At 41.0% G+C, this 71,626-nt stretch overlaps 5 protein-coding genes across 5 annotated transcripts; 3 read left to right on the top strand and 2 right to left on the bottom strand.

Moving 5' to 3' along the window:
* The first annotated feature begins 14,386 nt into the window (after nucleotides 1-14,386).
* Nucleotides 14,387-15,319, top strand: LOC110284238 (olfactory receptor 1f45-like). Its single transcript, XM_021149956.1, has one exon. It carries the CDS (start codon nucleotides 14,387-14,389, stop codon nucleotides 15,317-15,319), a length of 933 nt encoding a protein of 310 aa, XP_021005615.1.
* A 5,395-nt stretch (nucleotides 15,320-20,714) lies between these two features.
* Nucleotides 20,715-21,656, bottom strand: Or11a1 (olfactory receptor family 11 subfamily A member 1). The gene has a single exon (XM_021185681.2). The coding sequence runs from the start codon at nucleotides 21,654-21,656 to the stop codon at nucleotides 20,715-20,717; it is 942 nt and encodes a 313-aa protein (XP_021041340.1).
* Nucleotides 21,657-37,096: 15,440 nt separating this feature from the next.
* Or10c1 (olfactory receptor family 10 subfamily C member 1) lies at nucleotides 37,097-38,035 on the top strand. Its single transcript, XM_021150125.1, has one exon. It carries the CDS (start codon nucleotides 37,097-37,099, stop codon nucleotides 38,033-38,035), a length of 939 nt encoding a protein of 312 aa, XP_021005784.1.
* A 13,710-nt stretch (nucleotides 38,036-51,745) lies between these two features.
* On the top strand, nucleotides 51,746-52,906 carry Or2i1 (olfactory receptor family 2 subfamily I member 1). Its single transcript, XM_021185728.2, has one exon. The coding sequence runs from the start codon at nucleotides 51,746-51,748 to the stop codon at nucleotides 52,904-52,906; it is 1,161 nt and encodes a 386-aa protein (XP_021041387.1).
* A 797-nt stretch (nucleotides 52,907-53,703) lies between these two features.
* On the bottom strand, nucleotides 53,704-55,898 carry Ubd (ubiquitin like modifier D). The gene is made up of 2 exons (XM_021150111.2): nucleotides 55,849-55,898; nucleotides 53,704-54,565 (listed from the first exon to the last, which is right to left on the bottom strand). The coding sequence occupies exons 1-2, from the start codon at nucleotides 55,867-55,869 to the stop codon at nucleotides 54,098-54,100; spliced, it is 489 nt and encodes a 162-aa protein (XP_021005770.1). The 5' UTR covers nucleotides 55,870-55,898; the 3' UTR covers nucleotides 53,704-54,097.
* Nucleotides 55,899-71,626: the final 15,728 nt, after the last annotated feature.

Raw genomic sequence — 71,626 nt, forward strand, 5'->3', positions numbered from 1 at the left:
TATGTGTACTGATGATTTTGCTTATATTTATGTCTGTGCACCTCGTGAGTGTCTGGTGCCAGCAGAGGCTAGAAGTGGGCATCTGACACCCTGGAACTGATGTTACTGGTCCTATTAATTGCCACATGAGTGCTGAAAATAAAACCCAGATCCTCTGGCAGACTCCATGGATAACTTTTATAAGTTAAGTCTAGCAATAATTATCACATTTGGAAGTTAGAAGTGTTAAGGTCCTACTTGGGGGTGCACACTTATTAACCCAGTCTCCAGGACAGATAGGATTTTGGAAGGAGTTCAAGGTGGTCTTCAGCTAGGGAGCACAGTACCTGTAGCCACCAACAGCCAGGGGTTACTGGGTTCCTGAAAGGAAACATGGGGGTTTGGTCGGGAAAGGCTGCAAGAGAAATAATAAGCCAAGACAAACTTCTGGGTAAAGCCAATGTTTACTTATGAGTCTGAATTTATAAATGGGGGGAACCCATCTCCCACCAAGCCAGGATCTCATTGCTTTGTCAGGATAGTGTCAGGAGAACAAGTTCAGCCACTCAACAGGTAGTCTCTTGGAGGAAAACTGTAGATGTGGCATGACCATAGACTTTACCTAGGTCAGAAGACTCTACCCTAGGTGGGCTTGCTGGCTGAGGCAAGCCTGTTCTGAGCCAGCCTGCTCAAGGCTGGGGGAAGGCTACAGTTTCTCCCTTTTTATTTATTAAAAATAGCTGGATAGGGGCATAAAATTTACTTATGCTCCGTGGTCCTGCATGGGAATTATGGGGACTAACGGCCATGTCTGTCTTAGGACTGAATCTAATTAGCCTTTTTCTGACCCATCTCAGAGGACACATGCAGCTTGTTTGTGTTTATTTGCACAAACATGACATTTTAGTGATTATTAAGAAAAAAACACAGCCTTTGGTGCATGCCTCTGTCTTAGGTTGAAATAAAAGCCATAGACTAGTGACCCATCTTTGGCTGCTGGCCCTCATTGCACACCTATTTCCCAATCAGACCAAAGCCACAACATGCACTCAATGCATTTCTTCATAGAGATGAATCACTGTCATCTGTGCTCTGCTGAAGGTGAGCCTGTATGGAGGTAATTGACCTGCATGAAACACAAAGTCAAAGTTGAAAGCAGCAGGATTAAGGTTGTCTGTGGGGATGTCCCAGGCACTCAATTTAGTTGCAAGTTATCAATGATTAGACCCAAGTCTGGCGTCCTGGTGTGGGGGAGGTGTCTTTGAGGATCAACAGAAAAACTGTTTACTTCTCATGTAAATAGTGGAGGCTATGCTCCAAGTTAACTCTGCTGGCTAATAAAGATTTCAAACTATCTTCATAATAGGAATCTCCAATATTGGATTTATTTCTAGACCAGTCCATGATTGAGTCAGAATAACTGGTCACATTAAAAGAAAGAGAAGAGTCGTTATAACTCCTCCTTTTGATCAATTTTTCTAAGTCAGTTTCCACGGTCTCTATGTTCTCTGTCCCACAATGTTTAAAAGCTTGAAGCAAGGCAGCTTAGCTTGTCTAATCTGAGACATATGCAAGCACAGGTGGGTCAAGAACATACAATCAATATAGCTTTCCTGTCACCATTGTCAGGGCACTCAACAAGCTCACAGGTCAGCATTATCCTTTTGTGTCAGCTTGTCACACCAATCACTCTGTCAGCTAGCAAGCTCCTGCCCCATTCTGTTAAAAAAAAAATACAAACATGCCCTCTTCCCCATATTAAATACCTGTTCAGGATCATGCCATATGCCAATAAGTGGATGCTTTCATCTCACATAGGCATGAGTATGCCTAGTTGTAGGATACTATAAGGCGCTCAGCAAGGAGTTCTGTGGCATCCACATTTTTAAAAATGGGAATGGGTGGGTAGGGAAGTGGGGGGGGAGGGTATGGGGGACTTTTGGAATAGCATTGGAAATGTAATTGAGGAAAATACGTAATAAAAAAATATTTTAAAAAAACTTTAAAAATAAAAAGCATGATATAAATAATGTGCATGGGTATATAATTCTCCCTCCCCCTTTTTTCTTAAGAAGATATAGTTTTAAAGTTCCACAGTGCCTTGTCCTTGAAATTTATAAAAATTCCCAGAAACATGGGTAACATTAAATTGTTAACAAAACACCTCAAATGCTTGACTGTAATAGCCAGTTCCATTATCTGTTTTAATCTGATTTGGAACATCAACATAAAAAAAATTAACATAGGCAATGACTAATTACATTTTATTTGCTTTTCATGTTAAAGTAGTTGCAACTAGAAAGCCTGAAAAGATATCAATAGTCACATGTACATATTTTATTTCTCTAAAGTCAGAAATATGAGTGAGTATCCATTTGCAATAATTGATTGAGTATAAGTCCTCAAGAATTAACACCATCATGTGGAACAGGTAGAAACTGGGGACACTGAGAACAAGTCTTTACAATTTGACATGTACATTCTCTAAAAATACCAGATTATTATCTCCAGACATTACTATTTTGATGATGTAAAGAATGAGATTATATGGCCAATTGTTCTTGTGTGAGGGCTACAATGTGAATGGGATATAAATCTGGGGTGGCATTGCCTTAAGAGGTCTTGTCCAGGCAATCTAGGATGAGTTCTTAAATGTCCAAAGATAGTCCTTTAAAGGAACAATATTTTTTTTCTTAACTTGGGTTGTATATGCATAAACAATTCCAAATTTGAGAATTAGCAGTATCTAAAAGAGGAACAATTTCAAGTAATTATAAGCCCTGAGCTCTACATTAATATATATATGTATTCAGTATACAAATTAAAGCTTGATTTTTCAACATTTCAAAACACTGGCTACAGCACACAATTTAACTATCTTTGCTGAAGTAGGAGAAAATCAAAAGAATAAACATGTGATCCAATCACATATACTTCTCTCCCATAGTAGGGTTATTTATAAATACAGTAGATGTATTCTTTATGAGATGAATGCATGTATAACTTTACAGAAAATACAAAAACATGCATAGAAACAATTTTTAACAACTTATCTTTTAGATAATGATTATCAATTTTAATCTAAAACGTTTGCAATGCAATAGGCCAAATATCAATGTTGTGCAATAACTAATTTAATTGCTGTTCAAAACATGGAACAGACACCTCATCAGGTTTTTAAGACTTTTTTTTTTTCTAAAATACCTTCATGATTTTATCTTACAATTCCTTATTAACAACACAACAGCTTCATAATAGGATATTAAAACTTTACTTGGAGATGAAGAAAGATGATTCTACATTAATGTTCTCTTTTGCCAAAGAATTGCTGTGGGCACATTGAGTAACAATAACTAGAAAACACAGCTCATGTTTGATTACCATTGATTAGTTGATAACAACTGATTACAGAAGCTTCCTCTACTTTCTGCAAAGCCTTTTGGTTTTCACCAGTTAACTTGTATCTCCCTTGATAGCATCCAACAAAAGCTTAACACTTGGGAGGCAAAGGCAAGTAGATTTCTGAGTTCAAGGCTAGCCTGGTCTACAGAGTGAGTTCCAGGACAGCCAGGGCTATAAAGAGAAACCCTGTCTCGAAAAACCAAAATTAAAAACAACAAAAACAAAGGCTTAAGCCCTCCTGTGGTGAACTTAAGGTGAGGTTTTTAGCCAATTAACATCTCCCAGAAGCTTTTGAAACTAATTTGAAGTAAGCAAATCACCTTTTCTTTCTTAAATTTTCTGTACCATAAATTTTCTAGGATATAACTGAGACCCTAAAGATTAAAAAGATATAGCCTCTGAATCTTTTCTGGAGCAACAGCTACTTCCCAAAACTTTAAAGCTTGTTGTATAAGAGCAAAGATTTGTAGTAAATTTCCCTTCAGAGGTATTAGCTAATAGAATGCTTTCTATGTAAGAAACAATATACACTGAAAGATTCAAAGTCTTAGCTTCTTGTACTGAAGCAGAAAAAAAAAAATTCTTACATAATGTAAGGCTAGCCATACCTAGAAGCAAAACTTTCCAATGATCACAAGCTCACTAGAAGCAAACCCTTTACAATTATCAGGATGCAAAGGAAAAAAAACAACCTTCTAAATCTATAATAATTCTATATGGAATAGGCAGGCCACTTTGTAATGCCTTTAGAAGTTCCACAGCCTCATTGACCTTTCATAAATCTTAAGCTTAAACTTTATTTTGAACAATACCCGGATAGATCTGTAATAATGTTGTTTGCTTAAAAATAATTTCCTGGAGGCAAGGAGAGGCAAGGTCCAACTTCCCTAGGCAGGGTTGGTAAAACAAAAGGAATGTCACACAAGCCTCACTAAGACTGCTCTGAGTTTTGCATTAACTCAAATGTAAATATTTCTAAACCTGAGTATACAGCCTGAGTCCTGACCTAAAGACTATCCCTCCTGCAGTGAGAACAGATTCCAGGGGAAGAATTCAACTGCCTATGCCTCTAATTTTTTGGACAGTCTTTCATAAGATGATTTATACTTAAAACATTCCTTATAACCTTAGTGCTGAGAAAGAACTGCTTGTAGTGTAGTCCCCTGCAAGGCAGCAACCATAGCCAAACTGATTGTATGAGGGTCCAATCTCTACACAAAGGTGAATATATCCAGATAAGTCTGTCTTTGCTTTGTATGGCTGGATAGCTACTGTGACCTGCATTAGCGATCTCTGTTGCCACCAGGGCATTCCAAACCTATGTGATAACAGCGCAACCTCAGACCTGCAGACTGGTTGCCAAGCCAATGACCACCATATCCAAGAACCCATTTGGCTTACCTCTCACCCTTACTTGTGTTACATCATTTTTTTGTATAAATAAGAAAAAACGCCCCTTCCTCGCTCTCTTTTTTCTCTCTTCTCTTCTCTTCTCTTCTCTCCCCTTCTCTTCTCTTCTCTCCCCTTCTCTTCTCTTCTCTCCCCTTCTCTTTCTGCCACTCCTTTGTCTCTCCCTTTCAATAAAACCTCTTTATGTGGAACCACTTTGGCCTAGCATGCTGCTTTGGTGCTACCTGCTACTCTAAAGCAGCATCCTCATAAGATGATTACTTCTGTAATCATCCTAATTAACAATATATGGGTGAGTTAAAAATCTTAAGCTTGCGATCAAACTGCAAACTGCAGTCAATGGAACATTGGCAATTTTAACCATAATTTTTAAGGGCTTTTTTTTGCAATATTAGAATATATCCATAACTTTTGGAAAGCAAAACCCAATTTTAAACAATGTATTCTCTTTTAAATCAATACCAGAAACATCACTTCCATGTTACAAAGTTTGACTGCCAATTCATACATATGAATTCATGACAGTGCAACTTTTAATGCTTCATTAAAGAGACATTGTTTTAATCATATCTCTTATAAGTTATGTAATATAATGTAATTCTTATCTCTACTTTGTAGAGATAAGAATTACATAAAATATTATCCCATTTTAGAAATATCCTTAGAGGCCTAGTTTCCTGAGCTGGTCCATGCCACGTGTTGTTGTTTAAAATGACTCCAACCCTGAGTTACCAGTTTTAAGCTAAATTTCTTGTTACCAGTGTTACACCTTTTTAATCATACCCAATAACTTATAAGCCAATACTCTATGACCAAGACATGCAGAGCAAATTTATACCATTATGACCAGTCAGAAACTAAATGAAGCAGTTACACGAATCTTATAAATTTATACCAATCAAAGAATTTTACCTTTTCTAGCTATAATTTCAAGAGGAAAAACACTTTGTCATTTGCTGAACCCAATAATCACAATTGCAGAGAATTTTCTAGGAAAACTATCATCTTAGTTGCATGGTATGCTTGACTCCTGGTTAAGGTGCTGGGCAACTTTAATCAGCCTCTGCTGTGCAAATTAAGAGATGGGTAGCCAGCAGATAAAGTTTTAACCATTTTTTTTCTTTTCGGGATGAAACATAGAACAACAGTCATTCAGACAACGAAACAAAAATAGACACAAATTGACACGTGGACAGATTGGTGCACCAAACACAGACAATATAGAGAAAGTAGAGAACTTGATGTAACCAGAACTAAGGATGTCTCCTGCAGGAACCAGAGAGAAAGCTGGATGTCTCCCGATTTCCGTCTGTCCCTGGGAGAACATCAAAATCCATTTTCCTTCTCTCTTGATGTCTCATGTCATTTGTATATCTAGCATCTCCCTTTTTTTTTTTGTATTTTACTCTTTTTATTTTATTTTATTATTTTACGCCCTACTCCTCCCTCCTGATATAGTTCTTTACCATAGACAAATGCCTGTTTAGAATTTTCCACTCCCATTTTCCACTGTCAACCCGTAGCTGATATCAATGCTGGGCCAACACTAACTCAGTCTAGCCTGTATCCTTTTTGCATCCTTGTGAGCAACAGCCTTCAAAAGATGAAATTTTTAGCGCTAACATTAATGCTGTATGTTGCTTACCATGTAGGGATATATCTTCTGTTTTCTGTGGAGCCCTACCAAGACAGTGTACCCCAAGTCCTATCGGGTTTCAGGTTAGTCTCGAGCACCACCTGTAGCCACCAGTGGCCAAGGGTTATGGAGTTCCTGAAAGGAAAGATGGGGTTTTGGATTGGAAAGGCTGCAAGAGAAATAATAAGCCAAGACAAAGTTCTGATGAAGACCAATGTTTACTTATGTGTGGGGCTGAAAGACCCACAAGGTGAGGACTCCCCCACATTCTGACTCAAGAGAGGTGACACCCAAATCACTCAGGAGAAACGGTCTTGATGCAAACCGCAAGAGGACTTTTATTCCAGGCGCACTCTGGGGCCCACAGTCATAAACCACACAGGGGTAGAGGACCATGGGCCCAGAGTAGCTGGGACAGGGGGTATTTAAAGGAAGAAAACACAACTCAAGGGGGTGGGGAGAGCCTTGTTGGAAAATACCAGTTAATTGTCATGAGGGAGTGGAAGTCAAGACAGTTTCTATGAGTCTCTAACAATAGCACATTTGCATAGCGGGTTCCAGGAGAGGTCAAGGTGGGTCAGAATGACTTTCTTTAAATGAACACTCCCTGAACCCAGGAATCGGGTGGGTGGAAGAGTGTCACTATCTGTTTTATGATTAGCATGCCTTGGAGCATTGAGTCACAAAGGTCACATTCTCAAGCCTGGGCCTAAAGGCCTAGTTTTTGTTTTTATGTTTCACTTTTTCAGGGCAATGGGCTATGCACAGACAGCCTGGTCTCCAGTCAAGCTGAGGTCTTGAAGCCTGGTGGTACCTGATGGGTGGTAATTTCCACCTACATGGGAAGGTAGGCGTTCAATCAAGTCTCCTGGACCCCTGGCTCCTGTCAAAGTTACCACCCCCACAACCCCCACAAAGAGAGGCATGTGGCTTTCCATCACTTAGACAATGTCCCAAGCTTCTGGCATTCTGGCCAGACTCCTCCCCACAGTTACCTAGCAACAGCAAGATAACAATCCCACTATAAAAGGGTTTGTTTGCCCCCTCCTTGATCTCTAAGCTTTTACCTTTCTCTCTCTAAGCCTTCACAATTTTTACTCTCTAACTCTCTTTCTCTCTTTCCCTATCCCCTTCTCTACTCTTGGCCATGGCCAGTCTCTCTCTCTCTTTTTATCTTCTCTCTCTCCCCCTGCTTTTCTACAATAAAGCTCTAAAACCATAGACTGTCTCTGTTCATCAAGGCCTGGAATAAAGACTCTCACCTGCATGGGAACCACCGAACACCCTTCTTTCCCTCTGCCCTCTCTTCCCGTATCTCCAGGGCCAAGTGCCACCCTGGGGCCCCTATTCTGTTCTCAGCTCCTCCACCATATCCAGCATGGGATGCCCAAGACTGAGAACCTGGTACTGGGGGCTGCCCCTTGTCCACCCCCCGCCCCTGCTTTGTGGGATCAGTGGCTTCATACAGCCAGATGCCCACGGGGGTTGTGTGGAAAGTGTCCACCAGTCCTCCCAAATCCACCCACCCAGAGCACCAGAACTCTGGCTGGACGTGGGCTCTCTCCTTCCACCCACTACCTGTACACCCACGAACCCACACTTATGAGCCCAAGCTTATAAAGGCCCATCCCCCACCATACCAGGATCTCATTGCTTTGTTCAGGATCACTGCTTTGTCAGGATACTGTCAGGAAAACAGGTTTAGCCTCTCAGCAGGTAGTGGTGTCTTGGAGGAAAGCTGCACATGTATCAGGACAACAGACTTTACCCAGGTCAGAAGACTCCACCCTAGGTGGGCTAGCCAGCTGTGGCAAGCCAGGTCTGAGCCAGTCTGCTCAAAGCTGGAGAAAGGGCAAAAGTACCACAGTGAGATGAGGAGCTCTGGTGAGAAATGTTCCAACAGGTCTTATGGTCAAACTTTTAGTTATTAGGAGTGGAAGCCCCTGAGTTTTCCCTGTCTGCAAGCTCTAAAGTCCTCCCATTCCACTGGGGATCTTGGAATCAGTGTAGGCACAGGAAACTGACTTGGATGCAGACCCATTAACACAGGTGGCAATTTGGTAAATAGCTCTGGCAGGTAGAAAACAAGGACAGTATTAAAACAAAAATATTTAGATAAAGTCTAATGAGTCTAAAGTTGATTTTAGAGGTTTGATGAATAGTCATAGACTATATGATTACTCAACTTGCACTCATCAATAATATTAGTCACAAATGAATTATTTAGATGGTTTGCAGTCTTTCAATAGGCCCACTTGCTACTTCTACCCTGTGTGTATATAAACAGCAGTCCCTACAGATAAATTAGCCAAACTCTCACCCCTATTGCTCAATCTCCATATTGTTTTGTCCTGTTTTATATTTTGAGACAGGGTTTCTCAGCCCTAACTGTCCTGGACTCGATTGGTAGATGAGGCAGGAGGCTGGCCTTGAACTCACAGAGATCCTCATACTTCTGCCTCCTGAGTGCTGGGATCAAAGGTGTACAACACCATGCCTGGCTCAGGCTCCATGTTTGATCACAAATGATCCACAGGGTCAGTAGAACTCAGCTCAAAGTTCATCATTTTAATTTGCAGTATATTACTCTAAATTTCATGACTTTCTGCATCCACTGTATGTTGGATTTCTCAAGGACTGCTATGGTGCTGCCCCATCTTTGATATTATTGCCACCCTTTTCTCCCTTCTAATTGGCAAAAGGTTTTACCAAAATGTTATTATTTTCAACATCAATGAAATGACTAGAAAAAAAAAGAAAATAAGTGACTAGATTCTTATGGGAAATAAAATTTGGACAGAATGATTCCTTGGAGAGGAAAACCCCAAGATGTTAATGCCCAAGATGCTGCTGGGAAAGTATGAGAGGATTCATTCTGGTCTTCCCTCTGTCAGAACACAAAGTGAGATCTGCTGAGATTAAGCATTGTAAGTATAAGTAAGTTCATATATATGCATTCTAAAGTATGTACTGCAGCTTAGACTGATGTAATACTGGCAGAAAATTTCTCCCATTTCCCCCTATTTCTATCTCTCTCACTTTAGGTGTCCTATAGCCCAAGCTATTATGAAAATCTCAATGTAGCTCAGGTGAACTAACTCTTTGAACTCTTTTTATAAAAAAGAAATTATTAATTCAGTTACTTTTGTACTTTACATCCCTATCAGTTTCCCCTCCTTGTCCCCTCCCCTCCTCTCCCTTTCTCCTCAGAAAAGGGAAGGTCTCCAGAGGATATCAACCCACCTTGGCATTTCAAGTTGCAGTGACTACTAAGCACATCTTCTCCTACTGAAGCTAGACAAGGCAGCCAGTTAGGGGAAAGGCAGGTAACAGAGTCAGAGACAGCCCCTGCTCCTGCCATTAGAAGTCCCACAGGAAGATCAAGCTGAACAACTGTTATATATGTTCAGAGAGTTTAGTGATCCACCTCCTGAGAACTTGGCTTATGTAGAATGTTCCTTCACAGAGACTTTTAGGATCTTTTGTCCCCTCTGATGAAAGGACATTGTGATCACAGCAATGGGTGAGGGAGAATAACTCGAGGCCATCTTTCACTACAGTTTGTGAAAATTATATCATAGATAAAATAGGTAAACTGTACAAGTCACTATCTGGAAGTCTTTTATTTTCCTAATTTGTTTATAGATTTGGGGTGGGGGCACATGCACCCTTGGTGTGTGTGGAGTTTTCAGATCTCAGTATCTTGTGTGAACAGGCATATGATATGTTGTAAATATATGGCAGGGTGGTGTGTGTGTGTGTGTGTGTGTGTGTGTGTGTGTGTGTGTGTGTTTGTCTGTGTGTGTTTCATTTAAGACAATCTGGTCATAGCATTGGGCACATGTGTACATGTAAGAATGAGAGAGGAGATAAGTAGAATGGAGAGAGAACAAAGAATTAGAGTATTCATCTCTTATCCAAATTATCTGTTAAAGTCAGGGTTCAACAGAAAAGCAGGCTGTATTCCAGTATTGGTAAAAACTTAGGTTATACTTAGTGTTATAAACACATGATTCTCTGTAGGAGTGTTCTTAATGGATGACAGATGATTTTATTTTCAGAAAAGATGAAAATAATTTGTGAACTATATTGAGATATACTTTTTATATCATTTCTAGTACATAATCCCAAATCATTGGCCATTCTGCCTGTTAGTATGATTCATGATACTTGAAATGCCCCACCATTTAGTTACATCTATACATGGGTTCATGACAGACATCTCCTTGCTGTCTGTGTTGACTCACTGATAATTTAATGAAATTTCCAAACTGCTTCTGATACTAATTAATCTGAATACATCTTGCAGGACAGCAAAATGTCAAAGCCACTGTCCCTCTATTGCTAAAATCATTTACTTAGTCCAGGACATAGATCACTTGTGCTATGCTGTGTTGCTTATCTATGTTCTGATTTAACATCATGGTCAAGGGAATTTTTTGGATAAAGTGTAGATGCAAACTGTGATAAAAAATAAATATGATCTCATGAGGTTTGTTAGCAAACACTGAATAGGTAATATTAAACTGATACTGAGACCAGTAAATGTACACAGGGCAGGTAAAAATAACAGGTATTGTTTTGGATTCTGGGGTTAGAGTATTGAAAAAACTTAGAAAGCATTTTTGTTTCTTCTTAGAACTTGGATTTAAGTTGAAGTTATGCAATAAGACTCAATATACCAAATTAAGATACAGTCTATTGATAACATCCAAGCAAGAAAGGGCAACAAGTGTGTGTGTGTGTGTGTGTGTGTGTGTGTGTGTGTGTGTGTGTGTGTGTTTGTGTACGTGTGTACATGTGTAAGTGTGTACGTGTGTACGTGTGTACGTGTGTGTACATATGTGTTTACATGAGATAGAAAAACACAGAGAGTTTAGGACAAATACAGGGGAATTATCCATGTAGGTATATCAGGTGTAAGAATATTTGACCCAGTGTAGAACTGGTGCCAACTTGGAGTTCAGTGTGGTTGAGACAGAAAGTTGAACAGCAGGGAGACATGCACAAGTAAAGAGAGGGAAGGTGGTGAAGGGTCTTCTATGTCACTACAGTTCGTTACACCTTCAAACAGGGGAGGCACTTGAGAGCTCAGAGCATTATACACAGGTAACAGTAATACCAGATGAGTTTTAAGAGCAATGTTACTTGGACATGAATGGAAATAATATCATTGTAAGACTCCATATGTATTTTATATTTATTAATAAATGCATTAGGAACATTGTTTGTTCTACCAGTCACCTGTGATAGGATTGGGTAACTAAAGAGATTAACCAGTTTAATTCCACCCAACTTTGAATGGTGTAGAAATTTCAAAAATATGAAAAAAAAATAATGTAGTTTAAAAAAACTCCAATGATCTGGTGCTGTGGCAAAGGAGACAAATGTGAATTCATACTTAGGAGAGTTGACTGTAGGATTGGTGAAGTTTCTACTTTTTGACCTTCTATGGTTTATAGTTTCTCTAGGATGCCCCTGTGACATACATTAGAAAAGATTTGCACATTTTCTTATTATTAATCTAATCAGACTAATTTGATACTTGAATTCAGTCATGTTCCTAAGATAAAGGAAGAAATAAGATAATTACTGAAACTTCACAGTTCTGGCAGGTGCCTGTATATAACCAAAAGACACAAAAACATTATTCTCTCATAATCTTGGTATTGCACCAGCTCTTCTCTGTATGACCAACTTCTGAACATCTTTATTACAGAGAAAACTGGACTATTACCAGTTTCAAATATTGTCTTGATGGACCAAATAGCTAAATATAATTCCTAGCTAACTTCAATGAATGGTATTCTGTAGAGTATTTATGAATTACACAATGTCAGGAGTGAGAATTAGAAAAACCATGGATGTCCCAGGTGAACACACTTTTAATCTGGGCCACACCCTCTGCTCGAGACCTGCATAAGGACATTAGAAGATCATCTCTCTTCTTTGCCTGCTTGGCTTTTGGAAATGAGCAACTGCTAGAGCCTTGGACTTCCATTCATAGTTGCTGCTGACCATTGTTTGGGAGTTGGGCTGCAAACTGTAAGTCATCAACAAATTCCCTTACTATATAGAGATGCATGTATACTATACTACACTTGCATTCTGTGACTCTAGAGAACCCTGACTAATACAATGGGTGCCCAGCCAGAAAGAAAGAATGACTTGCTGGAGTGGAAAAAGTGGGCAGAGGCACACCTAGGAGTTCCCAGTAACCAGGAACAGTACAGTATATGTAATTAATAGGAAAGAAGAGACACTAGAGGTATTTGAACAATAGAGTCGAGACAAAACTGAACTGTTTGCAGTGAATTATAGTAATTAGAATATAATAAGTGTAGCCATTTATACTGTTGAGGCAATTAGGATTGATTGAGTTGATGAGAAAATGTCCAGAAAAGGTCAGGGAAAAAAAGGTGAGAATGAAGCTGAAATGAGGAAGATTTTGTGGAGAACAATGTTGTAAAACTGTTTACATATGTGAGAATGAAAGATATGGATACAAGATGTGTTCAAGTCACACCAGCAGGGAAATGCCTGGAAGAAAGGTATTTATTTCCTAAAATACTAAAATGGACCATAGAATGGGACAACGCAGTGCCTACTTCTTATTTGCTGGTTATTTTGTAATACCAAGCCACTAGACATTCCTTGAAGAGGAAAATTAGTTTCTGCTTTGCTCTATCATGATATGTCTCATTTTCTTGTGAAGGATGCAAATGCTAACTTAAAATTTTACTAAATATGATATATATGTACATAATATAACATATATACACACAGACACACACACGTGTGTGTGTGTGTGTGTGTGTGTGTGTGTGTGTGTGTGTATACTCAATATCATAAATGTGGTAATCCTGGAAGGTGCAAAGTAGATCTGCCAATCAAAGAGCCATGACTTCCTAGAAGAGAAATTGAGAAGGCAAGGATAAGCCCTATGGTTTGAAATCATGTATTATTTCTCACAGTTATCACATCTCAATGATGTACTGAGATTGAGGGAATTGAGTCTGACTGTGGTAGACCCATTGGTTGTCTTTTGTATTAAGTAAACACACAAATATTAGACACTAGTGATTTAACAAGAGTTACCAGAAGTCACAGACACATAATTTCCACATAATCCTATGTTTTGCTCTATGCTGTCTCAGAGTCCATCAAAAGGGGGTTCTTCTGTCTTATACTTGATCTTGGATCCAAAATAAATCTTTTTTCATTTCGTAGCTTGTAATATTATGCTACCAACAGATACTGAATGAGACACAAAATTATTACTGAGAAATGTGAGTATGGGCAGTGAGGCACAATGAAGTTTATAGGCATCTCCAGATCAAACTAATAAGAGCCTTAGAAGCCACACAAGGTTGTATACAGTTTCAAAAATTATGTTTATCCATATAATTTATTTTAAACAAACAAGTAACATGATATTTTTTTTGAAGGAACTACTTTGACTGCACTGTGAACCAACGCATTCATTGAGGCAAGAGTGGTCACAGTAAGTCACTCAGAAAAACAGTAGCACTCTATCTAGTCTTCTGGAGATGTGAGCATAGTGGTGATTCTATGGATGGACAAAAACATTTATTGAAATTCCACTGTCAGCAAAGCACTAAAATGAGTACTAAGATACAGCCTCTGTCTTCAAAGGAATCATAGTAAAAAAGATTCAGAGGAAACTGGCTACTCTACCACTGTGAAACAATGGTTAAATAGTACAGCTTTAACCATGAGAATTCCTAGAAGACATTCAACAAATTGTCTTTATGTCTCCCTTGAGAGTCATTTTTAATAAACTCCAAATCTTGTCCCTCCCTTTGCTATTCTAGTTTCCATTGTTGAATTGGTGCTTTTAGGGAAAACCATTGCCGAGAGACCAGGTATGGGTTGATGCTCAGTCTATCCTGCAGAGAGTGAATTGTCTTCACACCAACTTCTTGAAATACAATACCTATGATGAACTGCAGTCAGGCTCCTGGCTTCATCCTGTTGGGACTGTCCAGTAACCCAGAGAAATGGCAACCCCTCTTTGGCATCTTCCTTGTTCTCTACTTGCTGGGCCTTTTAGGGAACCTGCTACTTCTGTTAGCTATTGGTGCTGATGTCCACCTCCACACCCCCATGTATTTCTTCCTCAGTCAGCTCTCATTTGTGGATCTTTGCTTCATCACCACCACAGCCCCTAAAATGCTGGAGGCTCTGTGGACTGGAGATGGATCAATCTCATTCTCTGGATGCCTGACTCAGTTGTACTTCTTTGCTGTTTTTGCTGACATGGATAACCTGCTTCTAGCAGTCATGGCTATTGACCGCTATGCTGCTATCTGCCACCCACTGCTCTACCCACTTCTAATGACTCCTTGTAGATGTAGAGTTCTGGTCAGTGGGTCATGGGGAGTAGCTCATTGTGTGTCTCTGACTCATATTTTGTTGCTTTCTCAGTTATATTTTCATACCAATCAAGAAATTCCTCATTTTTTCTGTGACTTTGGGCCTCTCTTATTGCTTTCCTGCTCTGATGCTCACCTCAATGAGAGTCTGATGATGGCTTTGGCTGGAGTTTTGGGAATCAGTGCACTGCTCTGCATTGTAAGTTCTTATGGTTGTATTTTTTATGCTGTGGCTAAGGTTCCATCAGCACAGGGGAAACGGAAAGCCCTAGCCACATGTAGTTCCCACCTCTCTGTAGTCCTCCTTTTCTACAGCACAGTCTTTGCTACCTACCTGAAGCCCCCATCTAGTTCTCATTCCTCTCAGGAGGTGGTAGCTGCTGTTATGTATACTCTAGTAACGCCCACTCTGAACCCCTTCATTTATAGTCTGAGAAACAAGGATGTTAAGAGTTCATTGAGAAGGATCTTGAACATGGTGAAATCTCAGGACTAAGGAAGGATCATACCCTGCATCACTATCACACATGCAAAGTGAGTCAGTTAATACCATGGCTCATGGGAGAATTATGATTCTCCCATGATTGCGATGGATAATCTTCAGTGTTAACTGGACTCCATTTGGAATCACCTTCAACGTACACCTTTGGGCATGTCTGGGAAGGTATCTCTGGAGAGATTTCACTGAGGAGGAAAGATGCACTTTGAATATAGGTGGAACCATCTGTTCCAATCATCCTAATCTGATAAATGGAAAAAGAAAAAACCTAGCTTACTATCATTATTCATCCCTTTTTGCTTGTTGACCACACATGCAATGTGACCTGTGACCCCCATCTCCCTTCTGTGTTTTTCTCATCTTGATATATTGTGTTCTTCAAACATGAATAAAATGAAACTTTCATTTCTACATTGCTTGTCGGGTGTTTTGCCACAGCAACAAGAGAAGTACCAAATAAAATGATCTACTGGAAATAATACTATTTTAGGTTGGATATTCTTTGATTTTTCTTCTTACACTCCTATTCCTGATGCATGAATATCTGTTGCAATCTGTTACAGTAAACTTCCAACTCCAATAAGCCCATGCAAAAGCACACAACTCAGTTTTTATATTTATAAGCTGTAGATTGGGCATATCTATCACTCCACTAATCTGTTGCCCAGTTATTAGATCCCTTGCTACTTGAGGCTTCTCCAGGCCATATGGTTCTGCTCCATTCTTTTTCTTTCTTCCTTTGTCCTTAGTCCTGCTGTTGATGAGCTCAGAATGAATAAGCTATGTGTCTTAGTTAGGGTTTTACTGCTGTGAAGAGACACCATGACCAAGGCAACTCTTTGTTTGTTTGTTTTTGTTTTGTTTTTCGAGACAGGGTTTCTCTGTGTAGCCCTGGCTGTCCTGGAACTCACTCTGTAAACCAGGCTAGTCTCGAACTCAGAAATTCGCCTACCTCTGCCTCCTGGGTGCTGGGATTAAAGGCGTGCAACACCATGCCAGGCTCTCTTCCTTTGTCCTTATCCTCCATCGTCCCCTACCCTTCCTCGACTCACCAAGACGTCCAGCCCCACCTTTTACTTCTACTGCCCAATCACAGGCTGTACCCTTTCTTTATTTGACCAGTTAGAAAGAGCAGTTTCACATGAAATCATCTGAATAAGTGATCCATCCATTCCTCCTTGGGACAACCCCTCTTGAGGGAGCAAAATTAACATCAGAATACAAACAGCACCAGGGCAACTCACAACATTTCCCCCTTTTTTGTCCAATTAAAAGGTAATAGAGTTTGGGTATACAATAAGCAAGTAGCACATTTCCTCACAAATTTCCTTGATTTGTTGCCAAGTGATACAAAATTCTTTCTTTAAACCTTTGCTGTTAACATGGTGGGGTTTTTTTTAATGGAATTCTGAAGCCTGTTACACTTCCTATCAATAGCTGGTCAATTTCATTATTACCTTGTGCCAAAGGACCTGGCAGACCTATATGGGATCTTATGTATTTTATATATACTGAATGACTCCTATTTCTGATCATTTGTCGTAGCTGAGTAAATCGTGAAATTAATTCAGAATCATCCTGAATGAGTTCAGCAGTCTCTATGTCTAAAACAATACTTCGTGCATATTGAGAGTCAGCTACTATATTGAGAGACTATTGGAAATATGACAACACTATGAGTATTGCATATAATTAAGATTTTTGAACCAACTGACAGGGACTCTCAGCTACCTTACTTACATCATCTAACTTTTATTCTGCCTTTTGATTTATTAGCATTTATTTTTCCATGTAAAATATAGGGGCTCCAGAAATTATACTTATTTTTATTATACAAGGAAGAATCCAATTAGTTCTTTGTATGAACTGAAGTCACTTGCTTCTAGAGTATCTGTTATTAATCTCTCCCAAGAAAATACTACATGCTCTTTGCCAATGTTCATCTTATGTCCATAATGAAGCAGTGTCTGCATTAGTAAAATGCACCACAATTTCAGCTGGATCCATTCCAGCTAATTGCCAAAGTCTCATTTTTTCCTTTTAGTATCAATTGAGAGATCTTCTCTATGTAGGTTTTTAATTTCCTACTCTGTCTATGAGCTAAAAATATCCATTCTAAGATAAATCTTCACTCTGTATGGGAATTCCACTAGGGAAATGGATAGAAGGTAAGATAACTAAGATGCCAGGCCATCTTTGAATCAATAGGATCCAGAAATGTATCCTGCAATTTCCTTTCTACCAGTTATTCTTTCTCAGCCTCAACTGATAATTTCATTGGGCTATTTAAATCTTTATCACCTTGCAAGGTTTGAAATAAATTGCTTAGCTCATGGGTAGCCAAGCCAATAGCAGGCCACAGCCAGTTAATATCTTCCAGTAACTTGTGAAAATCATTAGGAGTCCTTAATTGGCTTCTTCTGGTTTGTACCTTTTGTGGCCTAACCTTTTTCAAACTTATTCTATATCCTAAATAATTAATGAAACCCTCTCTTTGTATTTTTTCAATGGTGATTTGCAATCTCCAGCAAGGCAAGGTTTTGTTTTGTTTTGTTTTGTTTTGTTTTGTTTTGTTTTGTTTTGTTTTGTTGTTTTTTACTTCACCCAACATTATTTCCAAACTATTTATATCTAATCAGCCAATAGGATATCATCCATAGAATCGTAAATAATGGATTAGGGAAATTGTTACAAATCATTTCCAATGGCTGTTATACAAAATATTGACACAAGGTAGGGCTATTTAACATTCTCTGTGACAGGACTTTCCAATGATATCTTTTTATTGGACAAGTTCTATTGAAGGTACTGAGAATGCAAACCTTTCCTTATCATGTACCTGTAGAGGAACTGTGAAAAAAAGGTGATCGTTTAGATCAATCACTATGGTTGGCTATTCCTTAGGCAACAAGGAAGGCAATGGAATTCCAGGCTGCAAGGAACCCATTGGCTGAATAGTCTTATAAATTGCTCTGAGATGTGTCAACATCCTCCATTTGCCAGACTTTTCTAATGATAAATACTGGAGAATTCCAAGGGCTGATATACTCCTCGATATGCTGAGCCTCCAGCTGCTCCTGGACTAGTTGTTATAGCACCTATAGTTTTTCTTTTGTCATGAAACATTGATCAATCCAAATAGGTTGGTCAACCTAGTGGTAAGGCTGTTGGTGTCTTATCAGCAGTGGCCACTTGAGGTAAAGGTAAATTGTCAGCCCCTGCCATGTCTTATTTAAGGACATCCTGGACAGTCTGTAACTGTCTTTGATAATTTTCCTTAACTAATTTGATTTTTTTAATTAGGAGTCTTACCAGTTTTGTGGCAAGCCTCTAAAACTGAGGGGATATTAATTTGTGTTTTCCACTGCTGTAACAGATCTATTCCCCATAAATTAATGGCTATATCAGCCACATATGGCCTTAATTTTCCTATCTGACCTTCAGGTCCTATATGTTTAAGCCATCTGGTGCTTTGTTTTATTTGAGATAAAGTCCCAACTCCTTGAAATTTGATGTCTACTTCTTGAAGTAGACAACTTGCAGGCCAAGGTTTTGGAGAGATAATGGTGACATCTGCTCCAGTGTTGACCATTCCTTCAATCTCAATATTGTTTACTAGTATTCTTAGCTTGGGGCTTTGATCCTCTCTAGAAATTTGCCAAAATATTCTTTTTTAGCTCCCTTTTAGGTTTTTTGAGTTGTCTATAGAATTTGCCTCAGTCTTCTTATCTAGTTTCACACATCTGTTTTTAGAGCAATGGTGTTTAATTGTCCCAAGGAAGAGAACTCTTTCTGCTTAGCATTGAGGCCTGCAAAAGGTCCCCCTGGGAAGGTGTTGCCTGCTTTGTCTACTGTTGGTCTACATTCCCTAGCCAAATGTCAGCCTTTGCCACATCTTTTACATATTCCATAAGGCATAGACTCCCTTTTGGGATTAATTTTATTTTCCCTGCAATTTATTCTGAGATGACCCTGCTCACCACAATTAAAACATTTGAAATTTTGGGTCGTCTCAAGGCCTTTATTGATATTAACCTTGCCCTCAATGATCTGATTACTTCCTTGCACTCAGCATTCAAATTTTTGAAGGCTAAAGACTTGATTGTTGCCTTTCTTACTGATGGATCTAATATACTTCTTTCTACAGCAGAAGTCAACCTTTGCAAAAAGTCAGGGATCATTTCCTTTGGACATTGCATGGCTTGAGGAAATAGTTCAAGTCTTTTCCCTGGTTCTGTGAGATTTTTCCAGGCATTTAAGGCTACCAAGTGACACAATGCCAGGGTTCTTCATCATAAACAGCCTGTACCTCTATCTTAGCAATGTGACCTTCACCCAGCAGCTGGTCTTTAGAAATATCTCTACCCCAGCTCTGTTTTGTCATGCCTTCTCCTTCATCTCTTCTCTTCACCATGAAAACCACTCTAAATGTAACACAGGTTCTAATATTGCTTTTGCCATCTCCTTCCAGTGTTGGGAGATTAGCAGTCACTACACTCACGTGATAACTCTTAGAATTCCTACCAGTGGCTTAGTAACAACAGTCCCTTGATTTCCTTATAGGTTTTACTGCATCTCCTATTCTGAAGATCTAGTAAATTTTAATAGTCCTGTCTTTTTCTAATATCTTTCCTCCAGCTGAACTTGGAAGCCACTGAAAAATCATATTAAAGGGAACTTATAGTTCACAGAAGTTATATCACAGATAAGACATTAGGAAGCTGGTGAATCTGACAATAACCCAGGTCAATAGGAGCAAGATGAGAAAGAATATAATTTTATTCTATCTTTTAATGGAAGGTATATTACAGGATTCCTTTTAAAATAATTTGTTGTTGTTGTTTGTTGTTGTTGTTTGTTGTTGTTGTTTGTGTATATGTATGATACTTGTAAAGTTACTTATGACATATCATTTTGTGGGAAAGCAAATTCCAAGTTCGTCCATCAAGTTTGCATGCTCAAACCAAATACACACAATAGGAATGAACTCTTCAAATATCATACTACAATAATATAGATTAACATTGTTCTAGATTTGTGTTTGTATTGGTATCTTGTTTCTATAATTTTGTTTTCATTAGATATTAGCACCAGTGCTGCATACAGCAACAGACTACAGAATGGCAGTTCAGTACACATCTTTACAGTGTGATGATCATCTCAGTGCACTATGTTGTATGCAGTGAACAACTCACAGTAATTCACATTTTCTTTTAAACTAACATGAGAAAATTATTTAACTACTATCTTTCCCCCCTGAGCATAGTTCAGCAGACCTAAAGTGTAATGCTGAGAAGGAACATAGTTATTCCATCTCCAGCCCACTGTGGGAGACTTTTCCATCAAGACACTGACAGTCAAATAGAAAATCTTCACTGCCCTCCTTCTTAGGTCACATTTCAGTTGGTTTGCAGTAGAGAAGCCTTCTTAGTGCCTGCTGCACCTCCTGGTTCCTCAAGGTGTAGATGACAGGGTTGAAGATGGGAGTGACCACTGTGTAGAGCAGGGCAATGACCTTGGAGAGGAGCTGAGAATGAACAGCAGAGGGCACAATGTACAATACCATGAGTGTTCCATAGAATGTGGACACCACAGCCAGGTGAGAGGAGCATGTGGAGAAGGCCTTGGTTCTTCTGGTCCCAGAAGGAACTCTCAGCACAGTCACTACAATCTGAGCATAGGAGATCAGAACCAGCCCAAAGGGGACAGTCAGGAAGACCACAGAGAGAACAAATGTAGTAACCTGGGCCACTTGGGTATCTGAGCAAGCCAGGACCATCAAAGGTGAGAAATCACAGTAAAAGTGATCAACTAAGTTGGGACCACAGAATCTCAGCTGGGCCATCAGAGCAACAACTAGTCCATCTACCATGAAGCCAGACAGCCAGACTGTGAGCACCAACCCCAGGCACCATTGAGGCCCCATGAGGTGTGGGTAACGTAGAGGGTGACAAATTGCGAGATATCGATCATATGCCATCACAGCCAGCAGAAAACACTCATCTGTAGCCAGAGAGCCAAAGACAAAGAACTGGAGCAAGCAGCCAGCCACAGATATGGTGGCCTCCTGTAAGAAGCCTTCCAACATTTTGGGCACCACTGTGGAGGTATAGACAATCTCTATGAAGGACAGATTCACCAGAAAGAAATACATGGGTGTGTGAAGCCTCTGGGAGCTCACCACCACCACTGCAATGAGCATGTTCCCTGTGATGATGGAGGCATAGAGGATGGTGAACACAGAAAAAAGCAGGAGGTGCAGCCCAGGGACTTCATGGAAACCAAGAAGTACAAACTCAGTGACAGTTTGATTTCCTGTGGAGACGATTCCCATGGGATATTCAGTTTTCTGCTTGACTTGACAGGTGTGTCTCTGTTTTCTGTTGCAATTCTAAGACTGACCGGGCTAAAACAAAAAGATGACAGAGTATTAAAAGTGAGGATAGATTAAACTAGCCTTTATCTTTCTCTTCTTTTAACTATCACCACTTCATCTCCACTTTCTCCATTCTCTTTAAGGTAGCATACTCCTAATGGCCTAGGGGAGCTTACCCATATTCAAATTTTCAATAAAAAGCAAAATTTTTGTAGTGACTGTCATCACGTGTGTCCCTTGACAAAAAATGTTTATGTTCTATGACCATAGCCAAAATTACTACAAAAGAATTAAAAATTTATGGTGGAATTATGCAGGAATTCCATGGACACTGTTAGTTGTTTTTACCTGAACAGCCTCTCCATCATGTCCTTACCTAGCTGGACATGGCCCTGGTGGGGACAAAGTGACATGGTTCCTGCCCCTGCGACAGAGCCCCAGAGTGGGCATCCAGGAGTGTTGATGGCTGCTGTGGGCAAAAGGCTTGTTTGTGTAATAATTTACATATATTTTGGACCCACTAGCAGTGGGTCCTTCTGAGGACCCTCTCCTCTTTCCCTCTGAGGAAAGTCCTCCTTGTTAATATTAATGACTCCATGATAATTACAAACAGCAGGAGTCAAGGATGTGGCTATGTCTCAGAAAAAATATAAATGGAAAAGAACTCTAAAATCATGAATTTGAAAATATATAATTTCTCAACTATGCAGAAATATAAGAATGCAATATGAATTATGAGGGGCTTTATGAATCTGAAGGAACAGAGGTAGCTACACTATGGACAAGCTTGTCAGAAAGATAGAAAGACAGGCAGATACAAATGAAGGCAGAGTCCTGAGTTCAAGGTCAGCCTGGGACAAAGCAGGCCAGGTGTGGCAGAAATGGTAATTGCAAGGCAGAGTCCCACCCAAATAGTTTAAGATCTGTGCTTAACAAAGGCAGACATATCTCAGAATTATTTTGCAATGTTAAGAAAAAATAAATTCATGCTTTCTGTCTCCTAAGAACCAAAGGGCTGGGCTCACAGAATACTGATTCATAAGATAATCAAAAGGAAAACTTGGAGTAAGCGACTGGATTGCTACGTAAAATAAAAGACTGGATCTGTGTTCTGCAGGAGATGAACTGTCCAGAGAAGTTTCTAGGATAAAAAAAGAGCTGTTTAGAGGACACGGACACACACACACACACAGGTGCACACACGAATGCAAGCAGAACATGAATAGAGAAATCTCTTAGAAGAGTAAGCAACCAGAATATAGACAGAGAAATCTCCAGAGAGAAAACAAAACAGAGAGAAGCAGACTGGAAAAGCTGTATTAAGCAGAGTTTGAATCCACAATTGGACTTCCAGTTGCAATTTTTGACACTCCCAGACACCTTTTCTCTCAGAACCCTTCTCCCAGCCAAGGCTGATCCTTCGCAAGTCTCACCAATTCCTTTGATTTCAAATTATTTCTTCCTCAATATTCCATTCCTATATGTACACAATGGTCCACTGGGTAGCCTTCTTGTCTCTAGGTTTTAGAATCTTTTATCAAAAGAAAGAAAAAGAAAAAGGAAAAAAAAAACCTTCTAAAACTACCATTTCTTTAGCTTACTAGTTGATGTGGGATAAGTAACAGAGAGAAAGGAAAGCTCCTGCAAGAGGTGTGAGAACAGAAAGAAAAGAAACCCAGACTCAGTTTGTGGGGTAGAGGGAATCAGTGTTAGGGAAGCCTCCTTTAGAGAGTAGCTTTTAACTTAAGTTTTAAAGGTTGGATAACAGTGGGCCAGCCAGAAAACAGTGAACTGGGCAGTGTGACCCTGATGCAGAGGTTTGGTGGTGCACAGTGCTTCTGAACAGCTGGAGTGATCCTTGTACAGCAGGTCGGACTTCACATGCTGACCAGGCGATGAATGGTTTTTACAGCAGAGAGACTATATAGGCTCACTGAGAGCAGAAGATTGAGAAGAAAGCAAGCACAAGCCATGCACACATTCTCATAAAATTTAAACTGTTTCTACCCCATAGTAGTAATGAAACTATATGTCATGTATGACATGAAATTTAAGTTGTCTAACACAAACATCTTACAAAAGCTGCCTAAGAAGGTGAAACTCAGGGCCAAGTGTCTCACGAGAAAATATGCAGATTCATGCGTTGGCCTCAGGCTGACTCTGTATATTGCATCGAATTATACTTTCCACTCCTATTTGACACTAGTGCTATATCCTCAGAGATGTAATAACTGATGATGATGATGATGGTGATGATGATAAATAAGATAGCTTACATTACATGTCTCCCCTTAGATCTCCTTGACTAGCCTTGTTTCTTTAGCAATGTAAAACTAAGTGTATAGTTAAACCTTGAGGATTCCCGGTGAAATAAAAAGAGACTCTTGGGGGTTAGAGAGATGGCTCAGCACTCATTGCTCTTCCAAAAGGTCCTGAATTCAATTCCCAGCACCCACATGGCAGCCCACACCTGTCTGATATTGTCCTCTGGTGTGCAGATATACATGCATACAAAGTACCCAAATACATAAATAAATAAACCTTTTTTTTAGAAGACCATTGCCTTAAGGTGCAATATGTTATAGGTACACACATCAGCAGATAATCGCAACGCACTGATGAATTAAACCTCAGTGAAATAGTTTGGGGATTAGTGGTACTGAGTAGCCTGATAAAGTTGTGGAAAATGGAAAGGGAGAAGAGGGTATGCCACATAGGAAAAAAAAAAAAACATGGCTAGATTCTGAGGCAAGAAATGTCACAGCCTGTAAGGGTAAAAAGGGGGCTTCACATGGAAGGTCACCTCTGAAGGAGAGGGAAGTGCAGTGGTTCTCAACCTGTGAGTCGTGACCCCTCAGGGTGGGCAACCATTTTTCACATCAGATGTTTACATTAATATCCATAACACTAACAAAATCACGGTTATGAAGTAGCAATCAAATAATTTTATAGTGGGCAGTGGAATCACCACAACATGAACTGTATTATAGGGGCATCAGGAAACTTGAGAATCACTGACCAAGAATCAGGCGAGTCAGAGAGCATGCCCCCCTCTGTTGGTAATACGTTGTATCTACAACTTTATCCTGTTGGGCTCAAAGCCTGGCTGAGGACTTGTAGACAGCAGAGTGGCATATTCAGAATGAAACTGAACAACATTAGGAAAGCCTAGACCCAAGATAACAATAATAGAGAGGCAGGTGGGCAGGCAGACAGACAGACAGACAGATGCAGACAGACAGATGCAGACAAAGGGTGACAGAGTCAGAGAGGTAGAGACAGAGAGACAGAGACAAAGAGACAGAGTCACTGAGAAAAAGAGAGAGGCAGAGAAGGAGACAGACAGAGAGACAGAGAAGGAAACAGACAGACAGACAGACAGACAGACAGACAGACAGACAGACAGAGAACTCAATCAGATGGTATGATAAGACATAGTCACAGCTTTTGTAATAAATCTTCTTTCAGAAACAAGTTCAAGTTTATTCAGCAGAGTTCTGCCCTGGAACTTGCTATGTGGACTAGTCTGGCCTCTGCCTCCCAAGTGCTGGAATTAAAGGTGTGTACTAGCACACCCCACAGGACATAAAATTCCAGTCTACTATAGTGAAGCACAAAGTCTTACAGCACATGCCAAATGTGTAAAATAACCTCTCCTCTAATACAAATCTGTGTGGCTTCAGCAGACTGGGGTTCTGTGCTTTACAGGGTCTGCTGCTATCTCCAGCTCTTTCCCCAGTATCCTCATTGCCCACTGCTCTGTCTGTAGTTCTGGGTGGTATGGTATGAATTGTGCACTCACTCGTTCCATGACTTCTTGATATTTTATCTGCTCTAAATCAAATCTGCAGTCTGTACTCTTTCTACATCATCCCTGAGTCAGACATGAAGTATACTACTCAGTTCAGAAAAGCTCCCATGGTCCTAGACTTCAGCATGTTTAAGGTTCCCTACACTAAGTCTGTTTTCATGTTTTAAAAAAGAAAGAATCTTAGGGTTTTCAGAACATGACATAATCAGTCCTACTGCCCAAAGAGTGAGGGGTTGGGAAAAAGAGGAAAAGGAGAAGTAGTGAGATTTGAAAACTGCAGAGAAATGATGAAGAAGCAAGGTGAATGAGAAGTATGTTATTAGCATAAGCTTAAGCAGATATTGAAGAATTTGCAAAAACTCCCAGGATGGGTGGATGGCTGGCTTTAAAGATAGAAAAAACATGCAGGATAATTTATGAATCAAGGTGACCTTAATCATATTAACTGGTCAGAAAATGGGAATATTGAAAAATTGTCTAATGAGCAAGGACTCCCAGACAATCCTAACTTAGAGCTGCATCTCTCATCCAACCAACCGTAACTCTGAGACAGCAGAGAGTCTGCAGCAAAGATCATCATCACTCTGGCAAAGGAGTCTGTGTGACATTTAAGAGCACATATTTACAGGAATCTATGCTGAATTGTAATTTTCCTCTAAAACTTAAGAAAATTTTACTCCCTTATATACTTATAATAACTGCTAAAGGTGTTATTTTTATAAATACCAAACAATAAATAAATTTCAAAGGTTTTAAATGAATATTATATAACTTAAAGGATATTCAAGTTTTCCCATACGGTGAGATTGAAGGACAAGAGCCAAGGCAAGAACAGTTGCTGTGTGTCCAGAGGAGCACACTATCCCCCCTTCTCTACAATGACCAGGAATGCAGGGGAAAGATTGGAGTGATCTTTTAAGGAGTCCATGGAAGAAACAGCAACAACAGGACCTTGAAGGAATCAAAGGGATTTCCTAAAAATGCTTGCTACAAAATGGCTTTTGTGCTCTCTAGGTTAATGGAAATGCGTTACTAATTAGAGGAAAATGTCTGTCAAAAATAACCTTTCAGCTTTTTTTTTAAGGGTCTATGAACTAAGCTGTGAAACTTTATACAGAAATAGGAGATCACCTGGGAAGCCTTAAAAAGCAGCCTGCTCTCCACAGACAAAACTGGAGAAAAGAAGATGCGCTAAGGTTCGCTTAAAGACTTCAAAATGGATGAATTTCCCAATTTCAGTTCCTTCCTGCTCGACCTGGAATAATTCATAGTCGTGGTTAGAAACATTTTCCTTATCACCCTCCGTCTCTGAGCCTCCATGGCCTCTTCTAACTCCCAAGCCATCCTGCCCTCTCACTGTGAACTTTTTATCATAAGGGAAGGCTGGCAAAAGAGGCCCCTGAGGACAAATTATAGATTTACTGCAGAGCAGCCTTAAGTGAACAAAATGAAGCACCCCACTAAGGTATTATTATCATTTTTAAAAGAACTCCTGCATGTTGGCTTGACCAAAACTGGAGCAGAAATTAAAATAGCTACAAGAAACTTTCCTTTTTGTTCCATTAGGGAAAAAATGTTCTGCACTCCCCGAAGACATCTGACTACCAACTCCCGGTCTTTTCCCAATAATTCTCCAACAAATTTGCTTATAACTCATGCACCCATACCATTTTGGGTTCATGTCAGCTATATTTTATACAATGTAATAAATGGAACAGGGACAAAAGTGTAATGATCTCTAAATCAACCATCACACCTCTATTCTGTCACAGTCTCCTCAATCCAATGTGAAAACCTGATGTGAATCTTTGCGTGTTTTCTATGAATATAGAGGAGATAGAGATAAGGAAAGATAGAGGTAGAGAGAAGTGGTAGTAATAGATGGCCCACAAAACCAACTAAGAATCATCCAAACATCATCTTATCTTGGACGTTATTCATATCTCCCTTCTCCTGCCTGGAGCCTGGAAGACAGTGGTTTTCTCACAGAGAACATATCAGAAATGGAAAAGTGCCCTGAAGCAATGATTATGAACTATGTAGCCCTCTAATAGCTCAAAGCAGAATAATGTTCTCATTTTAAGAAGTTAGAATGATTGGAAGTAAGGAATAGGGAGAACAGAAGAGAGGGAAGGAGATGCAAAAGTCAGCAGTACATATTCCAAAAGTGATCTAGGCTAGTAAACTATGGATGTGGTCCTCCATAATCAATCTGAATAGAATTCCTAGGAAACTAGCACTCTAGTGGTTGGCAAGAAATGGCCTTGAACATTCCTACTTTTAGAGTACTCTCTATTTTGAAAAAGACAGAGATCGCTGAGAAGTGGGTTAAAGGAGAATGAAAAGCTACTCTGAGTGTGTGCATGTTCCAAGAGGAGGAACAAAGATGTGAAGCAGAAATTTCTGGTTTCTTTGGAAACTCAGTTATGATGTTTTGCTGGGGCAGAGAGGTAAAGGGATTATTTGATAAACCAGACACATAAAAGAATGTTAAATAGACACCTGAAGGAATATTTTGTTGACACAGATACACATGAGAGGATGTTTTGCTGAAGCAGACATGTGAGAGGATGCATGATGTTTAGAAAGAATATAAATATGACCCACAGACAGAAAGGGGAGGCTGTGGCATTGATTCGCCTTGTTCCACCTTTCTAGTCTTGTTCGTTGTGAGTTCATAGAGAGTATCTCACCAAAGAACTTCTCATGATATTCCAACAGCTTCTTTCCACTTCCATAGACTCAGGCCAAGTTGGCTGAGCTTCATGGTTTCTTTTGGATCAGACTGCCATTGCTGATTCATGAGTGGTGATTGCCAAGTGGACTGGACTGCAGCTGCTGATTCATGTTGGTGTTATGCTAGAGGGCTGGACCGCTGATTGGAATCACCCCAAAGAACTATTTCTAAACAGGTCCACAACTCTCATTTCCTATTAACCTTTCTTTTCCACTACCTGTGGTGGATGGTGGGCTAGAAGGGAGAGTGAAGCATTTAAGAACCATTATTAAAGTAGGTTTTGGAAAATTTAAGCCTACACAAATGAGTTCATGTATATATGACTTCATGAGCTCATATATCTGAGGATATCTGAGACCTTCAGAGTGAATAGAGAAAGTCAACCACATAGTAGTTACTGAATTTGTTGTTCTGTAATTTTATAATTTGCCACAACTCCAGCTATTTTCTTCTCCCTCTTTCTACTGACTGCTTTCTTGCTTTTCCTGAGCAATATCTTTGTCATGCTCCTTGTGACCCTGGATGAAAGCCTTTTGTGTGCTTTTTCTTCTTCAGAATCTCCTTGGTTAAGCTCCTGTACAACGCTGTGTCCATCCAGCTTTCTAAATTCCCATAAGACCCAGCTCAGCTCCCAGCTGCAACACCCAGCACTATTTTTTCTCCTCTGGCTGCCATTGAGTTCTTCAACCTCACTACCATGTCTTTTTTAAAAATATTTATTTTTATTATTTTATGCATGTATATGGACCTGAGTGTGTGCATGTGTACTGCAAACATGCAAATGTTCACAGAAACAAAAAAAGGGGTGGGGGTGCCTCGGGCAGACCCAGTCAGGATCCCTCAACCTGGAGGAAAATCAGGGTTCTGATACTCAGGTGGGCAAGGAATCGGTGAATGACAAAAGACACAAACACAAGAGAGTGCTGAATCTGAGTGCAATCTTTCAAAGCAAGCATCAGACTTATATAGTCATTACAGAAGAAAACAAAGAAGTTAGGTAATACAGCCAAGATACAATAAGGTCATCCAATGCATAATGCCTCTTTAAACAAAACAGAGAAATGCATACATAAAAACTGACAGGAACCAGGCAGTGTTTACAACTGAGATAAAAATCAGCCCTATCTAAAGTCAGCTATTCTTAGGGGCCAGGTTTGAGGGCTTCACACTCTAGCCACAATTCCAGTCTATTGTATAACCCACCACCAGGGGTCCCTTAGTAAACACCCAATTATGCTATTCCTTTGGGCTTTGTGAAAAACATGCACCAGAGGGGTTCCGTTCTTACTAACCTTTTCATGAATAATACAATACTCTAGTTCCTCCTTAAACCACAACCCACCTTCTTCCTAGACCATTGTAAATTCCTACATATGGGAGTGACTCAGCTGTTATTCTAAGTATTGGCTCTAGTTCCTTCTATTATATAATGTAGTCTGCCATACATAACTGCAATGAGAATTCTAAGTTTATTTTGTTGAACTTGACCCGAAATTTCTAACTCTATCCAGTAAATTGCAATGCCTGGGGCATTTTGTCTGAATAAGTAACATTCTTATGAAATTCAAAGCCCAGGGTCAGCTCAACGATTAACTAGAATATTGGGACACCGGTGGAGGCCAGGAATCCAACTTGGCTATTTGTCAAATCATTCCTTGGGGGCACCTATAATAAAACAATACTGAAAGAAAGCACACAAAACCCTCCATCGACTATCACAAGGAAAAATCTGGGCCATATCTGTGTTATCAGATTCCAAGGACCTCCAGGAGACCAGTTTCTGTGAAACTGTTTGCCACAGGACTGCAGCCAATCTTTGGACTTGTCACACAGACTCCACTGGAGTAGGTGTGGTGGGGTGGGGATCAGATTCTCTGGAACTAGAGTTACAGATAATTGTGAGCTACCATTTGGTGTTATAAATTGATCCTGAGTCTTCTGTATTAACAGCCAATGCTTTTAACCACTGAGCCATCTCTCCAGTCCCAATCATATGACTTTTGACTGCTGTGGGGCCATTTATTACCTACTCTGCCACCCATTATTGCTCAGTCCCCTGGCATGTGCCACTCTGGATATGATATGGTGGTCTGTGCATTTCCTATGCCCCATGTTCCCCTCCTTCCTCCTTATACAAATCTCATCTGCACATTAAGCTAAATCAACCACTTCTTCTGTGATGTTAACCAGATCTTTCACTTTCTTATACACATACATGCCGCTAAGGTGGTAGGCTATGTTTTGAGCAGCATTATTATGCTAGAATTCTGGGCTTCACTGTGGATTCCTACTTGCAAATCCTGGCCACAATCCTACCAATGGCCAGGTACTGAGCACAGAAGATCACGTCTACCTTTAACTACAGCTGCCTTACCTCCTCCTTTACTGTCCCTCCTATTTATATTTCCTTCTTTAAGTATTCCTTCTATTGGCCTCATACTAATTACTAGTGTGCTTAGCTCATATATTTGAATGCTTAGTCCCTAATTGGTAGAACAGTTTTGGTAGCATTAGGAGGCATAGCCCTTTTGAAGGAGGTGTACCAATGAAGGGTGGGCTTTGAGGTTTCAAAAGCCCACACCAGACCTCTCTATATCTGTCATCTGTCTATCTATCTATCTATCTATCTATCTATCTATCTATCTCAATCTCAATCTATGTCTCCTGCTTATGAATCAGGTGTAAGCTCTCAGCTACTTCTCCATCACTATGCCTGCCTATCTGCCTGCTGCAATAGTCATGAGTTCACCCTTTGAAAGTGTTAGCAAACCTCCAATTAAGTGTTGTCTTCTATAAGTAGCTCTGGTACCGGGGAGTGGAGTATTGCTTTGATAGTCCTGACCATGTTGTTTGATGGAATATAGAAGACTTTGGAACTTCGGACTAGAAAAGTGCTTGAACCCTATAAATGGTACTTAATGAATTATCCTAATAGGAGCAAAAATACTCAATAAAATTCTTGCAAACCAAACCCAACTACACATCAAAAACATCATTCATCACAATCAAGCAGACTTCATGCCAGGGATGCAGGGGTGGTTCAATATATGAAAATCCATCATGAATCCACTATATAAACAAACTCAAAGGAAAAAAATCACATGATCATCTCATTAGATGCTGAAAAATTCTTCCACAAAAATCTAATACCCCTTCATGTTAAAAGTATAAGAGAGATCAGGGATTCAAGGCACATGCCTAAGCATAATAAAATCTATATACAGTAAACCAGTAGCCAACATCAAATTAAATGGAGGAAAACTTGAAGCAATCCCACTAAAGTTATGGACAAGACAAGGCTTCCCACTATCTCCCTATCTAGTCAATATAGTTCTTGAAGTTCTAGCCAGAGAAATAAGACAATTAAAGGAGATCAAGAAGATACAAATTGGAAAAATGTCAAGGTATCACTATTCAAAGATGATAATATGATAGTATACATAAGTGACCACCAAAATTCCACCAAGGAACTCCTACAGCTGATAAACAACTTCAATAAATTGGCTTGATATAAAATTAACTCATAGAAATTAGTGACCCTATTTTATTCAAATGATAAATGGACTGAAATAGAACTTAGGGAAACAACACCCTTCACAATAATCACAAATAATGTAATATCGTGCAGTAACTCTACCTAAGCAAGTGAAAGATCATTATGACAAGAAATTCAAATCCATGAAGAAAGAAATTAAAGAAAATATCAGAAGATGGAAAGATCTCTTATGTTCATGGACCCTTAGGATTAACATTTAACAGATGGGACCTCATAAAACTGAAAAGTTTTTGTAAGACAAAGGACACTGTTACTAGGACAAAAGGGCAGCCTACAGATTAGGATAGGCTCTTCTGCCGGGCGTGGTGGTGCACGCCTTTAATCCCAGCACTTGGGAGGCAGAGGCAGGCGGATTTCTGAGTTCGAGGCCAGCCTGGTCTACAAAGTGAGTGCCAGGACAGCCAAGGCTACACAGAGAAACCCTGTCTCGAGAAACCAAAAAAAAAAAAAAAAAAAAAAAAAGGATAAGCTCTTCATCAACCCTACAACCAACAGAAGACTAATAGCCAAAATATATAAAGAACTCAAGAAGTTAGACTCCAGCAATAACCCAAGTTGAAAAATGGGGTGCAGAGTTTAACCGAGAATTCTCATCAAAGGAGTCTTAAATGGCTGAGAAGCTCTTAGAGAAATATTTACAGTCCTTAGTTGTCAGAGAAATGCAAATCAAAACAACCCTGAGATTCCATTTTACACCATCAGAATGGCTAAGATAAAAAAAAAAAAAAAAAAAACTCAAATGTCAGTAGATGCTGGCAAGGATGTGGAGCAAGGGGGAACACTCCTCCACCCCCTCCATTGCTGGTGGGAATGTAAACTTGTACAACCACTTTAGAAACCAATTTGGTGGCTTCTCAGAAAACTGGGAATAACTCTACCTCAAGACCCAGCTATACCATTGGTGGGCATATACCAAAAAGATGTCCTGCTATACCACAAGGACACATGCTCCACTACATTCATAGCAGCTTTATTTGTAATAGCCAGAAACTGGAAACAACTCAGATGTCACTTGACCAAAGAATAGATACATGGATACAGATAATATGGTTCATTTACACAATGGAATACTTACTATTCAGCTACTAAAAAAACAAGGACACCATGAATTTTTCAAATGGATGGAACTAGATAATATCATCCTGAGTGAGGTAACCCAGAGTCAAAAGGACATGCATGGTTTATACTCACTTATAAGTGGGAATTTGCCATAAAATGCAAGATAAATATGCTACAACCCACAGACCCAAAGAAACTGAGTAATAAGGAGGTCCCAATGTAGAATGCATGAATCTCACTCAGAAGGGGAAAGGTGGTACATGATTTTAATCCCAGTACTGAGGAGGCAGAGGCAGATGGATCTCTGTAAGTTCAAGGCCAGCCTGGTCTACAAAGGGAGCTCCTGGACATCCAGGGATACACAGAGAAACCCTGTCTCAAAGAGAACATGAGGGGCTGGTGAGATGGCTCAGTGGGTAAGAGCACCCGACTGCTCTTCCAAAGGTCCAGAGTTCAAATCCCAGCAACCACATGGTGGCTCACAACCATCTGTAAGGATATCTGACTCCCTCTTCTGGAGTGTCTGAGGACAGCTATAGTGTACTTACATATAATAAAAATAAATAAATCTTTAAAAAAAAAAGAGAGAACATGAATAAAGTCCTGAATGAATTAAAAGAATATACAAATAAACAGATGGATGAAATAAGAAGAACAATAGAGGAAACAATGAAACATATTCAACAAAGATGTACCAATACTGGGAAAAAGCAAATCAGAATTTTGGAAATAAAATCTCAATACGTCAGATAAGTTCAATGGAAAGCCACATCAATAAGATGAGCCAAGTTTCAGGCAGAATATCACAGTTTGCAGACAAAGAGGAGTTGTTAGGACAATCAGATCATGGTAAGTGTGAAATGATAACAAAACACAAAGAGGACCTAGAAAATCCTGGGATTTCAGTAAAACACCAAATGTATGAATTATGAGTGTAGAGGGATGAGAAGAAGTGGGAACTAAGGGCAGATAAACTATGTCCAACAAAATAATTCTCAAATGCAGAGACAGATGACTATACTGTGAAAGGTAGCATTTAGAATGTAAAATGGGTAAGCCTAGAGGATCAAACCACATACAGAAGCATCTATTAACTGATTCTGAACAAAGAAATGTTAAATGCTAGCAAGGCAGATATTTGTTTATTTTAAGCTCGAGGAAGTGTGTCCTCAACAGGACCTTCCTGTATCCTTCAGCATCTGAGAATTGAGCCCTCATCTCCAACACTAGCACGATGATAAAAAGTAAAGGGTCAACAGGAAGGCTCCAGGCTTTATGTGTGTGGTGCTATCTCACAGTCAGTACAAATTGTAACTCAGAAAGTCATGAATAGCAAAAGCTCTAACACCAAAATCCTAAAAGGTCAAAATCTCTAAAGTCTAACATCCCTGAAAGTCATCAACATCATTATATTTCAAGTAACTACAGATATAAAGCTCTGTGCACACAACTGCCAGCCATATCGCTATGTTTACACACTTTGCTTATTGGCTCATGTCTGTAATAATATACATTCATAAGTGTTATACCTATGTGAGCTTCGTGAATGTACTTGAGCTGAGTGCTATGCATGCAAAAAATTGCATGCTTTTGCCTAACTTGTGAGATAAAGTAATCTGTTTTCCAATGTTTTTTGTTCCTTAAATAGATACTCCTTTGAAAATGTAAATAAATGATTTTAAAGTAATTTTTTAAAATACTTTCAGAATTACATTTTAGAGATTTAAACTTTTGTGATTATGACATTCAAAACTGTCTTCTGAGACAGTGGTACAAACTCCTTACTGGACATCGCCTGTGTAGTCCTTTTCTGCTTGGGAAAATAGCCATTGATAAAAGCAGGTTCTCCCTTCTGCAACATGGGTCCCTCAGCAGGAGGGTTTCCTTTTAGTCTCTCAGGGCCTATTCTCCCAGCATATTCTTCTCTCAAATTAGGGGAGCCTTCTACAACTCTTATGAGTTAAGGCACTCTAAAAGCAGAATTTTATGTGGGCTATATCTGTCGATATTTATCACATTATAAAGTAAAATTGCTGAAGCCCAGCATGATGGCGAATGCCTGTATTCCCAACATTTTGGAAGATGGAGGTTTTGACCAGGGAAGAGTTCAGGGTCGTGCTCAGATATATAAAGAATTTGGAGGCAGCCTGGGCTACTTGAGACAGAATGAGAAAAGAAGGAGTTCGGGATAAGAGAGATAAATGGAATAAGAGAGAAAAGAAAGGAAGAGAAAGATGGCTGGAGGAATCTAGTATTCTGCAAAACTATAGTTTAAGGGGAGGTTTGTAATCAGGGCAGCAAACACTGGCAAAAAGGTTCCCTGTCCTTGGCTGGTCAGTGGGATAGTGGTGGTGAACTGTTTTAAAAGAGTTAAGGGTAGCCTGGTCTACATAATGAGCTCTAGGCTAACCAGAGCCTCAATGTGATTCTGTCTCAATAAATAAATGAAAATAAAATAAAGCAAAACACGGTAGACAAAAAAAAAATCAACTTCTGTCCTCTATGTGTAGACACATGAACACATATACACACGTACACTCACACACTATAAAATCATTATTGAACAATATCAATGAATAATGTATTAATAATAAGTAGAATTATTGGTTTTGTAGATGTAGTGACATCTACAATGATGGAAAGAAGAAAATAATGAGGGGAAAAATAAAAACGGCTGACCAAGGAGAGTATATGAGAGCTAAGAGAGAGACCCATAACCCTTGAAATTGTCTGCAGAAGGTTCTCCCAGGCCGTCCTGAGATCCCTGCCACCTAAGGAACAGGCTCCAAAATAACATTAATTAGTTGTGTGAGGCTTTCCCAATTGTAAAGCAGAATGTACTGGGAGACTCAGGTCCTCAGAGACATAAAGAAAATCCTCCTGCTGAGGGACCTATCTTGCAGAGGGTGAAAAATTAAGGCAGTCACCAGGCACCACCTGCTTTTATCAATGGCTATTTTTCCAAGTAGGAAAACATTATACAGAAGATGTACAGGAAAACACAGGGAGATCCAGGATAAAATAAAGCAGGGATTGACCTGCAGCAGAGCTAGTGTGTGGGTGGGCTCATGATTCTAATGTGAGCATTTGTAATTGTGCATACCATTTGAATTTAGGTATCTGCTTAAGTTTATCTTTTTAGTTGTGTATATTTTATTATATATAGTGACTTTCGTGTTATTTGTAATGATGTTTGTGTGTGTACATAATATATGGTACATTTGTGACCTTGAATGAACCTGGATTCTGAGATTATTCATTTACTCTTCTTTGCTTAGATTTAGTACTGCAACATGTTAGTGTTTGCATCTCTTGCCTTGTGTACAGGGTCTGGGCATTCTGTATGTATCATGATATAAAAGGATGAGTCTGAGAAGAACCAAGATGAGGAGATGAGCAACTGAAGGAGGCCTTGTATTCCACTGCATTTTTATTACAGAGCTCTTCACTCATATAACCAGCTAATAGCTTTATTTCCTGCAGCTGCCTGAAAGAGCTGATTATTTTGAGTCTTCCCTGCCAAACTGTGAGCTCTATTTGAGGTAAGATAATAGCAAATAAAAAGACGCTTCTGCAAGATGGGAAAGAATGGATCAAAGAAGAGAATCACTGAGAGGAAGAAAGAAATATTGGAGAATAAAGAGATAACGAGTTTAGAGAAAGAACAGGACAGAAAATGCCCTGACTTGGAATAGGATTGTTTTTTGTCCTGCTCTGAGTGTGAATCAAATGTCCGTTCACTGGGGAAGGAAATGTCCACCCCAGCCAAGACAGGAAATGGTGAAGCATGAAAAAGCTGGATATGGTGGTGACTTATGCTAATCTCAGGGCTCTGGATGCTGAGGCAAGAGGATCGAGGTGAATTGCAGACCAGTGTGGAATATAGTGAATGCTGGGCCTTCCTGGGATATAATTGAAACCTAAAATGAGAGAGAGAGAGAGAGAGAGAGAGAGAGAGAGAGAGAGAGAGAGAGAGAGAGAGAGAGAGAGAGAGATCCTAAGCCAGAGCAGAAGAGTCTGAATTCAGTGTGTACTTCTGAGGATGAGGTAGGTCAGTGCAAAAAGACCAGAAACAAATATCCACCCAGGGTTCCTAGGATGACCTGGGTATAACATGGGCTTGTGCCTGGACATCTCAGTTCTAAGCCCCGATAGCCTAAGAAAAAAGGAGTAACCAGGCAGACACAGTGGTGGCTCTTCCCCACTCCTCTCACTTGACCAAAGGCTGGAGCAAGATGGGCACCAACTCCTCTCTGGTGACTGAGTTCGTGCTGGTGGGCTTCTCGCGTCTGGTCCACCTGCAGGGCATTCTCTTCTCCCTATTCTTGTCCGTCTACCTGCTCACTGTGGCAGGCAATCTCCTCATCGTGGCGCTAGTCTCCACAGACGCAGCGTTGCAGTCTCCCATGTACTTCTTCCTCCGCATCCTCTCAGCCCTGGAGATCTGCTACACGTCGGTCACAGTCCCCTTGCTGCTGCACCATCTGCTCACTGGCCGGCGCCACATCTCGCGCTCTGGCTGCGCTCTGCAAATGTTCTTTTTCCTTTTCTTTGGTGCCACCGAGTGCTGCCTGCTGGCTGCCATGGCCTATGACCGCTATGCTGCGATCTGCGAGCCCCTGCGCTACCAGGTCCTGCTCAGCCGCAGGGTTTGTGTGCAGCTCGCGGGCGCCGCGTGGTCTTGCGGGGCTCTAGTGGGGCTGGGCCACACCTCCTTCATCTTCTCCTTGCCCTTCTGTGGCCCCAACGCTGTCCCTCACTTCTTCTGTGAGATCCAGCCGGTGCTGCAGTTGGTGTGTGGAGACACCTCGCTCAACGAGCTGCAGATTATCCTGGCTGCCGCCCTTATCATCTTGTGCCCCTTTGGCCTCATTCTTAGCTCCTACGGACGGATCCTCGTCACCATTTTCCGCATTCCATCCGCTGCTGGTCGCCGCAAAGCCTTCTCCACCTGTTCCTCCCACCTGGTAGTGGTGTCTCTCTTCTATGGTACTGCCATCTTTATCTATATCCGCCCTAAGGCCAGCTATGACCCAACCACGGACCCCCTGCTGTCCCTCTTCTATGCTGTGATCACCCCCATCCTCAATCCTGTCATCTACAGCCTGAGGAATGCAGACGTCAAGGCCGCCCTAAAAAGAAGCATCCAGAAAATGGGGCCCTCAGAGATTTGACAAAGGGTGGGAGATGACTCTTGAACAGAACTCCGTGTTCCACATTACCAAGGATCAAAGGAGAGAAGACCTGGAACACAGACTTACCGTTAAAGAGCTATTGACTTCCTCAACATTCACTCATCTATTCTGTCTTCTGTTACAAAGGGTTGATTTTGCCAGAGTAAATTGGCCCAGAGGTGGTGGCAGTGCATGCCTTAAATCCCAGAAGTCCAGAGGCAAAGGCTAGGAGAAAATTATACACACACACACAACTATGGAGATGATAAAATTTTCACCTATATACAGAGCAATAGTCCTGAAAGTTATCTGGCATTGAGACATAGGGTTATTTCCAGACTGTATACTAACTCAGGATTAGTATACAGTTATATATAGCTAGCACACATAAGTACATCCATCGAGGAGAGGAGGAGGAGGGGGAGAAGGAGAAAGAGGAGGAGGAGGAGGGGGAGAGGGAGGAAGAGGAGGGTAATATGTCCCTAGTAAAAACAAATCTCTTAAAAAGTGAAAGGCGGGCTGGTGAGATGGCCCAGTGGGTAAGAGCACCCGACTGCTCTTCCGAAGGTCCGGAGTTCAAACCCCAGCAACCACATCACATGGTGGCTCGCAACCATCCGTAATGAGATCTGACGCCCTCTTCTGGTGTGTCAGAAGACAGCTACAGTGTACTTACATATAATAATAAATAAATAAATCTTAAAAAAAAAGAGCTCTAAAAAAAAGTGAAAGGCAATCAGAAAGAATCATGGAAGTCAGATCTTATTAACATTAATACAGCATAGAGTTTGAAAGGATTAATATTAATGCACTTAAATTCAAGTATTTTGTTTGGGGGTTTTTGTTGGTTTTTTTTGTGGTTCTTTTTTTGTTTGTTTTAGTTTTGTTTTTCACTGTGTTTTGTGGTTTTGGGGTGGGTTGGGGGGTTGGTTGGTTGGTTGGTTGGTTTTGTTTATTTGTTTTTGGTTTGGTTGGTTGGTTGGTTAGTTTTCGAAAGAGTCTGCTAGAGCTCTGGCAGGTCTCAAACTCATTATGTAACCTAAACCTGGCCTTAAACTCCTGATTCCCCCCACACACCTCTGCCTCACAAATGTTGAGACTATAGGTGTATACCACCACACCTGGCTTGAATTCAAATCCTAATTTTTTTTCAACTAATCAGCTGTGTGATCATAAACAAATGAAATTGTCTGCACTTTAAATCCTTATCCATAGAACTGAAATTACAAAGAAGTCAATTTCTCTGAGAGCTTGTGAAAACCCACACTACATGGGTATCTCTACAAATATTTTTAATAGTAAGTCAGACAGATTTGTACAGAAAGCAGTGTCCATTTCACAGTGTGTGCCTTTGCTGGGGGAATAAGCATGTTTTTGCATCAATGCGGTTGGTACTTAGAAAACTCAGAGAAAGCTAGAGAAAGATGCCACACAAGGCTGCAGGAAAATGCCCCCCCCCCGCCCCCTGCATCAGTGAGACAAACCAAGAGCATCCAGGACACTGAAGAAGAATATAATGGCCATGAAGTACAAGATCCCGTGGGAGACAAAGTTAATAATGAAAAGTTCTGGTGGTGCAATCCACAACCCAATGCTTTGGAGGCTGAGACAGGAGGACTACTGCAAGTTCCAGGCCAGTCAGGACTACAGAATAAAACCCTGTCCCAAGAAAAAAGAGTCTCCCGGAGGATCAAGAGGACACCAATAATTCCTAATAATTAAAATGCATAGTCTCACAAGAGACAGCTATATCTGGGTCCTCTCAGCAAAATCTTGTTAGTGTATGCCGGGGCCTAGCAAACACAGAAGTGGATGCTCACAGTCAGCTATTGGATGGATCACAGTGCCCCCAATGAAGGATCTAGAGAGAGTACCCAAGGAGCTGTGGGGATCTGCAACCCTATAGGTGGAACAGCAATATGAACTAACCAGTACCCACCAGAGCTCTTGTCTCTAGCTGCATATGTATCAGAAGATGGCCTAGTCGGCCATCAGTGGAAAGAGAAGCCCATTGGTCTTGCAAACTTTATATGCCTCAGTACAGGGGACAGCCAGGGCCAAGAAGTGGGAGTGGGTGGGTGGGGGAGTGGGTAGGGGAGCATGTGGGGGACTTTTGGAATAGCATTGGAAATGTAAATGAAATAAATACCTAATTAAAAAAGATTAAATAAATAAAATAAAACAAAAAAATGCATAAGGCATGATAAGTGAGAGAGTAAACAGGCTGTATTATACACAGAAATAAGACTGTCAAAGAAATTTAGTTTTAAAAGAAGAAAAGTGTAAAATAAAATCCACATGATTTTTATCGTTCCTGACACTCATTCACCGTCTTCTGTGCGCTTGTTGCTCTGCTTGACACTGTGAAACCTGAGTCAACACGGGATGGTGATTTTGTGCCGTCTTTGTCTGGAGAGAAAATGCTAATACCCATGAAAGTGTCATTAAACACTGTGAATCTGGGAAATATGGATCTCAAACCTTTACAGTGGGACGGGGGTGTTGGCTCAGTGGTAAAGTACTCCCCTAGTAAGCCCAAGGCCCTGGCCTCAATTCCCAAAACTAAAGAAAAAAATTACACATGGGTGGTTACTCTACCAGCACCCAGGAAGATGGCATGACCTCCCCCATCTTACCAGTGATTAAAGCCTCAGTACCCTTGGTATCTCATAGCAGTAGAACATCTACAGAGAGGAAGGACATCACAGAGGAGCTACCTGAAGGATTTGCAGCATGGCTCCTCCTCTGATCACTGGAATTCTTATAGCCAGAGTGAAACCTGACAGCAGAACTGAACATTTAAAATGCAACATATTCACCTCCTGGTCCCCTCCATCTACACGTCCTTCAGAGGCCTCTCTAGCTAACTGGTACTTTGGCATTTTGCCATTGGTTTCCCTTGGACACAAGCTTTATGAAACTCACAGCAAAACTTACCCCTCATCTCCATGATAGGCACAGTAGTACTCTTCTGGTCTTATCGGAAATGTCTTCTTTTTTGAGACAGGGTCTTGCTGTATAACTAAGGTTGGTCTTGCACTAGCAGTTCTTGAGTTCTGGGATTAAAGGCAAAGCCATCACACCCTACTAACAATACTTTTTAACTCATTTATGGAGGCATCGTTAACCTATAATTAATTGTATATATTTAAATAGTCTGGGGGACTGGCGAGATGGCTCAGTGGGTAAGAGCACTGACTGCTCTTCCAAAGGTCCTGAGTTCAAATCCCAACAACCACGTGGTGGCTCATAACCACCAGTAATGAGATCTGACACTCTCTTCTGGTGTGTCAGAAGACAGCAACAGTGTGCTTTTTTTATAATAATAAATAAATCTTTGGGCTGGAGCAAGCAGGACCGACATGAGCAAGTAGGGTTGACTAGAACAAACAGAGGTCCTAAATTCAATTCCCAACAACTACATGAAGGCTCATAACCATTTGCACAGCTACAGTGTACTCATATACATAAAATAAAATAAATAATAGTAATTTTTTAAAGGGCTGGAAAGATGGCTCAGTGGTTAAGAGCACTGGTTGCTTGCACTTCCAGAGGTCCTGAGTTCAATTCACAGCAACCACATGGTGGCTCACAACTATCTGAAATGGGATCTGATGCCCTCTTCTGGTGTGTCTGAAGACAGCTACAGTGTACTAATATAAATGAAATAAATAAATCTGAGGAGGAGGAGGAGGAGGAGGAAGAAGAAGAAGGAGGAGAAGAAGAAGAAGAAGAAGAAGAAGAAGAAGAAGAAGAAGAAGAAGAAGAAGAAGAAGAAGAAGAAGAAGAAGAAGAAGAAGAAGAAGAAGAAGAAGAAGAAGAAGAAGATAGTTGCTAACAACTTTCACCTACATCCTATCACTACAGAGCAGTTTGCCTTTTCGGGAAATTTATATGAGTGGACTTTTTTGTCTGACTACTTTAAAACAACATGATTGCTTACAGATCCATCCATGCTTTTTGTTTTGTTTTGTTTAAAGGTTTATTTATTTATTATATGTAAGTACACTGTAGCTGTTTTCAGACACTCCAAAAGAGGATATCCAATCTCATTAAAGTGGTTGTGAGCCACCATGTGGTTGCTGGGATTTGCACTCAAGACTTTCAGAAGAGCAGTCAGTGCTCTTAACCACTAAGCCATGGATCCAGCCCAGATCCATCCATGTTATAGTATATAATATATTCATTTCTGAGTAGTATCCCATCATATAAGACCTCAATTTATGCCTCCATCTGCTGATGAAAACATGGAATGTGTCCAGGTTTTTCCTCTTACATATGAAGTATTTGTGAACATTTGTAATTAACCATGTGCTCCTTGCTCTCAGTGTGTCTGGTTACATGCACACAGATGTACAATAGCCATATCACATGGAGTTGGTTTTGAGTGAGGAAAGCCCTGGGTTAAGGGTTGAGACTGGGAACTGGAGAGATGGCTCAGCAGATAAGGGTGCTTCTCCAAGCACAAGGACCTGATTTGAATCCCCAGAAACCACAAGATGGAAGGAGAGAACCAACCCCCACAGGCTGTCCTCTGACTTCAACACATGTGCACAACTCATGAGCACATGTATGCCCACAAAAATGCACACAGAGGAGATGTATTAGAGGGGTCAGGATCAAGTGTGGAGATCATGAATGCAAACCTGCAGCTGCTGGGGTTGGGGGGGTCTCTGAGGGAGGCTTCCAGGAGTCAATGCAGATGACCTTAGCTGAGATGCATAATAATGGGGTTATTGAACTTGAAGAGGCTGCCTCCTGTTGAAGTGGTAACATTGTCAAAGACTCGGTCCTGTCATTTGATGTTTTTCTGGAAACTGTCTTATGAGAGGATATTTTGCTGAAGCAGACACCTGAGAGGATGTTTTGCTAAGAACAGACACACAATGTTTTCCTGGAAGCTGTCTATTGAAAGGGCATGTGAAGTTTCGCTGGAGCAGTCACTTGGAAAGGTGTGTGATGTCTGGCAAGAGTGTAAGTATAATCCAACAGACAGTGGAGGACACGCTGGCATTGGTTCACCTTGCTGGTCTTTGTTGGACTTGACGCTGCTGGTCTTTGCTTATGACTCTCTGGCACTGGTTTGCCTTGCCTTCTTGGCTGATCTTCCCTTTTCATGACTTTGTAGAGAGAAATGGATCCAAGAACTTCTGGTGGCGTTTCAGCTGCATCTTGCCACTTCAGCCAACTGGTACCAACTGACTGAGTCTCAGTCAACTCAAACCCTGAGTCAGGGTTTCTTCTGGATTAACCAACTGCTGCTGATTCTTGTTTGGTGTTTTGCTAGTGGACTGGACTGCTGACAACAAAGATTGTAATCACCCACTCCCCCAAAGAACTACTTCTAAACAGGTTCACGTCTCCCTTGTCCTATTAGCCATCTTCCTCCCTTGCCTCTTGTGGACAGTGTGCTAGAAGGGAGGTTGAAGCCTTAAGAACCCATATTAAAGTTGATTTTGAGAAATTTAAGCCTACATCCTGTAGCCAGGCAGGACTCCCAGTGAAGAGATAAGGACACCAGCCAACCCACAAAAGTTTCGACACAAAATTTATACTGTCTAAAAGAAATGCAGGGACAAAAATGGAGCAGAGACTGAGGGAACGGCCAACCAATAACCAGCTCAACTTGAAACCCATCCCATGGACAAGTACCAATTCCTGACACTATAAATGATACTCTGTTATGCTTGCATACAGGAGCCTAGCATAACTGTCCTCTGAGAAGCTCCACCTAGCAGCTTACTGAAACAGATGTAGACACCCATAGCCAGACTTTGGATGGAGGTAAAGGAATCTTATGGAAGACTTAGGGGAAGGACTGAAGGCCCTGAAGTGGATAGGAACGCCACAGGAAGACCAACAGAGTCAACTAATGTGGACCTCTGGGAACTCTTAGAAACTGAGCCACAAGGCCATACACAGGCTGGACAGAGACCTCCAGCACACATGTAGCAGATGTGCAGCTCAGCCTCCATGTGGGTCCCCTAACAACTGACACAGGTGCTATCCCTAAAGCTGTTGCCTGTCTGTGGAATTTGTTTCCCTACAGGGCTGCCAAGTCTGGTCTCAGTGGGAGAGGATGTGCATATCCCTGCAGAGACTTGATTCTTCAGGGTGAGAAGAAGTGGAGGGGGGGCACCTTCTCAGAGGAGAATGGGAGGGAAGATTCAGGGAGAGACTCTGTGAGGGGAGACCAAAAGGGGCAGCGATTTGGATGTAAAATAATAAATAATAAAATGCACACACAATAAATAACGTTTTGAAGTTAAGACTGAAGACTTGGAGCCAGGTCCAGTGACTCACACTTACAATCTTAGCATTCAGAATACTGAGGCAGGAGGATTGTCTTTGATACCAAGGCAGCTTAGACTGTATAAAACCCTGTTTCTGAAAAAATTAATAATAATAATAATAATTAATAATAATAATATAATGGACTGAAGCCTTCGGTTATAAGCTCTACTGTTACAAAATTTCCAATGATCTAGGACAAATACCAACCTGTCACCATAATAAACAAATAGAAGTCTGATTTAAATTTAAATTTTGTGCTGTACTAGGTTAGAGATCTACTGCTCTGTGCTTATCCTCCTGTGGATCTTCTGCTTCCTGAAGCTAAATATCTCACAAAGAACAAATTCAGAGAGCGTGGTGAACGCCCCTTCTCCACCATCACTGCTAAAGGATCTTGACACCATCAAGTCCTGAGCCACATTTAAGTAGGTCCACTTGGTGCCACAGTAAACACCAGTCATGATAGGTAACAAAGTTCTGAATTCATTAATTCTGATTCTAGACGAGAAAGAAGGCAAGGACAAAGGTTTCTGTTTCGTGTTCGTGTAGACTTCCAGCAGACTATAGACATTCGAAAGTTAAGACACAGAGAGGACCTGTCTTACAGCTGATGCCTCATTCCAGAACAAGCCTCTCTCTCTCTCTCTCTCTCTCTCTCTCTCTCTCTCTCTCTCTCTCTCTCTCTCTCTCTCTCTCTCTCTCTCTCTCCCCAACCCTGTGAGCTGCACCTAAGCGCATCCAACCTCTAATCTGGAAACTCCTCTGAGACAGCAGTCTCAGATCAATACCTGGGTGTGCACACAGTCAGAAAGTGTAGCTCACCAGCATGGGTGCTATTAGAATGCAGCTTCTTAGAGGCCCATTGGACTTGCAAACTTTATATGCCCCAGTACAGGGGAACGCCAGGGCCAAAAAGTGGGAGTGGTTGGGTAGGGAGGTGGGGGGGGAGGGTATGGGAGACTTTTGGGATAGCATTGGAAATGTAAATGAGGAAAATACCTAATTAAAAAAAAGAGAGAAAAAAAAAAGAATGAAGCTTCTTGACATCGTAGGTCTACATATCAGGTATGAGCACTAAATCATCAGCTTAGCTATCTGATCAAGCGATGAATACCTCCCCCAAAGACTCATGAAAATCCTTCCCTTTGTATCACTGATCATGTTTTACTTGAAACTGTTTCAAAGAGCTCAAGAGATTATTGCTGTGCTTCAGGATCTGAGCGTCCTCCAGAACTGCATCGTTTAGCCACAAGGTGGCAGCATGAACTACAAAAGATAGTGTTGCATCTTTTAGCCACATGATGGCAGCATGCGTCCACCATACTGGAGGTGATGCCTGCTGTGTTCCTGTTCCTGCTGAAAAAGGAGGCGTGAAAATTGAGGTCAAAGTTTTTGTAAACAGTAACTTTAAATACATTTCCAAAACAGAAAGTGTATTTGGTCCAAATAAGTCATCTAAGAAAAAAGATCCTTTCCACCAACACGCATTTAACACTGTCCCTTCCTCCTACCAGTGACTAAGCAAGTCGTGGCAGAAAGACTTCATGCAGGTTCATGCAGACCCTGAGACTCTCTATACTGAAGCTCATTAAGCTCTGATGAAGAAGGTGTGGCCTTTACAGGTCTCTCCTCCATCATCAGTCTGTCCTGTTTCTTGTCTATCCAGATCCCACAAAAGACAAAAAAATGCTTCTGATTTTGTTTTAATTTTCTGATCACACAGATTTTTTTGTTGTTGTTGTTTTGTTTTGTTTTTTATTAGATATTTTCTTCATTTGCATTTCAAATGCTATCCCCTTTCCTAGTTTCCTGAACCCACCCACTCCTGCTTCCTGGTCCTGTACTGGGGCATAGAACCTTCACAGGATCAAGGGCCTTTCCTCCCATTGATGGCCTACTAGGCCATCCTCTGCTACATATGCAACTAGAGACACAAGCTCTGGGGGTACTGTGAATATTGTTGTTCCTCCTATAGGGCTGCAGACCCCTTCAGCTCCTTGGATACTTTCTTTAACTTCTTCATTGGGGGCCCTGTGTTCCATCCAAAAGTTGACTGTGAGCATCCACTTCTGTATTTGCCAGGCACTGGCATAGCCTCACAAGAGACAGCTATATTAGGGTCCTGTCAGCAAAATCTTGTTGACATATGCAATAGTGTCTGGGTTTGGTGGTTGTTTATGGGATGGACCCCCGGGTGGGGCAGTCTCTGGATGGTCCATCCTTCTGTCTCAGCTCTGAACTTTGTCTCTGTAACTCCTTCCATGGGTATTTTGTTCCCCATTCTAAGGAGGAAGTATCCACACTTTGGTCTTCCTTCTTCTTGAGTTTCATGTGTTTTGCAAATTGTATCTTGGGTATTCTAAGTTTCTGGACTAATATCCACTTATCAGTGAGTGCATATCATGTCTGTTCTTTTGTGATTGGGTTACCTCACTCAGGATGATATCCTCCAGATCCATCTATTTGCCTAAGAATTTCATAAATTCCTTGTTTTTAATAGCTGAGTAGTACTCCATTGTATACATGTACCACATTTTTCTAATCCATTCCTCTGTTGAGGGACATCTGGGTTTAAATGAACAAAAGATTCTACACCAGGTCGGCATACATAGGAGATGAGATTTATTTCTGGAAAAAAACAGTTTGAGAACATCGGCCACCACAATGGGGGGGGGGGCGGTTGATTCTGAATCCCAGCCAAAGAGAGTTCTTTACTATAGGTTTCCCAAGAGGGTAGATGATCTAAGCTTTTGCTACAAGCTCATATATTATTTGGGTTGCTGTATGCCATAAGTCGAGAAGGCACAGAAAATAGGGAGAATTACTATAACTCGAGGCTACCTGGGGCTCATAAAGCAGGAGGACCCGCCCCCCTGCTAAAGCAGGAGTGGGAAAGAGAGAGAAGGGGGCTACAGGGAAGGATGACTGGATCACTCCCACACTGCCAAATCCAGTCTCTATTTTGTTCTTTTAAACACTGAGGCTACCTCACTGGAGTTTCCTGTCCAACTTGCAGGCAGCTGCATCAACAAGGAGTCTCTTGCCCTCCACACAATTCCTTGCTGTTTCTTCTCCAGACGTTGCTTTCTGATGCTTGTAAGTTTCATGGGCCTTATAAATCTCCTGGTATGCCACGTAACATGATATTGCCATCCTGAGACACAACTACATCACATACAGAATATACATATGCAGATGGCTTTTGCCCTTGCCATTTAAAGTCTGCTGTCTTTCTTGTGTGTGCACTTATAGTAAGGTATGGGCATGTGTATGCTACAATACAGGTGTGGAAGACCATAGACAACTTGCAGGACTCAGTTCTCTCCTTCTATCATGTCACTTCTGGGTATGGAATTCAGATGGTCAGGCTTGGTGGCAAGTACCTCTACTTTTGAGCCATTTCACCAGCCCTAAACAAGCAATTATAATTGCAGAAAACAATCTGAACCAGATATCCAGAGAGATGAAGACATGATGTAGGTGAGGGACTACAGAAAATTTCCAGATCGCTGAAGAAGAAAATGGAAGGAAAAAGGGCAGAGTTTTAATTTTTGTGGATAGTTACTCACCAAAATGTATAGCATGAGTAGAAAATGGATCACACACAAAATACTCAAGAATAAAAAGGAGCTGAAGGGACTTAGGGGCAAACAGGACAGGTGGCAGGTGATAAAAGCTAATGGCATGAGCCAAAGTCTCATGTCTCATGATGAGATCGGTATCAGGAAACATGCCCGTAATCGCAGCACTCAGGAGCTTGGGCTATGTAATGTAGTAAAATGCTGTTCCTTTTTCAAAGGAGCCTAAATCTGAAGTATCTCCAATAGATTAAGGCTGCTCTACAGACATCATGGCAGAGATTTGCTGAGGGTTAGTAAGTCAGTCAGTGAATGGGGAAAGTAGAAATAACCATAATTGGAGAATATGCTGCCTATTGGCTCCACACCCTGCCAGAGACACCGTGCCCTGAAGGGATAGTCTTTCCAGGATTCTCCCCTCCAGTCCCTCAGGGAATGTCTCTCTGGACAGCCCCATGGAAAGTACTAATTATGAGAGTGGGACAAAGATTCCCCAGAGCTCCACCCATGCTCTTGCAAGGAGCAGGGCAAGTAAATTCCTCTGTTTCCTCTCTAGTGAGAAGAGATGTCATTATTCTTCCTTTCTCTCTCTCTCCCATTAGATTTTAGAAAGGTATTTTCAGGGCATTCACCAGCTAAGGTAAATCGGCTACCATCACAAGTCTCAAGCTTTTGTCCTGCGTGTGCCCCTTACTGTCCAGTAACAGCCTCCACCTTTGCTTCTGTATGCCCACTCCACAAACTTATGCATCCTCCTTCCAAACCATTGATTTATTTCTCTGCTGAACAGAATGGCATCCACCCCTGGTCTTCTTCCCAGAGTGCCTGGCTCTGATCTCGGATACTCCTTCCAGCAACCCATACAGTCAACTATTTGTGTCTTTTGTTAATCTTTCCCTCCATCATTTCAAACTCATAGCATCCAGAACACGAGCAAGACACCAACATAAACTCAAGTCTGAAAACGGGGACCAGAGGTTAAACATGAAGGTAAGTTTGCTACATTCCCCTAAGAATAAATGATTTTGCAGCTCAGGGTGAGTTCTAGAAGATCAAGGGAGGTTTTAAGACACGCTATTGAATTTATAACATATTTTGCCTTCTGAAACTCAGTGGTGTGGGTGTGTGTTAGAACTGTGTTCTTGGGGATTTGTACATAAGAAAAAGACATTGTCTGTGGAGTTTTATAAGTGTGTACCCGTTTCATTCATGCCTGAAGGCAAATGTTTTAGGACTTGCCTAGCTGTGCTGATATATGGTTATGCAATCCCAACACTGAAGAGTTTGACTTTTTGTAATTCAACAACTCCAGCCAGCCACTACTACTTCACAGTTTATTGCCATGTCTTAAATTTCATTCATGTTCCAATGCTATGAAGTTGTCTAGAAATAAAGATGAAGCTTTGCATGTCCCTTTATCTCCCATAATCTGGCATAATAGAACCTGTGAATTCAGCCAAGACCTTGGAGTTAATCAGGTTTAAGTCAAAATCTTCTATCATTTATAAACAATGTGACGGTGGACACATTTAATTTTGATCTCCTCCCTACTCTGCCTGATTTCCAATCGAGGAAATATTAAACTTAATACATGATAGGAAAGTAGATCTTCACATCAAGTCTGTTACCCCTCATGTCCTAGAGCTTGAGTGGTCCAGGAACACACACACACACACACATACACACACACATAGTCTCAGCTCTCAGGTGGCCAAAGTAGGACAATTCTGAGTTCGAGGCCAGCTTAGAATAATACATAATAATAAGACTCTGTCTTGAAAAACAAAACAATTTCCCAGGCCAGGGATATGATTCCGTGTGTGACCAGTAGGGAGATATATATGAGCAATGCACAAGGCCCTGGGTTCAATTTCCAACACTAAAAAGAATCAAATAATAAAAACAAAACTGTATATGCTAGTTTATAAATAGGGGTGATAACAGTTAACACTCACCTACTGTGTGCCAGGCACTGTTCAAAGCACTCGGTGTATCTAACTCTTGTTACCAACTTATGTTTCCATAGGACGAATAGGGGCACAGAGGGGTTAGGTACACGCCCACGGGTATCATCTAGAAAGTAGCAATTGAGACTCAAATCTAAGGAACCTTAAGTTCTTATTCACACTGAAACTTACTCTACCTGGTGAGGATAAGCAAGGTGTTGTATAGGGAGAGGGATTACTTCCTGAAAAAAAAAAACTAAAAAGCTTGTGATTGATCGATTGGGGGTGGGAGGGTGCATACCACATCATACATGTGAAGGTCAGAGGACAACTTGAAGGAGTCGGTTCTCTTCCACTGTATGGATCCCAGAGTTGAAACTCAGGCCATCAGGCAGCAAGGGCCTCTACCTGGTAAGACATCTTGCCAGGCCAGAGGGCTGTGGTTCTTTTTAAATTAAAAGCACTAAGTATGTTCACAAGTTATATATGTGATATCTGTCATAAAACATGCATAGAAAGACTCTTGTGCAAGTTTTATCTATTCTATCAACCATGATAATTTCTGTATCACCAGATTACTGAATTCAGTATCAATACCTGGAGCCTTGAAATTGAGGTCCTTTTTGTTTCTTGCATTTCTTTTAAATACGTTTGAGAAACAGTTGACAGGAAAGCCCATGATAGACCCAAGAAGTTAAATTCCACCACCATTTACACATGACAAACTTGAGGGAGAATGAGATGAAATGATTTCTACATCTCAAATAACCAACCAGACACTGGTGTTTTAGCTGAGTACAGTTCGAGGACTGAGGGCTCCTCATTTCTGGTCTGACAGGAAGTGTTCTTTCCTCTACCAGGCTAGTCTGTGGCGATCTTGGATGTCACATATACAGAAGGAGGTCTTGTGCATTGTATACAGCCTCCACAGGTTAGACAAAATAGTATAACATATTAAAAACAAAATCACAGAATAGGAGCATAGCTCAGTCTGAGCACACTTAGCATGCGCAAGGTTCCAGATTCAATCCCCAGCCCAAGGGTGGAGGGGGAACGAGGCACAATAAACTTTAAACGGGTTTATTTGAGCAAATAGCTATTTCTGAATAAGGCAAAAGTGGTTCAGTGGGCCACAGGGGGAAAACATAGGGAACATTTTGATAAGATGAACACAGAAGTAAAGCAAAAAACATTTGCTTGGATGCTGGACACTGTAGCTCATGATTATAATCCCAGCTCTCTGGAGGTTGACACAAAAGGATCAGGAGTTCAAAGGCCATCCTCTGCCTCTCAAGTAGAACTGAAGGCCAACCTGGGCTTCTTGAGACCCAATTGAAAAGAAGGGAGGGCGGGAGAGAGAGAAGCAGGCAAGGAGAGAAGGGAAGAAACCTCCAGACAGGCAGAGACAACAGAGGCAGAGAGGAAGGAAAGGAGACTAAGGACAAAAATATTTGATTGGCTACAGTTACCATATTTGGTGTAGTCCAGTGGAAACTCTATAGCTAGATATTTCTTGACTCCTCCTATCAGAGCGCATTTGGCTTTAACTGTTGCATAAACAGAAAAGGTGATAATACTGCTCCATCTAGTCTCACTCAGGCTTAACTCTTAGACAATGCCCACTTTTAAAGAAAACTGGGGGCGGGGGTGGGGGAGGGCAGGGTGCTCAGAGTGGAGTATGCCCTTCATATGCAAAGTATCTTTATAGCTGCACTTAGGAGGGATGCTGAATTTCTTCCTTAATCCCTGGAAGGGCAACCAGAACCAGGAACACAGACCAGGTTAGCTAGCGATAGACTTAGGACAATTTGATCTTGTAAATTGTCTCTAATTGGCTCACCTGTTAAGCAGAGTTTCTATCCCCCTTGAAGGACTTGTAAAGGAATACTGACATGTGGCTATGTAACAAAACTAAAACTTGGGCATGTGCCGAGTTTATCCCATATTGGAGGTTCTTGTTTGTTGTGGATAGCGGTAAGACGGGGTTTTACTATGAAGCTCTGGCTGGCCTCGAATTCACAGAAATTTCTGGCCTTTGCCTCCCAGCGCAAGGCCTGAAACACTGTCTAGCATTAAATATTTTTGTCTCGCCTTCCGAACCTTCTTGGAGTTTCCCCCCTCAGGCTAACCACAGCTCAGCGGAGCGCTTCCTACTGCTGGGTTTCAGCGACTGGCCCTCTCTGCAGCCTGTCCTCTTCGCACTGGTCCTTCTCTGCTACCTACTAACGCTCACAGGCAACGCGGCGTTGGTGCTGCTGGCCATTCGCGACCCTCGCCTGCACACACCCATGTACTACTTCCTTTGCCACTTGGCTCTGGTGGATGTGGGTTTCACCACTAGTGTGGTGCCACCGCTGCTGGCCAGCCTGCGCGGCTCAATGCTGCAGCTACCGCGCGCTGGGTGCATGGCTCAGCTGTGCTCATCGCTGGCGCTGGGCTCCGCCGAGTGCGTGCTGCTGGCAATCATGGCGCTGGACCGCGCGGCTGCCGTATGCAACCCTCTGCGCTACACCTCACTCGCCTCGCCGCTACTGTGCCGCACCCTGGCCGGAGCTTCCTGGCTCGGTGGCCTGGCCAACTCCGCGGCGCAGACCGCCCTGCTAGCCGCGCGTCCGCTGTGCGCACCTCGCTGTCTGGACCATTTCATCTGCGAGTTGCCGGCGCTGCTACAGCTGGCCTGCCGCGGCGGCCGCAGCGCCACCGAGCGCCAGATGTTCGCCGCGCGTGTGGTCATCCTGTTGGTGCCTTCGGCGGTCATCCTGGCCTCCTACATCGCCGTGGGCCGCGCGGTCTGGGGCATGCACTCCAGCTCTGGCTGGCGGAAAGCGGCGAGCACGTGTGGTTCTCACTTGACCGCCGTCTGCCTATTTTATGGCTCTGCCACCTACACCTACCTGCAACCTACGCATAGTTACAACCAGGGCCGTGGCAAATTCGTCTCGCTCTTCTACACGGTGGTCACTCCCGCTCTCAATCCTCTCATCTACACACTGAGGAACAAGGAAGTGAAGGGGGCGGCACTGAGGCTCTTGCGGAGTCTGGGGAGGCCATAGGTGGGACAGTGAAAAACCTGAGAAGGGCTCAGAGTCCTGGAAATAGGATGCTCATAATTTTTGTCTGTGCATAAGGATCTGCAAGTTTTGTGCTCCGTGAGTTCTGGGTTAGTAGAGAGATTCTTTTCTCTCACCGGGTAGGGTTTGGATTCTTGCGGGATGCCGAGAGGGGACTCCTGAAATATATAAACACTCTTAAATAGTGATGTGATAAATGGTTCTTGGGACTTTCAGTAAAGAGGGAAGCAGGATGCAGGAGGGGGCCAGATGCACCCTGAGGAGACTTTGTACCAGCCCTGAAGAATCCACATGGAGATAAGATGATGAGCACCCTGGTACTGACCTTTATTTTTTTCTCCAGGCTTACAAAAGACCTTAAAATATTCCATGACCTCGGCCATCAGGTGGAGTCTCTCTCGGGTTAATCAAGAAGTTATGGGCCCTACCTTACAGAGATCTCTTCCAGAAACAAGATATGGTTTCCATTCTTGGGGAGCCAGTCCAACTAATGCAAACCTAGCCAGGTCACCATGCCCACTACAGAATGTCAAAGAATGTCTGTAAATAATAGGCAATTGTGCTGGCCCTGGTTAAACTGGAACTCCCATCTGCCAGATAGGATAAGGCTCTTCCCCTTCCTTACCCACCCAACACATGGAGAAGGAGTTAGGTTTTATTTCATACCAAATATCTTTAAATAAGAAGATGATGACTGAATTTAAACAATTTATTAGACTATGATCCAGTTATGGTAAATAATCATATTCCATAACACGTTATTTCTCTATACTCTATAATTAAAATTCAATTTGGTTCAACAATCATTCATTGATCCACCTTCCCCTGCCTCCCAAGTCCTGGAATTAAGTTTGCACCACCACACCTGACTAAAGGTTCAGCTTTTGCCCTCATCAACAACCCTGCTAATGAACTATGTTAGAAACAAGATTCACAGACTTGACAAATACTTTTTTTTGAGAATTAATTTTTTTAATTAGGTATTTTCCTCATTTACATTTCCAATGCTATCCAAAATGTCCCCAATACACTCCTTGACAAATACTTCTAATCTACTCCACTTCCCTCAAATATTTATTTCATTCTCATTAATTTTTTATATCATCAAGAGACGTGATTGGTAATAGCTCAAAGGAAATCGGCTTTGAGCTTCTTGTCACCCCATCCCCGTGGTCATCCCCCAGTGCAGTGTGTTGTCAGAAAGAGCAAACTGCCACTCTTGATGTTGTAGTCAGCCATGATCTTTCCATCTTCCAGCTTCTTTCCATTGCAATTCACAACCTGCTTCTTAGGGATCACAGCGGTCACACTCTTGATCATCTCTTTCACCTGGGCCACTGAGCTGGATCTTCGAACTTGGAGGAGGTGCCTTTGCCCCTCGTTTTTTGACTCCACCAGAAACAAGGGCAGCTCTTCATCACTGGGCTTCACCACCTTTAGGGTAAGGTGGATAGTGGTTTCCTTGTCAATCCCATAAGATGACAATTTTCTATGGGGCTTAAGGATTTTGGAGTCTAGCAGAAGGATCTGGTCCTGTACAGAGACCTTGGTTTGGGACCTAATATGTTCATTTATCTTCTTCACTTTGTCATTCTCAGTGGTCTCAAAGGTCATTAACGGCCATTTCTTTGAATGGACAACCTAAGCAAAGAAAGCCAAGAGAGTCATCTAAGAATGCCTGCCATCCTCTACCCCCTACTCCTCAGCTTCACTGTTCTGACTGGTTGGCCCTCCGGTTCCTTCTCAACCATCTGCATCTCTCCCTCTCTTGAAACTTTTAATTCCTATATTATAACCCACATCAGAACATTAGGTCCGTGAAACTATGGGGCTTCAAAAGTTGTATACAGATCCTTAAACAAACCCAAAGAGGATTTCCAAGATTTGGCAGCCTCACAGAATGCTCTCAGCCATGACTCACCCTCTGTGACTAATTCAGAAAGAACCCTAATTAAGTTATAGTCTCTACACTGCTACGGTCTTACTAATGTTCCCATTCGTTTCTGGTAATGTCCATGTTGTGGTGATGCTGTGCTTAATGGTGTTAATCTGTATCTCTTTTATTTTTATATCTATTGTTATAGAACATAATATCCTTTTTAAATTAGATGAGGATCCCACTCACAGAAGACAAAAACTATATCTAAGTTTAACTTCATTTACTGAAGAATTAAGTTAGGGGAGAATCAGCCCTGTAAACTTTATGAAAACTTCCTCATACTCCATTCAAGAAACCTCCCCAACCTAGATATTCCATATTCTTCTTCAGTTTTGTCTTGTATTGGACATTGCCCTGATTGCACATTCTTTACATTGGAGCATAACCTGTTTAAGGTAATGTGTTAGTTATGTCACCAATAACAAGAAAAACAAGTTTTATGAAGTTTTCCTTTGAAAAGAGAGAGAAGCTTAAGGCTGAGAACTCTGAGAGTTATTTCCCTAATTTCACATCTGGCCAGCCTCATGAAGCAAAGTGTCCTACCATTTCTCCTAAGTGGGAATGGCAAAAATGGCTCAGCTGTTTAAATAAATAACAAATAAGTAAATCAATCAATCAATCAGTCAGTCAGTCAGTCAATAAAATCTCTTGCTGCCAAGCCTCACCTCTAAGCTTGATCCCTAGAACCAACATGGTGAAGAGAGAGAACTGACTCCTGAAGATTATCTTCTGGCTCTGACCCTACAGATACATGCACACATATAATAAATAAAATATTTTAAAAGTTTAATAAGTCAAATGACCAACCTCTCTTCAGAGTACCCTCTTCCTATTGTGCAGTTATCAATGTCTGCCTTTTCTCCTAAATGTTCCTCACCCAGCTGCCTCACCTTCTAGACCACTGTCCCCTCCCAAGTTGTGGAACTGTATCTCCAATACATGGAAATACTTTTCCTTCCCATTCATTTACCAAACCCCAACTTACCAAGGTGTGGACAGAAGCCATGTCTGTAGTCAGAGGCTGAATAAGAAAAGAGTCCTTGTGTCTGCTTATATGTGAGTAGATGGGTTGGAAATCCCCAAGTTCAATGTGTTGTCCAGTTTAGCAGCAACCTTTGTTCTCAATAATTCCTTTCACTTTTGCTGGGGTGGAGTTCATAATGGATACTGTACACAGATTTCTCCCCTTAGCCAATCTATCTGTATTCTTAGTTCTGTGCATAGAATAGTCATTCTAAGATAGGAATTTTGCCCAGGTTGACAATCCCCCTACCTTCTTCCAATCCTGTCTTAGTTCTGCCCAGCTACTACTAATCTTCCACTAGCTGGCCTGATAATTTGTGGTGCTTGTTTACCCTCCCTCACTGCCTAAATGAGCCTGGACTGCAGTTGTGACTTGGTGTCCTGGGGTAGGGTACTGCTTGCTGCATACATTTTGCTGTAGAAATATGTTCCCCTCTTTTAATATAAGTTAACATAGAAGGCCATTCCTGGTGTCTCCCCAGCTTATAGAACCTTGCTTATAAAGTCTTTAAACACACACACACACACATACACTTACTTTGGATTCTTGGTTCTTGAACCTCTAAGACATTTCTCAACCTGACTCAGAACCCGCAAACCAAACATACTACTCGAGAACAATCCAAAATCAACAGTTAAATTCTGAGTCCTACCTTTCTCCATATGTGCACCACAGTTTCTGGATTCTCAACCCCCACCCCCTTGACTCTCAGATGCCTCCTCTCCCTGAGGCCAGAGACATGGGAAGGTGCTATTCCCTCACTGTGGAAAGTTGGTTGAATGAGACCACGATTGTGACTGAGCTGTCTCCTCAAGAAACTTGATACTCCTAATATTCCAAGTTTGGCATTGGCTTCTGAGGTAGGACACTCCATGAAACTAATTTTCAAAATTGTTTATTAAACATGCTTCAGGGGTTCTCCCCCCTCCCCCTGAAAGAACTCTGTAAAATTTCCAAATTATTCCTCTTGTTTTCTGTACTTGAAGTGGCTATGTGCTCACCCACTGAAAAACCTTTTTTTTCTTTTTTTGATCATGTTTCCCCTCCCCCAATTCCTCCCAAATCTTCCTTCTCACCTCCCTACCCACCCAACTTTACGTTCTTTCTCTGTCTCTCAAATACACACACACACACACACACACACATTCAAAAATGTAAAAACAAATAAGCAAAAGACCATAAAGACCATGAGACAAAACAAAGAAAACAAAAACCTCCAAACAAAGCAAAAATAAAGCAAAAAGTCTACAAAATATACCATCAGTTAGTAGTGGGCCAGCTACTTCTGGTTATGTAGCCTGCTCTAAAGTATGATTAATTTACCTAATGAGACTCCATTGGAGAAAGCTGATTTTCTCTTCGCTGGGCAGTATCAATTGCAGAAACTTCTTAGGAATGGGACCCCAATGTCCACTCCCCCCACTTTAATAACACCTTAAACTGTGTCATTTTATTCTAGGGGGTTCCATTCTGAAGAATGGCTTACAGAGTACCTGTGCTAAATAAGACAATCAAAAAGCTTGCTTGAATATTTCAATATCCTAATGAAAATTGTATTTGAAGCTCTTATTAGACAGTCATTAGCTAAACTAAAATTATTAATGTATATGGTAGAGTAATATACTTTTTAAAACTCATAGCACAAAGGGGAAAGTCCCTTGTAGAATATCCTGGATGCCACTGGCTTTGCTGTTCTGTCAGCTCTCTCCAGCTCCCTGTTCTCAAGGATTAACATACCAGCTTCTGACCTTTAGTTGCCACCATTGTCCAATAGGATCTTGGAATTCTGAAGCATCATCAGTCTCCGGCAGAAAACGTCATCTCTGAAGGTGACTAGAAAACCACCTTGCAGTGAGGTATCAGGGAGAAGCTGGCAGAAGAGACCGGATAAGCTGCCAAACCTGGTCTGCAACAAGCTCCCTTCACATTCTAATTCCTATCCTCACTCACTATTTTCTTATACATTTGTTCAGAATTGTTTGGGCCAGAGCCTGGGCCGTGCAGCCCTAACAACCTAGGCTTGGCCACTCCTGTCCTCCACATGCCAATAAACAAGTAACAGTGACAAGCGGAGAAAGGAGATGTATTCAAAGTGGTCACCACAAGAAAGAGAAACTGGGGGCTGGAGAAATGGCTCAGAGGTTAAGAGCACTGACTGCTTGAGAATTGACTGAGTCCAATTCTCAGCAACCACATGGTGACTCACAGCCATCTATAATGGGATCTGATGTCTTCTTCTGGTGTGTCTGAAGACACATACATACATGCATGCATATATATATATGAGAAAGAGAGAGAGAGAGTCTCTAAGGAGGTTCCTCAAGTTCATCTTCAGGTCCCTGCCTATAACAAGCTAGGCAAACTCATGACAAGAAGTCTTAGTCAACATGTGGTACTTTCCATTATCATTACCTAGGTTATAGTCCACCCTACATGGTAACCTGGCAGGTTGTCAGAACTGTGTGCAATCTCTCTCCAGAAGACAAGCTCTCCTCTCCACAATCGGGGGGGGGGGGTGGGGGTGGGGGGGGCATCAGGAGTCAGTCTTTCCCTTTTCCCAGAATGAGATTCCTGGGGAAATTCAAATTTGGGTTTCAATAGTCTGGTAGCTAAAAGAAGGGATAAATATCTCTTTGAGTATTTTTGTTCCTGCCAGAGGGAGAGCAGATGTTAAAATGTTGCTTAAAGCTACACACTATTTTCATCCTTTGTTCTTCCTTGTCCATGATTGTCAGTGCCAGCATTTGGAGTCACAGGTAGCAAAGACCCTTGAGCAGAGCTGCCAGGAGAGCACGTTACCAGGTTCCAATTCCTAGATATGACTTTTATTAGGAATGATTTTGTCAGCTGATACTACAGAGTTGTGTCACCGCAAGTCAGCAGGTCTAGCTTCATTACTACAATCCCTCCATTTCCCTGAGCACATGGAGCTCTGCCTCCTCAACCAGTGAGCATGCCTCTCCCTCCAACACTACCCTAAACACCATGAGCATGAGTAAGAACACAACAAAGGCAACGTTGCTTCAGGAGCCCCTACTCCTCTCTAGTTCTGGTTTATCCTCCCATACTTCTCCCAATGTCTTTTGAAGACCATGTCTCTAGCAATGGAACCATCTCCTTATCTATCACCCCAGTAAGCACTTGAAGACCATGACTGTGTTCTTGTTCACTTGTATCTCCAGCGGCTGCCCCGCTTGTAATCTGGCACTGAAAGAATAAATAAACAAATGAATGAATAACAAAAAAGTAACGTTCAGTGAGAATTTATATTTCTGAAATGGTGTAAGGTTGTTTAAACATGATCTCACTTGCTTTTTCATATCCTGGTGAAGTCCTGGTATTTTTAGGGATAAACCAGACAACCCAGCACAGTCATGGGAGTACTAGCTAGTCACCAAGACCCCAGTGTACATCTTTGCTACTCGAGTCCTTGGCTTCTAATCATATTGTTGTTGTCTCCAAAGGAAGAAAAGAAAAGAGGAAACACTCATGGCAGATGGGGATTTCCAGTATGGAGTGACAAGTCGGAGGACAATTCTGGTATGTTCTTGGGAAAAGCTACCTCAAGGGTTTTCCCACCAGAGAAGACCTAGATTCTCAGAAATGGAGTGTTTTCAAGTAATATAAACAACAGATCTGGACTCTGATCCCTTCTCTTCCTCCCATCCCTCTTCCTTTCCACCACTTCCTTCTCTTCATTTGATTTCATAGATTAAAATCACAGCACCAAGAAGACTTGCATGAAGAAGTATTTATAGATCTCAAAACCAAGAAAACTATCCCAGGAACAGAGAAAAGGAGGAAATATTCTGAAATTCAGGATATGTTCACCTAACAGAAATAAAGCTGAATCTAAATGCTATGAGTTACTTGAAAGTATTTAAGAGGAAATGTCACCCTCACAGTCACACTGACATTTTCTTGTCTTCTATTCAGAGTTAAGCTACTGCTATTAGCCAAATTTAATGTTTTTTAAAGTAGTTTATTCCTTAAGAGATACAAGATGTACTTAATTCTATTATAGGTAAAATTGTGCTTTAAAACAAATATTCCAAAGTGAAGTTATCACAGGCTAATTGACTAATATAACATTTTGGACCACATAGCTATTATGTAAATACACAAAACATAAAAAAGTAAAATTATCCACTGCCTTGGCACATGTTGTTGGCTCTCTTTAGACATATGGGTACAAGCTAAAGGATGCACAGAGGTTGTATGCAGCTCAGTGATAGAGATCTTGCTTAACATGCAGTCCTTAGGTCTGATACCCTCCATGGAAAAACATGAAGAAAAAAAAAGAGAGAGAGAGAAAGAGAAAGCTACAGAGAGAATTGGATTGGATTCTCTTCAGGAATTCTGTTGTGATTTTTTAGCCTTTGTGCTATTTTTCTCCACTTAAATATGCTTTTTACATAGTCTACCAGTGAGCTACCTCTCCACCCCTATTCTTGCAAATAATTCTTATTACACAGACTATTTAAAAACATATATATAAACAATACACATGAAAAAAGTAGCTAGTCATGGTGGAATGCCTTTAATCTCAGCATGCCAGAGGTAAAGGCAAGTGGACCAATGTGAGTTCAAGACCATCTGGTTTACATAGTAAGTTACAGGTCAGCCAGGCTATACAATGAGACCTTGCCTTTAAAAATTAAAAATAAATATAGGGAAAGATGGTTCAGCAATTAAGAATTCAGAGGACCATATCAGGTGGCTCGCAACCACCTGCAACTCCAGCTTCAGGGACCTACTATCCCTCTTCTGGCTTCTCTAGCCCCTTGTATTCACAGGCACACACCCACATACAAATACATAGATACAACTTTAAAAGATAGCCAAGCAATATGCTAGCTTCAAAATTAAGGAAGCAGCCAACAGTCCTACCCAGCTATGATGCCTATGACCACAATCACCAGCATGGCATGGTATCCTCTCTAGACCCTTATTCTGAACATTGTTTCTCAGTCAATAGAACCCACTCTTGTGGAAGAGGCCATGGGTACTTTGCAAAAGACATGTGCTTTGCAAGGGAGTTTCAATGCAAACTACCTTTTACTGTGATAATTATCATGAAAAAATTTCCCCAAAGTTGTACTAATTTTTTAAAGATTTATTTATTTTATATATGTGAGTAGACTGTTGCTGTCTTCAGACACACCAGAAGAGGGCATCGGATCCCATTACAGATAATTGTGAGTCACCAAGTAGTTGCTGGGAATTGAACTCAGGACCTCAGGAAGAGCAGTCAATGCTCTAAACCACAGAGCCAACTCATCAGCCCCAAGTACTGTTTAAATATGCCAAAAATAAACTGTTCAAGGTCAGATTCCAAAAGTTTGACCCAGTCTTGTTAATTAAGCCACACCAAACAGGATTTCTTTTTGCCTTTTGCAGTTAGTTTCTCAGTAAGAAGTAGTTTGTAGGGTCCCACACAGTCGACCTTGGCAGTAGCCAATGCTCTTTAGTCAGACTTAAGACCCATTCGACAAGAGCAAAATCATGCCCGGTACCAGTAACCTGTCCAACTACCCAAGACTAATGAAGTCATGGATCTTAGAGGGAAACCTACAACCACTGCTTTACTAAACCATATTAATCCTCAACTACATTCTAAATATTCATCTTATGCCCACAGATAACTGCAGTTCTCATCCCTCAAGGAAAATTCTCTTTGCAACAGGCAAGATAATACAGAAAACTACAATCAATAAATAGGCACAGTTGGTGCGTCCAGTCCCAATAGATGCATCTACAAAATAACTCCTACACCTAAGGCAAGAGAACATTGCAGATGAAGGGTCAGAAAGGTAGTAAGGGCAGGAGGGCCAGGGAGTTTGCTGTGAGACTGTGTCTCCTAGTATTGTAAGAAGCTATATCCATAAAATTTCATCAACATGACTGCCTAACCATGAGCTGAACAAGGGCAATAATAAGCATGTCAAAGTAGACAGAAAAAAGACAAAGCCTGAGTCTTACACAAAGAACTACAAACACTTCTGAGAGTGGGAGAAATAGTCTTCCCCAGGGAAGAGCACACCAATTAGCTACTACATACCAAATGATCAGTTCTACAAACTTACATGCAAGTAACATCATTGAAACTGAGAAGCCTATATTTAGGAATATATATGTATATACATATATGCAAGTAATAACAATTAGTAAAAAAGAGGGTATAATTCTGAAAAAGAGCAAAAAGAGGTATATGGGAGGGTTTGGAGAGAGAAAAAGGAATGGAGAAATAATGTCATTTATATTAGAATCTCAAAAACAAAGAAATAAAAATGTCAAAAGATAGTAATTATTTTTAAAGAAACTGAAAAGCATGTGTCTCCACTATATTACTACACTTTAAAGTTTGTACATTTGTTGGGTGTCTTCCTTGTGGTATCAAAGTTTATGATGAAAATAAGTTTAAATATATATATATAGATAGATATAGATACACACATAACTTCTAACTCAGCAGTTCTATACTAATACTCATACTGTGTAAAATAAGAGATACTCATGTGGTATTACTTGTAGTAAAAATGAAGGCAAAGCACACTAAAAGAACTAAGTTGATGAGGATAGAGAGGAATTACTGAAAAATCAGGTTTAAAAGTATCTCTATCACACTTAATGTGGAGAAGGGAATCAGCCACAGGTAATGCTTATTTTTGCCTCTTTAGTTTCACTCTTTCCTGAAAGAACTTGGATTCCAGGAAGGGCAAGACTGATAAACATCTTTCTAACAAGAAACTGAAACTACTCTCATGCTACAGCAAGCCTTGCAAACAGTCCCAGGATGAGATCATTCCCTGAATGAGGGCAACAGCTGATACTGAGACAGCACCCTGAGCAAGTTATCACCACGGGGAAGAAGTAAACAACTTCTCCTGAGCTCCCCAGCAGAATCAGGGCTGGGACTATAATCATGAGGCCACTGGCCTGACCAACCCCACCTCCACTGACACTGCATCCCAGCTCCTGCTCTATTTCTTTTTTCTCTAAAATCTCAAAGTTTCCATCGGTCACTTAAAGGCCATTGTTTATTCTTCCCAGTTGTAGCCACAGTGAGTAAATCTTTTTCTGCCCTCCACCTTTGCTTACTTCTTTGATTGGTATATTGAGAGGTGGGTAAGATTAGTTTATTGGAACTCTTGGGCTTTTTTTGCACTAACTCCCCCCACTAGTAACAAATGTTCTTATCTTATAAAAGAAGAAAATATATATTATGCAAGTCTGTCTGTCTGCCTATCTGTATGTATGTATGTATGTATGTATGCATATATCTATTATAAAACTTTCATGCAATACCTCAAAGGAAATACATTGCCCCTCATTTGCCTGAATTATGAGAATGAGAGACTTATCATATGCTGCATCCTAATGTTGGGGTTCCTGAATTCTTTCAGCCTGCACGTGCTTTACTTAAGTTTGATGGATAGATAGATGGATGAGTAGGAAGAAGGCAGGGGAATAGAAGGAAAGATGGGGGAAATGAAGAGAAATTGGAGAGAGAAATTGAGAGGAAGAATTAGAAGAAGAGGAAGAGGAGAGAAGGCAAGGGTATTTAGGTGACAGAAATGCCTGTGAGGGTTTTATATTTCCAGAGGTTGGGCACTATCACTGGTGCCATTTAAGATGAAGAAATGAAGGCCAGAGAGGAAAAACTGTTTTGGAAAGTATTGCTAGAAATATGGGGACCGAGATAGGAACCCAGGCAGCTGGCTGAAGAAGTCACACACTAATCGCAACTCTCCACGACACTTGTGTTGGGGAAGCCTTTCCCTTCAGACTTGCATCACTTGCAGTCATAGCAAAGAGACCCACAGTCTAACCTCCAGATGATGGCCAGGCAGAGCTGTGGACTATCATGGACTATCCTTTCTTACCATTCACCCTACATACACTGATCCCCCCCACTCCCTGTCTCTCCCTCTCTCGAGAATTATTTATTTATTATATGTATATGAGTACACTGTAACTGTCTTCTGACACCAGAAGAGGGCATCAGATCCCATTACAGGTGGTTGTGAGCCACTGTGTGGTTACTGGGATTTGAACTCAGGACCTCTGGAAAAGTAGTCAGTGCTCTTAACAGCTGAGTCATCTCTCCACCACCCCCCCCCCTTTTATAAATCTGTCAGGTACAGCCAAAGAGAAGGAACAATTGAGGCTTAGCCAAATTCATCATCTCATATTAAATGTACACAAAATATTCTTAAAACCAAAATCTGTGTGGTGATGAACACCTATAACTCTAGCACCCAAAGGCAGAGCCAGGAATATTCTACAAGTTCAAGACCAAACTAACCTACACATCAATTTCCAGGCCACTCAGGGCTACCTAGTAAGAATCAAATTTTAAAAATAAAATAAAGAGACTGCAACTTTCAACACAGCAACGTACTTTATACATCTATTTCTGTGCTATCACAAGAAATATTTTTCTTGGATTACAACAAAGATTATTGGGGTTCTGGGGGAATTGCCACAGTCATGTACCATATGATGTTCTATCAGTCACCAATAAACCAAATACACTCTGGAAGTCTTGTTATTATAGCTTTTAAGAGTACTATGCGTGTTTAGTTTGTATAACTTCACTATATTTTGCTCACACGTGATTTAATCACATAATGATGCATTTCTCAAAATGTACCCCCTCTTCTTAAGAAACACATAATTGTACTTTGTGTGGTACCTGGGATCAAACCCAGGTCTTAATTCATGCTGGGCAAACACACTATCACTGGGCTGTGCTCACACCGTATTTTATTTTATTTTCAAAACTTTTGTCCTCCACCAGTGAGTCTAGGAAGAAGGGGAAAACATTGCAAAAGATGTTTTGATATGGCCCAGTGACATCATGTATCTGAGGACATCTATGAATGAGACCCAAGACAAATTTTAAAACTTACTTAAAACTAATCACCCACTTCTCTGAATGTAAAAAGGATAATCTAACACCCTTTCCTGGCCTCCAAGGGCACCTGCATATATGGGGTATACGCATACATACATTGAATGAAAAAATATTTTAAAAAATAATTTAAAGAAGCAAAGGGAAGTTTGTAGAGTGGTGGAAATGTTACTGTACACACTTATAATCTGAATTTTATTATACATAAACTATATCTCGATATTTATATGTATGTGTTCGTTTATGTTTATGCATTAGTGTGTTTGTGTGTGTATGGGCATATGTGTGCACATGTGGAATTATATGTGTGTATGTATATATGGAGGTCAGATAATAACATCTTGTATCACCCTTTATGTACCAACTACCCTGGTTGTTGTTGGTGGTGGTGGTAATTTGTGTTTTGTTTATTTGTTTGTTTGTTTGGTTGGTTGGTTGGTTGGTTTTGAGACAGTGCCTCTCATTGGCATGGTGTACTGATCAGACAGGCTGGCTGGCCAGCAATCCTTGCTGATTTGCCTCTTTTCCTCTCCCTAGAGCTGGGATTATAAGCATGTGCCTCAAATGAGATGAGAAAACAGGATAGGATAACTAAGAGTCACAGGGATAAAGCAATGCCATGATGCTGCACACTGACAGAGAGAAATGGATGGTAACCTCTCTGTTTAATCCCAGGAGATAAACCTGCTAACAGCTTTCTTCTAAATCCTCCACTTCACTCATAACCGTCATTATCAACAGTGGCTAATTAATTGTCTGTGGGCAGAGGCCCCAGAGTCCTGCCAGAGCTAATGAGAATGTGTCCCTATGGGATGGGAGTCTAGGGATCCCTCTGATGGTGACCTTTACTATCTCCTGGGTCACCAAAATGATGCTAACTTCCTGGACTATAGCAGAATGTTGGTGGTGGGATACAGTGCATGTAGAACTACAAGAGTCAGTCTCCTCTGGTTCAAGTCTCAGCTCAGATTATACTGTCCTGAGTAAGGTACTTAAGCCATCTATGTATTCATTACTTTACCTGAAATCAAAGAGAATATGCAGTAGTCATATCAGATAATGCCACTGATGCAGAGTACATTGGGAAATTCAGGATGGCATTCCCATCCATAGTACGCTGAGCCCTAACACCAGTGCTGTCAAAGGGGCACAAGCCATTATTTGCTCTCGTTTTCATAGTGTAAAGAACAATTGGAGGCTCCATTCAGGCCAGAAGCTCCTAATCATGGCCAAGCCTCACCTGCCAAGAGATGAGAAGACTTTCACCTGACCACAGTAAGTCCTAGGATTTTTCTTCTGTATAGTCCAGCTAAACCCCCATGTCTTAAAGAGTGGGGACACATCTGGCACACGTTGTATTGTCCTGAACAAAGTATTTAACCTGTCTGGGTTTTTCTTCATGCAAACAAAAGTAGAATGCAGTCATTGTACCTGGATTACACAGTGGATGCAGAGTGCTTGAGTACCGAATAGGAAGTCAAACAGGACTCAGAATCCAAGACTGGCCTTCTTGGCCATGTAATATTTGGCAAAGTGTTTCAATATTCTGGTACTGTTCCTCTGTAAAGAGAGCATAATGCTAGTGAATATTCTAGAAATGTAGCATAGGGCCAGATATACAGAAAGTTCTCAGCAGATAGTGACAGTCATGATGTAGACATCAGCAAGAGCACATATGGCAAGCCATTCCCTGTACCTTCTAGTGCAAGCCTAGGTGTTTGGTAATCAGTAAAGAAAAAGAATAGCTGGGCAGTGGTAACACATACCTTTAATCCCAGCACTCTGGAAGCAGAGGCAGGTAGATCTCTGTAAGCTACTGGCCAGCTTGGTCTACAGAGCCAGTTCCAGAACAGCCAAGACTACACAGAGAAAACATGTCTTTTAAAAAAGAAGACATAGAGACAGACAGACTTCAAGAAAATGGAAATAATTGGAAGACTGTAAGTAGAAATTTGGTGGTTCAGAGTTAGATCAAGTAAAGGATGGTGGTGTTTTGAATCACAGCACAGCACGCACACACAGAGAAAGACAGTTGAAGGATGATGAACACTGAAGAACTTGAAAATAATAAACTCAGAGTGACCTGGAATTCATGAAAGCCAGTGACACAGAAAGGATATTGAAGTGTTCATAGTTAAGAAACTCTTGAATTGCTTTTTCCTTTCTTTTTTTTCTTTTTTTAGTATAGAATGGAGTTTACTCATAGCATGGGGAGGAGAGTTGAGAGGGTAGCAGAAAGAGAGAAAGGCAGAGAAAGAGAGACAGAGACAGAGATAGCAAGAATAAAGGAATAGAGGCCAGCCATGAGCACATGGAGAAAGAAGAACAAGGGGAATGGGAGAGAGGGGGGAAGGAGTGAGAGAACAGAGCTGGAGCAAGAAGGCAAGGGAAAGAGTGAATTGCTTTTTAGTAACACAAGAAATGCTAAAGACAACATGGGAGAACTAAATATAAATAATCTAAATAAGAGTGATTGCTTCTTAAGGAGTAGGAAGTGATTGTAACCAGGAGAGATATACAAATGGCTTCTAAGCCATTTGTAGAAATTATTATGACAATAAAGCACTTAAAATTAGGATCTTCCCTCAGAGAGAAAAAAAATGGGAGAAAGATGAGAAAGCAGGAGACTAAAGAGTTAAACTGGAGGAGGAAAGGTGGTACAGAACTTCCAAGCACACTAGAGGGGACCTGTGAGGAGACACAGCTCACCCATCTCCTCCACAGGCCCTGCCCATCAGCCTGCAGGGATCCTGACTTAAGCTGTCACAATGACTCTCACTGTCTACCACATCCAAGGTGAGCTTCAGTGTCCAGGATCCCCTTTTCTCAACAGTAGCATCACTGCCTGAAGGATGCATCACTGTTCTCTACACTCCTGTCTCTCCCCCAGGTTACTTCTGGCTTTCAGTTCTGGGTTGCTGTGATTATGTTCAATATTCTGCTGCTTTTCAAGACCACTCACCTTTCCAACCTTTGAGTTCTGCCACATGGTCTGTTCACATTGCCAAATATTCAAAACAGATCCCTTAGCCTGGTGCCTTAGCCACTACAGAAAATGGGGACAGACAGGAGAACTGCACATAGTATGTCAGTTTTCACTGGATCCTAGGCAAAATGTCATACTTGCCTTACTGGGACAACAAATTAGGAACCTGGCCTGTATATTAGACAATAATAGTAATTGAACGTTTAAATTCAATTGCTGCATAGATAGACAATTTTGTAGATAATCATACTGAAATATGAAGCATAACAGTATGAGCAGCCTTTTCCCAAATAATGCTGAATAAAAATAATATATAAACTCATTATGAAAAATCAGTGAGCCGGGCAGTGGTTGTGAACAGCTTTAATTCCAGCACTTGGGAGGCAGAGACAGCCAGATTTCTGAGTTAGAGGCCAACCTAGTCTACAGAGTGAGTTCCAGGACAGCCAAGGCTATATAGAGAAACACTGTCTCAAAAAGAAGAAGAAGAAGAAGAAGAAGAAGAAGAAGAAGAAGAAGAAGAAGAAGAAGAAGAAGAAGAAGAAGAAGAAGAAGAAGAAGAAGAAGAGGAGGAGGAGGAGGAGGAGGAGGAGGAGGAGGAGGAGGAGGAGGAGGAGGAGGAGGAGGAGGAGGAGAAGAAGAAGAAGAAGAAGAAGAAGAAGAAGAAGAAGAAGAAGAAGAAGAAGAAGAAGAAGAAGAAGAAGAAGAAGAAGAAGAAGAAGAAGAAGAAAAGAAGAAGAAGAAGAAGAAGAAGAAGAAGAAGAAGAAGAAGAAGAAGAAGAAGAAGAAGAAGAAGAAGAAGAAGAAGAAGAAGAAGAAGAAAGAAAGAAAGAAAGAAAGAAAGAAAGAAAGAAAGAAAGAAAGAAAGAAAGAAAGAAAGAAAGAAAAGAAGAGTCTGAGGGGCGATGCTTGTTGCTGACCACCTGGAATGATATCCAACAACTCATGAGAGTGTTCTTCACTACCGAAGAGTGAGAGAAGATAATGCAGGAAGCCAGAAAGAATGTCCCCTGAGACGGGGTGCACCATTGATTGATCAGGCTTTCATCAACATAAGGGTTCCCCTGACTAGACCTGACTGGGAATTTAATACAGCAGAAGGCCCACTTTGCTCTTCCAAAGACTGCATTGCCTTTACTGAAGACCAGTTACATCAAATGGCACACCATGTGAATATGATGAGTCGTCCTATGAAAGAACAGAGCCATCTGCAATACAACCGCTGTTTGGAATCTTCATCTTCTCACTGAGCTTGGCTGTCTGCTACATGCTCCCTGTGGAGTGGAACATCCACAAACATTTTAAAGTTCCTGGCACTACTGACTTTGGATCTGTGGGCAGTATTTGGATCAATAGCAGTATTGTTGCTGATTGAAAACTCAGAGAGAGACGCACACACATGTACTCCAGGTGCTGAGGAATGAACACATGGGCTCACACATCATACATGGGTAATCTCTCCCATTTACCACCGAGATTCACGTTTTTCAGCCATCTCTCCAGCATACACATTAAGCATTTGAAAATAGAAACTACTGATATTGGATAATAGCAAGGTTCAGAAGACCTTCCAGAGGATTTCTAGGATCTTCTGTGCTCAAGGAATCCATTACAGATTTCTACTTGCAGAAGAATCAAGAATGGCTGATTAGGAAAAAAACATACTCCCAAGGGAGAAGTTGGGCAGGAGAAAAGAGATGGAAAACCACACTGCCATAAAGGACCTGGGCTCTTCTGGCTCATAACCACCCATCATGGCTTATCTTAATGGGGCCCTGGATGCAACTTGGATCCTTACACTTACTGGCAAGTACTTGGCCAACTGAGCCATTCCCCCAACTCTGTGTTGTCTTTTCTATACCTCCTCAAGCTGCTATAGACAACACTGAATTGAGACATTTTCTCTCCCTAAATCTGGGACAAACTATGAAGATATTGCTTCCTTTTCCAGTGTCAGTCTCAGTCTGTGACAGGGGTCAGGAGTGGACTTGCCTGGTTTACCATTTACAGTAATGCAGAGTAGCTTCAATGACAAGTGGCCCCATGGACATCAATACATTTCTCCATTGCTCCCACTCTACAGCTCAGTTGGACACTGCTCAACTGAGCTGCACATATATACTCCCTCTACAACACACAATAAAGGAGTGGATGCTATCTGGAACATTCTAACTCCACTGCAGAGGCCCAGAACAGAATAACAATCACTGGTGTGTACAATGTATCTAACGCTTAAGCTGGTGAGTCACACCCTCAACACCTGCTTCTTAGCCTCAAAAAACCAGGCTTTATTAGTATGCCATAAAAGAAACAGGAGACACCGGATCTCGTGAAATGTTTAAATAACTTGAAACTTTATTAAGTAAAAATTTCGTAAACACCACCATAAGATAATGTATAAATAGAAAACTTAAGTACAAACTATCACATGTAAAATAGATTATTATGTAACTGGCGGTTTCAACCTTAAATACTACATCCCAAATTTTCCACAGTGGGAATATTAATCTAATGAGGAAAAAAAATCTCAATTTCATCTTAATATATGCCAAAACTGTTTAAGAAAAATATTTAAATTGAATAGAACTTAAAAAAAAAAAAAAAAAACAATTCAATAGAGCAATAGATGGGTTTGTACTCAATGAGACCTGAGATAGAAATGGACATTTGAGCCGGGCGTGGTGACGCACGCCTTTAATCCAAGCACTCGGGAGGCAGAGGCAGGCGGATTTCTGAGTTCGAGGCCAGCCTGGTCTACAGAGTGAGTGCCAGGACAGCCAGGGCTACACAGAGAAACCCTGTCTCGAAAAACAAAAACAAAAACAAAACAAAACAAAACAAAAAAAAAAAAAAAAGAAATGGACATTTGCCATTATAGTTACTTCAAATCAACTTCCAAAACTAAGGCAGGTCCGGAAAAGGATGAGTCTTTAAATGACCATGGTGTTTTCCTTACTAGTCCTGGAATCTAGTCAGTAGTTTGGCTGCAGTTCTGCATCCTGTAGAAGTCCAGCAGAGTACAGTGGTGCAGAACAGCACCGGTCTGTGCAACTCATTTTCATTTCTCATACTATTTTCAAACTTAAAAAAAAACCCAACATTAAAACAAAACAAAAACACCACCACTATCCCACTGCTTTGATAAACAGCATACAATTCTATCATTAGAGATGCTAGTGAAGAGCTTCGACTGATGTCCCTCCTGGCACCGTGATGGGCATTGCTGATGTCCCTCCTGGAACCGTGATGAGCATTCATTTCAGAAATAGAAACTTCAAACAAGGACTGGAGGGAGAGAAATGACAATGGCAAAAGTTTGCAAGTGAGTTAAGGAAAACAATCAGTGGAGTGGGGTCAGGAAGACAAAAACAAAACAAAACAAAAAAAAAACAGGCAAAAACAACAAAGAACAAACAAAAACAAAAAAACAAAACAAAACAAACAACAAAACCAAAAACTTTTAAAAAACATAAAAGAAAAACTAAACCACAAACAAAAGAAACCAAAACCCAAAACACGAACAAAAATCAACAAACAAACAAACAAACAAACAAAAACAAACAGAAAATGTAAAACAAAAATGAACAAAACACAAATGAAAAACCAAAACCACAATAAAAACAAACAAGAAATCACAATCAAAACACAAAAAAACAAAAAAATTAAAAGCAAAAACAACAAAACAAAAAACAAACTAAAAACAAAAAACAAAAAGGAAAACCAAAAAACAGAAAAACACAAACACACACAAACAAACAAACAAAAAAAAAGCAAAATAAAACAAAAAACATGGATTCAATTAATTCCAGCATTAAAACAGTATTTCTTGAACACGT

This window comes from Mus caroli, unplaced genomic scaffold, assembly GCF_978045245.1.
Source record: "Mus caroli unplaced genomic scaffold, Mus_caroli_1 scaffold_18, whole genome shotgun sequence".
NCBI classification, from domain to species: Eukaryota; Metazoa; Chordata; class Mammalia; order Rodentia; family Muridae; genus Mus; species Mus caroli.

Bases quoted from the DNA above. Each gene is read 5' to 3' on its own strand.
- Or11a1 (XM_021185681.2), bottom strand. From the start codon at position 21,656: ATGGGAATCGTCTCCACAGGAAATCAAACTGTCACTGAGTTTGTACTT.
- Ubd (XM_021150111.2), bottom strand. From the start codon at position 55,869: ATGGCTTCTGTCCACACCTTG. The intron at 54,566-55,848 runs GTAAGTTGGGGT...TTCTTTGCTTAG, and splicing joins TGGCTTCTGTCCACACCTTG to GTTGTCCATTCAAAGAAATG.
- Or10c1 (XM_021150125.1), top strand. From the start codon at position 37,097: ATGGGCACCAACTCCTCTCTGGTGACTGAGTTCGTGCTGGTGGGCTTC.
- Or2i1 (XM_021185728.2), top strand. From the start codon at position 51,746: ATGTGGCTATGTAACAAAACTAAAACTTGGGCATGTGCCGAGTTTATC.
- LOC110284238 (XM_021149956.1), top strand. From the start codon at position 14,387: ATGATGAACTGCAGTCAGGCTCCTGGCTTCATCCTGTTGGGACTGTCC.